This window comes from Hermetia illucens, chromosome 1 (assembly GCF_905115235.1).
Source record: "Hermetia illucens chromosome 1, iHerIll2.2.curated.20191125, whole genome shotgun sequence".
Taxonomy (NCBI): domain Eukaryota; kingdom Metazoa; phylum Arthropoda; class Insecta; order Diptera; family Stratiomyidae; genus Hermetia; species Hermetia illucens.
This window is the reverse complement of record NC_051849.1, coordinates 10,138,523-10,209,933: the sequence shown is the minus strand read 5'-3', so window position 1 is coordinate 10,209,933 and position 71,411 is coordinate 10,138,523. Positions and strand designations below refer to the sequence as shown.

The window sequence follows — 71,411 nt, the reverse complement described above, 5'->3', positions numbered from 1 at the left end:
CAAATCTAGCAACCTGACGTGGTCGTTTACGATCGACTTCGATGTTCAGACCAATCTTGGCAAGTGAATTCTCGTTGGTACAAATTGCGTGACCATACCATCGAAGACGCCTCTCTCGCAACTTTTCCACGATCGGAGCAACCCCATAACGATCGCGGATATCCTCATTTCGGATGTGATCTAAACGTGTGACGCCACTAGTCCAACGTAGTATCTTCGTCTCTAAAAAACAAATGTTATTGCAAAACGCGCAAAACAGTTTGAGTGTTATCTACACCAGAATGTCGAGTCGGCATCGGTGAAATTCTCGCTCAAGTTGTAGTAAGCAAGCATTCTGGGGAGCAGAATATCATTCCAGAATTCAATCACAGACCCTTGACGGAAGTAAAATGTTGTAGCTGAAAAATCGGTTAGTTTCGGAGTCGTGGTCGCCATTTCCAAGTCGAGATTTGCATGTTACTAGCCCACAAACCTCTACCCGTTTCAGTTGCCTTCTATGACAAGCAAGGGACACTTTGAGAACGGACTTGGGACAGTCTAGGACGGAGTTTTTAATGATAAGGTGAAAACAATTGCAAACTTATGAGTGGGTTCCACTGAAGTTTTCTTGTTTTTCCACTGAATATGTGCACCAGAAAAGCAACGGTAGCAGCAATTTTCAAAACATTACATTTGCCACACTTTTTCGAAGACCAATCCACCCCGGAACATAAAAAATACCTTCGTCATGCACCTACCGAAAAGTGCAAAACAAAGTCCTGCGAAAATTTCCATGCATGTCGAAATTCATCTCATATTTACATCTAGATCGGCCCACCTCGTTCATGTACCCTCAACAGACAGTTTTCTCGTGACCAGCATTCACCCCGTCATTCGTTCTGTACCCAGGAAATCAAAGCAAAGTGCTCAGCAGGATACAATCCAAACTCTACACCCTCAGAATATTTACAACCCCGGTCTCCTCTCGTCCTGCCGCTACTTGTAACCAACCGAGTTGGTTGGTAGCAAAGTGCTACTACTCCTTGGCGGTCAGATCGCGCTGTTTTTCCTGAACGGACTCAGTAATTGCTTCACGGTTTAACTTGTTGGCCATAAACAACGAATTTTCGCAGGAGGAGGCCGTCGTTGTTGATTCTTTTCGCCTTCAGATAGAGACAATATCCTTATGCATGTCCTTAGAGTGATGTGTAGTGGAACACAACCAGTTGGAGATGTCATCTTAATAAAACCGCACACTGTCACCACCGGTGTCGGGGTGAGTACGAGGCGGCGGTCCGTTTAGGCAAATTACGAGAAAATATTTTGGAAATGATTCGTTTCGGTGAAAATTGATTTGTTAGGGTTTTTCTTGTCTGGACCGATAGAGATATGTTGCTGGCAGCAGAAGTGTCTTGGAAAAATTCACTTTGGTTTTGATGATTGCTCGATGATTCTTGGCAATCATTGAATTACCTTTGTCAAGGAGTCTATCCAGTTCCTTGGGAGATCCAGATCCACTCATTTGAATGAGATAGTTTGTTCATATCTATCTACTTATGCATCCCCAATTCAAATCGAAATCCACTGCCAGCATCTAATCATTCGGTGGCATATACTGCGTTGATTTTATTGCCCGCCAAGCCATCTGCAATGACTTATGACAATATTCTCAAGAAAATCTTGATGGTCCTCTTAAAAACCAATTAGGTGAGACAGTTTCACAGCTTCCCTGCTCGATAAAGCGGCATCATCGTCGCCATCACCATAAGACCGAGCTGTACGACAATTTGATGATAGTGTTTACAAGAGCGCGGTGACAAATTAAAACCACTTATTCCGGGGATGCCCCGTCGAAGGGAATGGATGTAATGCACTTCCCAAGACAACGTCATAATTTAAGCGTCGATTCTTGAAGAAATGTCGGATTCCGGACAAGATGAGTTGAGGAAATAGTCGAAACGGCGGATCGGGATGGCAGTTGATAAATTTACCACATTTAATGCGGTTCCTTCCCACTAAAGACAAGTACCACTGATGTCTTTGGTGCCATTAAGCGGCGTTCGTTATGTAGGGAGTGTGGTCCTCCCCCAATATGTGTTCAAATGATTTGTCCACGAGGTTTCATAGTCGAAATGCTTTCCTTGTTCGATGTCTTCCTTTTCTGCTCAGGAAAGGTAGGGAAATGAATTGACACGAATGTGGAATTAAATGGTTTTATTGGAGACATAGATATGTGCACATGTGTAACTAGATGGCTGCGTTATATATCATGCTATATATATTTTACTAATTTTAACACGATAACAATAATTTATGAGAGAAATTAATTTTAGCACCAGTGCTCAAAAACTACAGACAGGGACGAGGTACTGTGGCCATCCAGGAAAATGATAAAACTGGTGACTCACATTTAATAATAATAATATCGGAGCTTGGACCCCGACCAAGCTCCGCCGAAGCCGGTCCCAAGCCCGGTTGTGAAAAGAGGAGGGATGGATAGTTTCAGTCTGAATGGCTGTACGCCACCGTAGCGTCTCAGGGGGTAGGTGAGGAAAGTGCAGGAACGTTGCAGTCTTGCAGATTACTCACTAAGGAAGCTATCTCAGCACCTGGCAGCTAGGGATAAAATGCACCACCAAAAATGAGAAGAAGGAGAAATTTAAGGTCCGGTACGGATAACCGATGGGAGTCGTCTGACTTGGTGACTGGGTCGGGCTCTCGTAATGGACAGCACGGCGTCGAAACCGCTAGTCGTGGGGCGGTTCGACGTCTAGGCGCCACGACGACCAGGAGCACAGCTCCGCCTGCTGCAGCTGTTTCGCCACAATCTGTGGCGACCACTTCAGCAGATTCGCGTAGCAAGCGGATGAAATGGACTGAAGAAATGAACCTCTTCATCATCCGCTCCTACTACGAAATAACGGCGGGAGCGGGTACAACATCTTACCGCCCCTTGTTGCCCCAGAGATTCGTCGAGCGTTTCCCACAATTCGCGCACGTGACTGTGCAGCGAGTCGCAGACCAGTACCGCTTTATTACTCGCAGCGACACAATCCCGGCCACCATCAGGGAACGTGTTCGACTTGAGGTCATCGGGGAAACTGGTGACCGAGAGTCGATGGGGGCAGAGACGGCGGCATCAACAACACCACGCCGCACTGCAGGCAACAGTTTCAGTACTCGCCGAAGCACTCTTCTCCACCGTCCAGCTGAGGTTTGCGCTGAGGTTCGGGACGAATTCCAAAGAGCGTGTATAGAATTCTCGGATATGGATCCTTTGCATAGACCAGGTATTCCCAGGCTCTGTGCATCTCCAGCAACTCCGGGAATTCTATCTCAAATCAATGACGAGATTGCATCCCGACTGTGTGCTGATATGTGTCTGCAGCAACTACAATCACTTGTGTATTGTGGTGCAGTTGCGGCTATCAGATTGCACGGTCAGAAGATTCGCTTTTGTGTTATTGGTTTGAGTGACAAAAGAGATCCACCATGGAAAATTCGTTTGGAACGTCGGCGAGACTCACTAAGGCAGGACATTGCTAGACTGATTCAGATCAGCACTGGCAATGCCAGCCGACGAGTGAGAAATAAAGTGCGGAGGGTTTACCGGAACTATGCCATCCCCTGTGAGACACCCGTAGTTGAAATTCTGGACACACTAAAACAGAAACTTTCTGTCATATGCAGTCGGTTAAGATGGTATGGCGAAAGTTATTCCAGACGTGTCCAGAATGAAACATACGCGAGGAACCAACGGAGCTTTTTCAGATCTCTCAACGAATCCCAACAGAGCGCCCAGACAATACAGTTCTTGGTGACGGAAGCGAAAGAGTATTGGGGTGGACTTTGGGGGTTACCTGCCCAGCATGCTGAGTGGATCACCGCCGAAGGCACCCGCCATGCCAATACACCTGGCATGAATTTTGCGGATGTTACCGAAGAGGAAGTTCGACGAGCCATAAAAATCTCGAAGAACTGGAGGAGCCCAGGTCTGGATCGGGTGCAGAATTTCTGGTATAAGAAATTTACCAGCGTACACAGTCGGTTGGCACGCAGTATAAATGAGGTCATGAGTCGGCCGGAGGAATTTCCACCTTTCCTCACTGCGGGGATTACCTACCTTATCCCTAAGAAGGACACGGTGCAGGACCCCGCAGACACAAGACCGATCACTTGCTTACCAACCCTCTACAAATTCATCACGTCCATTATTAGTGGAAGAATCAATGCGCACCTCGAAACCAACAGCATTCTGTCCGAGGAGCAGAAGGGATGCCGAGTTGGGTCCAGGGGTTGCAAAGAGCAACTCATTATAGACTCGGTAGTTGTAGAACTAGAGGCCAAAGAAACCTCTTTAGTTGCTATATCGATTATGCCAAGGCTTTTGCTAGCGTTCCGCATACCTGGCTAATCGATATCCTACATCTGTATCGCATTGATCCAAAACTAATAAAGTTTTTGGCGACAGTCATGGAAGGGTGGCATACCACCTTATCAGTAGGTATATCTGAGGGTGTTGATACCTCTGAGCCCATCCGTATACGGAGGGGCATCTTCCAGGAGGATTCGTTGAGTCCCCTTTGGTTTTGTATGGCACTGAACCCCCTTTCATGGCTACTGAATGATGCTAGAGGGCATGGTTTTGCAATAAAGTATGGCCTACGTGCTAAGTGCGAACTAACACACTTGATGTACCTAGATGACGTCAAGCTGTATGCTGGTACTGACAACCATCTTAGAAGTCTGTTGCGAATAATAGACATGTTCAGCCGTGATATTCGGATGGAGTTTGGATTAGACAAGTGTCGAATCGAAGCCATTCGCAAAGGTCATCACGAGCCGCATGCCGGACATAGCATTGGTGACCTCCACATCGAAGCTATGACCGAGACAGACTTCTACAAGTACCTAGGAATTCTGCAAGGAACCCATGCTCGAGTTGGTGATCTGAAGGAAGCTCTGCTGTCCGAATTCCTGCGACGTGTAAAGCTGGTGCTGAAATCGCATCTCTCGGGGAAGAATAAAATAAGCGCGTTGATTGTATTCGCTATCCCTCCACTGGCTTATGCATTCGGAATATTGCCGTGGACGAAGACCGACCTGGAAAACGTCCAGCGGCGGATACGGACAACTATGTCCAAATTTCGAATGCATCACCCAAAGTCTGCCGTGGAGCGGATGAACCTGCCTCGTGACATCGGAGGTAGGGGCGTGTTTGACGTGGCGGCATAACATCATCGCCAAGTCGACTCGCTGCGCGCTTATTTTTACAGCAAAGAACAGGCGAGTCCCTTGCATGCGGCTGTCTGTAAGGCAGACTGTGGACTGACTCCACTTAACTTGAAGGATCGATCTTTCAATCCTCTGAGTGGGGTGAAGTCGGACCAAGAGCGGATCGATGAATGGAAGTCGAAGGCAATGCACGGTAAACACGTGAATTGTCTTTGGCAGCCATTTGTCGATTTGCATCTGTCGAACAGATGGCTGTGTGCTGGGGAGCTCTTTGCTGAGACGGAGGGGTTCATGTGTGCCATTCAGGATGGCGTGGTCGCCACCCGAGCTTATAAAAAGCTCATCATGAAAGAACGGGTGGAGACCGACTAGTGCAGAATGTGTGGTTCGGCGTTAGAGACGTTGGACCTCATTGCTGGCCGTGCTGTTATCGCACTGGTGCAATGCATCACCAGGCATAATGCTGTATGTAAGGTTATCCATCAAACCCTTGAATACAAGTATGGGCTGATCACGGGAACATGTCCGGTTTACCGAAATGAGCCGCAAGCAGTACTTGATAGTTCTGCTCACAGCATGTATTGGGACCGGAAAGTTTTGACTGATCGCCATGCTGCACACAACAAGCCTGACGTACTGTTAGTTGACAAGACGGGTCGCTCCGCGTATATTATTGATGTTGCTATCCCCCATAATAGCAACATTGAACGGAAATACGTGGAGAAGAAGTGAACTATGAGCCATTGGCTCGGGAAATCAAAGAAATTTGGCGTCTCGAGCGGGTGGTTGTAGTTCCCATAATATTGTCAGCTGCAGGTATTGTACCTAAATCGCTGACGGCTTCCCTTGATGTCCTGGGACTTTCGCACAGTCTGGTTCAAACCATTCTGCATACGTGCTCGATGTTGCGGGGAGTACTCGACGGATTCTCCCACTGACCTACCACCGGCCACCACCACCAGTGCCCCTTTAGTTTTTAAGTAGGGAGGATCGTCCGAGCCTAAATGCTTGGCACTTAGTGCTAGTATTAGGTAAAATCCGGCATCTGCCGAGATTGTGATAACTCGGAAATAATAATAATCGTTCGCGTAACAATCCATGTTGGATCAGGGCCTTGAAGTGTGTTAGAGCACTTCATTCAAGACCGTAACGGTACATTAGGAGGCAATGTGGTCAGCATTGCGCTCGCCCGAGATTATTACCCTGATTCACATTTACATACTTCAATTCATCATTAAAGACAGGTACATAGGAACTTAAGGAAAGTTAAACTCAAGCCTCCTCAACCCCTGTGGGAAATGATCTATTTCTGGAACTAATTTTGGACTAGTTCTAACATAGATTCTTTTCAAATGAAAAAGGCCGACTACATAACTTTAGACTTGTCATTGTGTGGAGTCAATTGTCAACTGGTACCTAAAGGTAGATAGGTATCAGTGGCCGCTCCGAGGAGCTCAATTAGCGCTGTGGTGCGCTGTTTTGATGCCACAAACTCCTAAGACCGTGACTGCTGTTATGACAACAGAGAGGCGCAGAGTCTAGCCGGCTCGGATCTTCAGAGCCAGCCTGTAGCATTCATGAAGGAAAGCAACTCTCCCACCCTGCAGCTAGAAATCTCTCTGAGGTCCCCAAAGAATGGTTTACCCAGTGTCCATAGACTGGCTCTAACTAGAGCTGGGCAATCGCAGAGAAAGTGCACTTCCTTCTCCGCAGCTTCGGCAATGCGAATTGTAGGTTATGCCGAGCCTGGTGGCATGGTCCCCTATGGGCCAGTCTCCAGTGCAGACTGCCCTAATCTTGAATGTATTTGCACGCGTCTTGCACAGGAGGTCTCGTGATCGGGCTATATTATAAGCGGACCAAATTCTCCTTGACTTGGCACAGCTCGTAAGCCTTCGTAATCTTAAGCCTGCGGCTGCTAGGTAGTGCGAGTAGACTCCGTCCCTGACAGCCGCCCGCGAAAAATGGGCTGTATCCACCGAAGGGCTGCCAAAAGCAGAGCCCTGCTTGGCGAATCCGTCAGACCGCTCATTCCCTTCTATGTTCCTATGCCCGGGGACTCAGAGGAGACTGTGCGTGTTTGCTAGGTATAAGGCCTTAATGCCCATTTGGCTGCCGGTCAGAATAAGCATGTTACCTTTGGGGCTCGGATAATGCTCCAGCCATCGACAGACTTCCAATATCGCTAGCACTTCCGCTTAGAATACGCTGGAGAAACCTGGAAGACCATACCACTCAGATACACTGTGTGTATTCGAGAAAACCCCTACACCGACTCTACAGACCATCTTTGACCAATCGCTAAAGAATACTGAGTCATAACCTTACAATACGCCGCCGGTCTTCCACTTTGCCCTGGTTGGAAAGTCCACAGCAAAGTTCCTTGTGACTTCGTAGGACTTCGCAGCCCAGCATCCGGACTCACATAGTCTGACGGTACTGCACGCTGCAATGTATTTAATGTGGAGGTCTAGGGGGAGGAGATGCAGGGGGTCAATGAGAGCATCTGCCGGGCAGGACTGCAGAGTCCCAGTAGCACCTGCACACGCGGTTCTTTGAATCCTCTTAAGCTTCATCCTATTGTATTTTTTCCTCAAAGCCTGCCACCATACAATAGAGCTGTACGTTAGGATCGGATGCACTACAGCGGTGTATATCCAGAGAACCATCCTTGGCTGGAGGCCTCATTTCTTTGCAAAGCTTCTCTTGCAGGCATAGAAGGCTATGCAGACCTTCTTAACTCTCAGTTCTACATATGTTCAATCTCCAATTAAGCTTTGGATCCAGCGTTACATCCAGATACTTTTCATTGGAGTAAAGAACCAATCTTTGTTCATTCAGCCGTGGTAGGTGGAATTCAGATCTTGGTGGTGGTGGTTTATGCCGAGTCCGCATCTTGCAGCCTACAAGCAAACCTTTCACAACGCTCCTTCCATGATGTAGCTCATAGTTGACGGAAACATCCCTGACACTAATATCACCAAGTCGTCGGCATACGCCACCACCTTCACCCCGCTGTTGTCCAATATTCGTAAAATTTTGTCCATTACTGTTAACTAGAGCACCGGAGAAATGACGCCACCCTGAGGCGGGCCTTTGTTCACAGCTCTGGTCAAGTGGTTGCTTCACAGATCCGACTGGATTATCCTGGTACTTAGCATGGATATAATCCAATGCGTAAGATACACTTCCAATCCAATACTGGTCAAGGCTTCCTTGTACTAACATTGTTGAAAGCTCCCTCTATATCCAAGAAGGCAACTAGGGTATACTGCTTGTACTACAGCGACCGCTCAACCGTGCCAATTACCTCGTGGAGTGCGGTTTCTGTGAATTTTCCTTTGAGATATGTATGCTGGGACTTAAAGAAAGGCGTTCTCTCCATAATCGTCGTTAAGTGGATGCCCAGGACGCGCTCTAGGGTCTTCAGCACGAAAGAGATCAGACTGATTGGTCGAAAGTCCTTCGTGGACGCGCCTGCCCGCTTTCGGTATGAAAACCACTCGTGCGTATCTTGAGGACTGTGGTACGTATCCTAAAGAGATGCAGCTCCGGTAAATCTCAACAAGCCACGGCACAACCCTTTCCTGTTGCTGCTATAGCACGACAGGCATTATGCCTTCTGGGCCTGGAGATTTATATGCGGAGCAGTTGTTTATAGCCCAAACGATCTTATCCTCGGTAATTACCGATTTGATAGTCTCGAACAGCCTTCCAAGCAAGGTTCTGACTCACAGTCCTCCTCGCTGGCGGGAAAGTGCGTTTGGAGGTTTCACTAGAAGATTCCGTCCAGGATGCTTCCGACTATTTAAGAAAGGATGGGCTCTTATGTTCCTTGGGTTGAATCTTACGGAGCCTCGCGGATTGACTGGTGCTTTCGCTATTCTGACAATAGTCCAACCAAGACCGCCTCTTGGCGGTCCTGATGGCCGACTTGTACTTCTTCAGGCAGTCCTTGTATAGCTGCCAATATTTATGCCTGCAGCAGATGATGAAGATTTCTTTGGACAGCTTTCTGAGGCTGGAGAGATCTTCATTCTACCACGGTGGCAGTGCCTCTTTGCTGTACTTAGTGGGATACGAGACTTTAAAGGCGGTATCGAATGCCTTTTCCAGAGCCCCGACCTTTGACTCCTGTCGTGCCAATCTTACCAATTTGCGCAACGGAGAGTTTATTCTTAATTACTCGACCAAACTTTCTCCAGTCGATCCTCCTGGGGTCTCTGAAGGGTACCTAAAGTAGTTCCAAAAATTCTGTTCAGGAACTAGTAACATTGTAATCATTGGGGGACTGACTTCTTTATATTAAAAATTTATATTAGTAAATTAAAATTATTTCGAGGGATAGGATGTTTTCCAGATCATTTGAACATCGTCATTTCAAAGCCAAGTATCGCGATTGATGAACCGCTTACCTGATTTGGTGACCCCGAGGGTTGCATATGCCGCTTTGTTCCACAATTCTTCCACATTCATAATGGTGTGTAATCGTGTAAGTGAGATCATTTCTTCTTTATTCTCACGAAATCGCCCCCATTTAATACGCGCTTTCCTCACACTGTTTTATCGGTGGTTTGATTCGCAAGACGGCAATTAATAGCCGATGTGTTCAAATCCCTTTCTCCCATGGCACCTGTTACCGTCTGTCTTTTCGCTCACATGATCATTAAGGTCGCCGGCAATGATGATGTAGTTATCAGCATGCACGTTGCAGGTCTTTGCATAGAGAAGTGGCCAGAAGGCATCTTTCTCAGTACCAGGTTGGCCTAGCTGTAGTGCATACGCCATGAAGAAGTGAATAGTGCGATCAGCTGATATAATGGTGAGCTTCATCAACCGGTCATTAAATCGTTAGACTTCTTTCATGGTGTCACGGAAACCCTCTAAGATGGCAATGCCAATACCGAATTGAGTGCGTGGGCTGTCAAAATAGAGAAGTTTATAGGCATTTTTACCAGGTTGGCGTTCTATGTCGCAGCTTTAGGCATCATATCATCAGATTTCTTGTAGAGCGCAAATATCAATGCACCTTTTGCTAGTTCCTCGGTCTTTCCAATTAGAGTGCCAATATTTAGCGTACTGGTACGCATTTGTGCAGGCACGCTTTCCTACTGGCATTTCATTTATAAGTTCGTCACTTGGAATAGAACCGGTTTGTCCAATGTTGCTAAAAGCAATGCAGACCCTTTGAACAATCAGGCGGTAAACCATCAGCTCTTTACCTCCTTCCTTATATCTAGAGTTATTTCGCTAAGGTACTTGACTCGGCCAGTTTGCAAGCAGATATTCAGCATAAACAAGGTGTTTGAGGGAATTAGGCATCCATTATGCTCTTTCACGTCCTCCAGCCGTCACTGATAGCGAGAACTCCCCTTTTGATGCAAAATTTCCCTGAGATTTTACCTCAATGTAACATTTGAAATTTTGGGCCCTTATATGTCACTCTGAAAATGACTTTCAGCTTCCCCGGAATACGCTTCTCACATATAGGCTTCCTGTTAACACCGTCGAAAGGTTGGCTTATCGAAATCGATGATCAAAGTTCGGCACAGTATTCCACAATTATCTAAAGTGTGTCAATATGGCCACTATAGAAGGATCCAAAACGAAAACCAACCTACTCTCTTTAGATGAATCTTTTGAGGTGTTCTTTGATGCGTTTCAAGATTATTTTAGCTATTATCTGTACGACAATTATATGATATATGTGTGTCAGCAGGGAAAGTATCAGCGGTTGTGTGTCTCACCCTTAAATTGGACGATGTTTCCGAGGTCAGCACTACAGCACTGGTAGTCAGACGGGTAACTAAAGGTTCCCTTCCACAGGTACCACAGAAAGCAAAAGCGTTGTTTCAAGGGTGAAGTTGGGGTCTAGTATCCTTCCACAACTTTTCGTGAGTAGAAACCGTAGATAGTTTCCTGCTCCAGAACACGAAATTGGGATGGATTGTGTCTGGCCCGGCAGAATCTTCGGTATCGAAGTTCACCTCAACACATGTCACTATCAAGGAATAGGAACAGGACTTAAGGGCTTTTTGGGATATGCCCCTAAGTAGAGATGGTTTTAATCGCATAGATGACGAAGTTTGTGAGGACCTATTCGTAAAGGGTCATTACCGAAAGAATGATGGCCGGTATGTGGTGCCGACCCCGTGGCGACAAGATAATATTAAGCTAGGAAACTCCTACCACAAGGCTCTGCAGCACTATCTCGGTCAGGAGAAAAGGTGGTTGAAAAACAAAGACCACAAGCTCAAATCGGATGAGTTTATGAGGGAATATTTTAATTTGGGCCACATGACTGAAGTTCCAAAGGGTCATCAGGCTGACACTAGCGGCGAGGTATATTATATCCCGTATTTAAGCGTGGTTCGCCAAGAGGCCACTTCGACGAAATTGCGGAATGTCTTCAATGCTTCCAGTCCGACATCAAATGGTGTGAGCGTTAACGAGATGATCCATCCCGGTCCAAAGTTGCAAAACCATATTTTCGACATTCTCACTAGAATACATAGGTTTGCGTATGTATACTCTAGTGATATTACTAAGATGTATCGGCAGATACTTTTGAGACCGGAGGATCAGATCAGGCTAAGGATTCTCTGGTGGGCAAAGCCTGAGGAACCGATAAGAGAGTTTTACCTGAAAACGGTGACCTACGGGTTAGACTGTGCACCCTCGCAAGCAATTCGAACGCTTCACCAGGTGGCAGATGACAATGCTCCTGGTGAGGAGGTCAACTGGATTATCAAGAACACGTTCTATATGGATGATCTGTTGTACGGGGCGCCTAGTATAAAAGAAGCTCAAGAGGTCATCCGTAAAATCACAGAAACTCTAGGAAAAGTGAAAATTCCGCTAACGAAGTGGGTATAAAATATGGCCCAGAGGTTCTAAAATATATTGACGAAAGTTATCGAATTAGTTCATATGTTGAGGTTGATAAGGCGGATAGGGATCTTGTACAGTATCAAGCCAATTTTAAATGTTGGGTATACCAAACGAAGACTGCTTAGTATAGCCGCTTCTATATTCGAGCCTATTGGTTGGCTGCTTCCAGCTGTAATGAAGCTGAGAATAGAAATTCAACGTCTATGGCAGGAAGGTTACGACTGGGATGACATTATTGAGGAACCATCCCGAAGGTAACTAGAAAATGTGTTCTCGTCCCTAGAATACATGAATGAAATCCGGGTTCCACGTTGGAGTAGACACACCTCCAAGGATGAGGAGATAGAGCTAGTAGGCTTCAGCAATGCATCCGGTGATAGTTATGCCGCGGTCATCTATAGCCGACTCAAAATTGAGACGGGTTACATCGTGCGGTTGATCGCAGCCAGAGGGCGCGTCACGCCTTTAAAGACACGTTCGAGTATAAGTTCCAAAGCATGCAGGATCCTGAAACTCGAGTTGGAAAGTGTAGTACTTTTAACGGAATCGTTCAACGACGTCCGTAAAAGCCTAGGGACTAGCCCAGCAAAGTTCACGGCGTATACCGATTATGAGGTGGCTCTCTGCTGGATTCGGAGTCGGAAGGATATCGAAAACAAATTGGTTCAGCGACGAGTAGCCGCGATCCATAAGTATCTGTCACCCATAGATATCCACCACGTTAGGTCAAGCCATAACCCTGCAGATTGTGCATCCAGGGGCATGTGTCCCCAGAAATTTGTAGCTCACAAGTTGTGGTTCCATGGACTGCAATTCTTGCAGGGGGAGCTCCCTCGCACGGAGGTCGTCAGTTCTGGCGCTGAAACAGGGACTCATCTAGCAGAAGTTGGTTCCGAGCCTGCGCCTGAACCAAATTTCATTCAGCGATTCTCAAGTTTACCTCGATTGATAAACACAATCGCGAGATGCCGTCGATGGAGATCGGGAACTTCCGGTACGTTATCAGCTCAGGAGTTGAAGCAAGCGGAGTGGGCAGTCGTCAGGTATCAACAAAAACTACTCTTCGGGAGGTAAATTTCCAGAATTCAGAAGGGGTTGAATATTGAGAAAAACCATTGGCTGTCAACGCTAAACCTTTTTGTCGACGAGGTATCTGGGGTTCTCCGAGTGGGAGGAAGGTTAGAGCAGGTGCTCAACCTGTTTGAACAGAAACACACTATAATTCTCGGGAAATGTCACCTAGCTGGTCTCATAATTCAACGGGTTCATAAGTTTCACCAACATTGTGAGACAGGACTCACAATGACTATCATTCGAGAAAAATATTACATTCCAGCGTTGCAGCAAAGAGTGAAGAAGTGGATTAGATGATGCGTTAGGTGCGTTCGAATGCGAGGAGCCACTATAATCCCGAAAATGGCAGACCTCCCTCCCGAGCGAATCAGGTCATCCGCTGTTGTGTTGCGAAGTGATGACACGGAAGAGAGCCATGTCGTGGCCAAATACACCATTTGGTAGGTAACATGCTGATGCAATGACGGAAAAGAATCTCGCTATGTCCAAATAGGCCATGTGATGTAACGACGGAAGAGGTTAAATGCGCATGCAGATTTGTTTTCATTGGGCTGGCTCCAAAGATGCGGCTGCTGGAGAAAACTTGGCCAAATCACTTAAACAACCACTATAGAAGGATCCAAAACGAAAACCAACCTACTCTGTGTGTTTTTTAATGCGTTCCAGGATTATTTTAGCTATTATCTGTACGACAACTATATATGTGTGACAAGGAAAAAATAAATTTTAAGATACTCAAAAAAGGCAGACATAATAATTTACTTGTGTTGAATTTATTGTAGCCAGTCTTCTGCCAAATGGCAACTTACAGTCTCAATAATTTAAAAGTCTTTTCTCAAGGCTTACTGGCACTAAAACATGTGATTTTAAAATCGAGCAACAAAACAGTTTAAAATTTCAGTTGAATTTGTATCTGAAACGAGTGCTGGAGATGTCCTGGATTACTATCGGCTTGTGCTTGGTCCTGGGATGCCCCACAAAACCGACTGATCTGAAGTGTTCCTCGGAAAGGTTGATCTTCTATGTTTCATGTGCGGTATTTGTGGGAAATTGGGTGGCGATGGTGGCGGAGACTCACCCCAGTTGGCCAGCTTCGGGACTAGTTCAATCATGGCATATGAATGGAAGAGCGAGACTCCAAACACCCAGATAAGGAAAACGGAGGCACCATGGTCCTTTGGTGTTCTTGCCAACAGGAAGTTATCCAGAAAGAGGAAGCATACGGTTATCGGGACGCTTTTCCACATATTCGGACTTGGTGCTAATCTGTAATGAACGAAAATTGTTGTTAGACTATTCATCGATAGATGGCGCCAACGTATGTGTAGAGAAAGTCGATACTATATGCGACTTAATACAGTTAGTGTACACAGTAATTAGAAGCTTGAATAAATGAAAAATATAAGAACAAAATGAAATACGAAAGATCTAGTCATTTTAATGAGCAACGTACTTTATAGAAGTAGTCTCTATAGCAACTGTACACCCTCCCGCAGGTCCTCACATGGATTGCGGACTATTTTTAGAAATACTTTTCCGTAGTTTAACAAATTGAATATTATCCACAAGAGGATTACATTCCCCATTGAAGTTGAATATACCCCTCCTTCACTGACCCCGTCTTTTGCCGCAGTGGCCAGGGGTCGAGCAAGACCCGAAACCCTTAGCCCTTTATCGACTGCATCCTTTCATTCCAAGGGGCTTCTTCATGGAAGCCAGGTCTCTATTCAATATGTCTTTCTCCTCGCTGTTGAACACAATTTGCGACTTCTATCACAACTATCTCCGTCTCCCCCTTGAAGACAAACCCGAAGCGTATCTACAATTCCTCTTCAAATTGCTAGACAACCAAAATGAAGGTGCTCACATTCAACACTAATTCGCTCACTTTTAACGACAAACGTTTCGCTCTCCACAAGCTCTTAGAGGATTCTAATCCTAATCTCGCTCTCCTAAACGAAACCAGACTGGGGGAAGCCACCAACGGAAAATTACATGCTCCCGGTTGCAGTACTTTCCGCAATGACTCGGGCAGAGGCACAGCCATACTAGTCAAAGCGCGACTAAGTGCAAATAGTATCCCATTGGCTGCACTGGCGTCAAACTGCCTGTTAGCAGTAGTCAGACTTCCTGGCAGAGGTGGTGGCGTCCTCCGAGTCCTAATCGGCTCTCTGTACTTCCGGGGCGGCACAGGTCGTCACCTCACTTCCACTCTGGACGAACTCTGGGAAATCGCGATCAGTTTCAACGCCTTCATCCTCGGCGATGACCTCAACGCGAGGCACGTATCTTGGGGTGATTCAGTTAACAACGAAAACGGCAAAGTGCTCTTCGATTGGTTCCAGTCAGGCCCATTCCTTAGCGCGGACATCATTAATCCTTTCCTCGTGGATCTTTCCTAGGCGGCTTTATAATCTCCTCCAATCTCTCAGCATGTGTCATGAGCTGCTCCTCTTTAGCAGTTCACTCGGACCATCATGCCCTCAGCCTCTCTCTACTTCTACAGTAAATTTTCCCTTCACTCCACCATCCGCACAAATGCAGATCTTTCAATCTGACAAACTGGGACGATTTCCAACGCGACTTCGACAATGTGCTGGGCCCTCCCCTGGACAAATCGCACATCCACTCTAATGTTGAGCTAGATACATACATCCGGAAAGTGAACTCTGCCTTTGAAACTACAATTGACAAACACGCCCCAGTTACAGAACCTGGTTACTACAAAAACGGGTGCCTTCCCCCCTCAACCCTCCTCTTATTCCGCGATAGAAACAGACTACTGCAGCGCAGGAAACGTTTATTTCACCGGTTACGGAACAAATACAACGCTGACCACCGTCTCCTCTCCGAGATCATTAAAGACCTGTCCAGCAAAATCAATAGAGCTACTCGGTCCGAACTGAATGCATCTTACAAGAAACTCCTCAAATCCCTCAAACCCGGCCCACAAGTTTTCTCAATAATTAATCAATTGGCCAGAAGAAAAAAACATACTAACTTCAACCAAACCCCGATAAAAATAGGTAACCTCCAGTGTCACTCCCCTGAGGAAAAAATATCCGCCTGCGTAGACTATTTCCTGCCACTTATTCAGAGCCAAATCGCCAGCGGACCCCATCTGGTTAAGCTTGGAAGGGTCTCACCTTTGCCCCTTTTCTCCCAGATGCCCACGATACAGCCAGAACAGGCCCGTTCGCCTCCTTCTTTACCTCCCTAGAAAAAGTCCCGGTGCAACAATAAAAAATCTTCGGGCCCCGATGGCATCCCTAACTTTGTTCTGCGGAAGTGTGCGCCTACCATCAGTGAACGTTTCGCCATCCTCTTCAACAATTGCCTGAACAACGGCCACTTCCCGGTATCTTGGAAATCAGCCCTCCTCATACCTATCCCTAAGAAGGTTGTTCGGGTGATCTCAATAAAAAATCTTCGAACGTATCCTACTAAGTCACCTCAATAGACACTACACCACCATCATTCCACTTAATCAATTCGGCTTCGAAAACCTCAGATCCACCGAGCAGGCAATCCTGTACTTGCAAGACCATATCCTCAATCAACTGGAAAACAGGCATTGCACGGTAGGCTGCGCCTTAGACCTCGAAAAGGCGTTCCATTCAGTTTGGAAAGAGGGATTGCTCTACAAACTAATCCAGTCCAATTGCCCCCTCCCCTTATTCAGAACCCTGCCAGACTTCATCTCCAACAGAACTTGCCACGTGCGCTACGATGGACTATGCTCAATCGACTTCCCGGTAAACTCAGGAGTCCCTCAGGGATCTATTCTAGGCCCCAAACTTTTTAACATCTTCCTCCACGATATTCCCCTCCCTCCGTAAACTTTTCTCCCACGACAACGGCGCCCTCCTCCCCAACGACAATGGTCCTCCCGCGTCAGGAGAGATCCTCTTCGCTGATGGACACCATCCTATATGCGAGTGGTCTCAGGCCCTCAATAGCCTCCCTCCCTCTCAATACCCTAACCAATAGGGTCATCGCTTATTTCAACTGGTGGGCCCTTACCGTTAACTCCCTTAAGTCTGAGGTTATTTGCCTCAGAAACCACAGTGGAAAGTGCCACTGGCGCACAGTGCCAGAAAGCAAAAACCTGCATTTAAGCATTGCTTAGCCCTCCAACGCTTTGAAAGGACGATACTCAGGAAATGCACAGCCAAATACAGAAGGCCAAGCCTAAATTTCACCAAAACTTTCTTCTGTACGGCTTTTCCGGGGTTTGCCCCATAATTCCGCACATGATCAAGTTGTCGCGCGTCAGACTGAAAAAGTGGTTGTCCCATCCTAACCCGCTGATAAAAAATCTCACTAAACGCAATGCATTGTTACGCGAGCAAAGGTACTACACGTGTCAGGGCTGGCTCTCCTCTCGGACAGTAACTCTCCTCTCAACCATCACGCCTCCCCTCCTTTTATCAAAGCTCCTCCCCGGACTTTCATACAGGTTAAACGCATAAGTCCAATGTTCTGGCAGTCAATCCCCGCGCAGGTATAGATCACCTTTTATTATTTTTCTTCACTTAGTCCAGATTAAGACAATGAACCCTAACTAGCCTGTACAAGCATTAGCTTCTTCTTCCCTAAATTAAGGCCCCTCCTTCTACCAATTAGGCTCCACAATACATCACGGGGCGGAGTCAGCTCATTTTAGCTTGGTCCCTTTTCGTCTCTACGCGGCGTACGTAACCGCGCTTTTGTATTCTCCTCTACCTAGATAGATAATGCCATAGAATTGATCGCATCCCAGTCTTCCTGACATGCTAACATTCTTCGCACCAGATTCTCTGGTACGAGCACCTCTCCTAGAGTCTCCTCTAGGTTCTTCCTTTCTTCCACAAATCTCGGGCAGTGGAAGAATACATGCTCTGGGTCCTCTGGGACTCCATCGCAATTTGGACAGTCGGGTGAGGTCTCCAATTTAAACCTGTGAAGGTATTGGAGATATCCTCCATGTCCCGTGAGAAACTGGGTGAGATTATAATTAATCTCACCGAGTCGTCTCTCCAACCACTCTTTGATGGTAGGAATGAGCCTGTGAGTCCACCGACCCTTTCCCGAGCGTTTCCACTGCTCTTGCCATCTATTTATGGATCTCTCCCACTCAGTCTTTTTCGTTCGCGATGAGGAAGAGGTTGGTTGGTTGGTTCGCCATCTCGCATCATCCCAGAGATGACGAACGCTGCATCATCTGAGACCGTCCTGAAGGCAGAGCATACCCTCAGGGCTGTCCTCCGGTAGACTGAACTCAGTTTCGTAACGTTTCCTGACATTCGCAACGCCTCCTTCCAAACTGGGGTTGCATAGAGCATAATCGAGGCCACCACCCTGGCTGTAAGCAACCTAGAGGTATGCCGTGGCCTTCCCACGTTTGACATCATCCTTGCCAGGGCCATGTTTGCAGTTGATGATTTGTCGCAAGCATACCGCACATGTTGCTTATAGCTAAGCTTCCTGTCTATCACCACCCCCAAGTATTTGATGGTCGGCTTGGAAGTGATGATATGATTCCCGATTCTAATGCAGGCGTAATTTCTCTTCTGGCGCTTAGTGATGAGGACCGCCACAGTTTTTTCCTCCGCCAGTGTCAGACGAGAGCTCTTTAGCCAACTTTTAACAGCACTGATTGGCTCGCTTGAGTATAACTCAGCATCTTCGAGATACTTTGCGACAACAATCAGCGCTATGTCGTCAGCGTAACCTACCACTATGGCTTCCCCCGGAAGGGGAAGATTAAGTACATCGTTGTACATGATGTTCCACAGTAGTGGGTCTAATACGGCGCCTTGTGGGACACCCGCGGAAACAACGTACTCCTGGGGTCCGTCATCAGTGTCATACCAGAGCCTCCTTTCAGTTAAATAACTATCGACGATAGCAGCGAAATAGGCGGGAATACCAACCTTCGTTAAAGATTTCCGTATTAGATTCCAATTGGCCGAATTGAATGCATTTTTCACATCCAGGGTTACTACCACGCAATATTTGCTGGTACAACCCTTTCCGTGAATTGCATCTTCAGTCAAGCCAGTAACCAATTTGATGGCATCAATGGTTGATCTGGCTTTACGGAACCCATACTGCCGATCCGAGAGACCTCCCTGGCTGTCAACAACCGAGAGTAATCTATTATAGATTACCCACTCCAACAGTTTCCCCACAGTGTCCAAAAGAATTATGGGTCGGTATGAGGATGGTGGAGGTTTACCTGGCTTAGGCAGAAGTACCAACTTTTGTCGCTTCCATGCCGCTGGAAATATCCCCTCGGACATGCACGCTTCGAACAACTCGGTGAACATGTCCGGTCTGGATTTCACTGCAAGCTTAAGGGCCTTATTCGGTACTCTGTCCAGTCCCGGCCCTTTATTGTCTCCTATTCTACCACAAATATCCAACAGCTCGTCTCTGGTGACTGGCGGAATTGCCGTCACATTCAAAGGTGGCTGGAATGTGCCAGTGCTCTCCTCTTGCTGGGGGAATAACCCCTGGATGATTTTCAGCAAAAGGGTGGGACAAGTGATCTGCGGAGATGAACGGCCTCTGAATCGCCCCATCACGATTATGTAGGCACTCCCCCACGGGTTAACATCCGCTTCTGAGTAGAGCTCCTTAAAGCATTCCATCTTGCTTCGCTGGATGACGAGCTTGAGATTTTTGCGGGCTGCCTTATAGGCGCGCTCTTTTTGCCCCTGATCGACTCTATCTACCGCCCTCTAAGCCGCTCTTCTGGCGCCAGTACACCATTCCACTAGTAGTTTGGTCTCCTACTGGGGAATGAGCACCTCCTAGGCATGGACGCGTAACATGCTTTGGCGATGCATTGGGCCACATGGACAGCTCTTTCTGTAGAGATGCCTGCCCTATGAGGTTGATCTAAACACACCTCTATGAAGGTCTGCTCATCCAAAGATTCTGCAGAACAGCCTGAAATCTTTCTCGGTTTCGGGCATGATAGGTCTTTGCCCTGTGGCTAGATACATGTCTCAAAGAAGCTCGCATGGTGATCGCTGTGGGTGTAGCGCTGACGCACTAGGACATACCACGCGCCAGCGCAGGGCTCACAAAGGTCAGGTCTACAACCGAGCCTGACCTCCCTTTCTGAAAGGTGTTCACAGCGACTTCGTTAGCCAAAACTATGTCCATCTGAGCAAATGCTTCTAATAAACTGCGCCCCCTGGCATTTGCTTCTCTGCTACCCCACTCAAGGGCCCAAGCATTGAAATCCCCAGCAATCACCTTTGGACTTCTTAAGAGAAGTCTCAAATGCATTAGGCAACACAAGAATTTGTTAAGAACAGTACCGAGGCACCAAGAACTAGGCCTATCCTATGTATGCTAGTGATTACTTCGGTGGAACTGTATATAATTACTGACAAAAGCGGACGACCTAAGGTCGCCACTTTTTCAACTTGTTTGATAGATTTGCTCCCGCGGTTGACAATTTGCATGTAGGCCTGACAAGAAGGGTGTGGAAAGGAGGGATTCTCATATATACGATGATTGTTCCAGAAATTAAACATATTTTGGTGATATAAAAAGGTCCTACTTACTTTTTTCTGAGTGGAGCGCAGAGTGCTATTCCAAACATGCTGCCGATACTCTTAACTAAATTATAAATAGGAGCAAACTCGGGTTTCAAATAATCGATATTATCACACCACTTGAACGCCTGAAAAAAGAGAACCAGAGACCTTTTCATTTGAAACTAGTTTTACCTAACTGAGGCATACCATTCTTACTGACCACATTGGATCAATATCCATCCTAACCATTCCAATATAAATAGTTGCAGCCGTGAGGACAGCTCCTATAGCAAACGTGAACGCTCGCTTCCTGTCTGCATGGAAGATCTCCTGTCTGAATTCACCTTGCTCGAAGGAAGTCAAAACAGACAACGCTAGGGTTGTTCCAGTTACACCTTGGTGGAAAAAGTATGACCCGAAATAGGCTCCTGAAATCCACGTTAAAATCAGAACAACAGACACAACGCTAAAAACGACACAGTTCAGTAAGTCCCGGTCTGTTCTTGTCTTCTTTTCCAAAAAATTAACGAGCCATCGTCCATGCAAGTATAGGATGACAGTCATAATGCTGGAATGTCCTGATGGACCACCAGCCGTTGCCCTGCAAGTCAGAGGATGGTGGCGAAGTTTAGGGCGATTGGCGTCAGTGTAGAGATGCGTTTCATGGACCCACCAAAACGGCCGATCTTCTCGTAATAACCTGATCAAAGGAAGCAAGGATACTAAGTCTTGAAATTAAAGGTATTTTTACGGTTTTACCACTTCATCATTTGTGAGATGAAATCTGAAAATGTCATCGCTAACATCATTTCCGTTAAGGACTCGCCGGTCAACGCAGCCAAAAACGGTCCAATGATGAACTGTGCATTTGTAGGATGACATTGTCTCCCAATCAGCTCTAGTAAAGGCTCTATGTCCCTGAATCTGCGAAAATATCAGGATATTATTGAAATTCCAGTGTCCTGAAAGATCTTACTTATCCTGAATGTAAAGAATGCAATCAATTTCATATTTCATAAGACTCTCTGACATCGCCATCGCTCCCAGAAGTTTGTTAAAATGTCGATGGCCAGAGCACTATAGATTTAGAGTAAAACTAGTGAAGAAGTCATTAAAACTTTTACATAAAAATTTTAAAAATTGTCTTAAACCAGACGAATGAACTCCTTTAGAATCTTTTGAAAGGAATTTTATTCAGACATCTGACAACTGTCTGACATGCGCAGTATAGGGGATGGTAGTACTCCATATGATGCCTTCGTTATAAAGTGATCAAATTTTGAACTTAATAAAAGGAGTTTTTATGAAATAAATGTGGGTTGATGTTTGTGTGAAAGACAAAAATTGACCGAAGCCAACGTCAAGGACACTGTAATCCAGTCTCGGAATTGCCTATAAGGAAACTGCATCACCATATCCTCTCTACTTGTTGTAAAGTGGTTTTAAAAGAAAGGAAACTCCCAGGCTAGCAACCGGTAAATCTAGAAACTATTATCTCCATGAACATATTAGCAACAAGGACTAAGGACATCAATCGTGACTTTTGCCTCTCGGGACGAAAATTACAGTGTCGAGAGCCTCTAGAAGACTTATTCCTCAATTCCACGGTTAGATACTCTAGGAGCTACCGAGTTAGGGAAAACCTAATGCCACAGGAACGCATTGCAGAAAAAGATGAAGCACTGTGGAAATGAGGACATGTGTATCACGGTACCATTAGGTATGGCCAAATTAGAAAGAAACCAGATGCAAAGAAGCAAAACTCTAAGCGTAAGGTGGGGACAAATTGGTAACCCAGCGAGACCTACAGTGAATGCAGCAGACAATTCAATTAGCAGTCGCGTGGTCCTCATACCAAAATCTAGTAAGGATAACTATTCAAACCCGAATAATTTCAGACAAATTAGCATTCTTATTCCCCCTAAAATATCTGGAGATTGGATGAAAAGAATACGTTGCAAGATATACTGAAGTCCTCTATACCGATGGCTCAAAAACAGGACAAAGTTCTTGAGCAGGAGTAGAAACGAGAAGTGGGCGTTTCCCCTAGGACAATATGCAATGACCTTTCAGACTAGAGTGTATCTGATCCTAAGGGCAGTAACCTGGGCGACTGACGACTGGTTAGTGGACAGTTAAACTGCATTGAGGGCGTTGAGCAGTCCTTTAATTGCTTCAAATATCGTTCAGGAATGTAGAAACCGATTGAACTCTCTGTGACTCTCTTTAAGATTCAATATGGTGGAACTACTCTGGGCATCTGGTCACTGTGGTGTGGAGAGAAATGAAATCTCGGATGCCTTAGCAAAAGAGTTCAACTTCCCCATGCCGGGACCGGAATAGCCAATTGGAGTGTCAGTAGCATTAAATGCTGCTAGATATATCAAATCTCTCCTATGAGAACCAAACAAACACATGTACTGCAAAGTTTATCCTGTCGAAAAACAAGAAGACTTATGGGAGTATTGCGGACATTCTTACTGACCATAATTCATGAAAGTTACAGTAGTTTTAGTGCGTCCGCATTTTCGGCTTTCGCACAGGAGAAAGCAGCCGGAGAGAACTGCAATATATAGTGAAGCAATACCTACAGCGATGAAAGATAACAATCCGTATATACAGAAACCAGCTATTTTTTTGGTAAGGTAGGTGAACACCCTCGGCCTACCAACTAAATACCTCCTCATTGTAAGAGAGCTAGCTTGAAACCGATTGTCACATTACTTCGTGCTAGCCCCGAGCTTTTTCCCCTTAGGAAGCCTTCAAATCACGGAATTCCTTTCACCAACGGGAGTCGAGACGAAGAAGGGAGTTGTCAGTTCAAGGAACCCCCTGTCATCCGGCTACACCGGTCAAGCTCTATCATCCTTGCCACGAGAAGAACCAGAAAGTAATACGCAACAGGGCTCTATCTTTCAGCGCTCCTCACCACCTCCCCGACACAGTTGTCTGGAGAGAGATGCTATAAGTATAAATAAAGTTCCAGAAGAAAAAAAAGGTGTGATGGGCGTCGTCCACATCCCTATTGGAAAAAATATAATCAGGAGGTCGTGTCTTCCCTATCTTATGCAGGTAAGACTGAAAACCTCCATGCCTACTTAGGAGCTCATTATGCGGCCGATTCAGCCAGATACCTGAGCCGCGCAGTTCATCTACGTCTTGTCTCATTTTGCCAAGATAGCTGCTACTCTTTTAGTATACGTGGCGTTCTTCACGAGCCATCACCATTACTTCCGGTTCAGAGAGAGTGCGACAGGCAGACGCCACCCTCAAAGCTTCCCATCCCTGTACTTCCGCAAGGCGCTTACGATATATCTACTTGCCAAGAGCGTCTGTACATGTCTCGTCGCCGTAGAACAAAACAAAGTGGTTTGTACTCATCAGAAAACGCCGCCTGCTAGACGTAGGACACCCAATGTTTGCCATTAGCCGACTTAAGACCGAAATTCCATCTGTATCCTTGTCTGCTGCTGCTTTGGTTTGTTCAGAAAAACTAATCTTTGAGTCAAGTATTAATCTAATATGCTTAACCGTCGGTTTTTACTCGATTATCCACTCGCGGCTCGATATGGGACGCAAGATCGGGATTTTCTTTTGTATCGAGATTACCACTTGGATTTTTTCCAACGCAAGGTTGAAACTATCAACAGTCATCCATCCGTCAATATTGCGAGTCTGCTTAGCGTCTGTTCAACAGTGCTTCTGGCAACTATCGCCCCAATATCATCTGCATAATCGACCAAGCGCGACTCTTCTGGCATGTTAAGTCTTAGCAGGCTATCGTAGGAAGCGTTTCAGAGGTCCGGCCCTAGGATGGATCCCTGCACTACCTCCCACGTGGCCTCCATTCTCTTTTGACCCTCTAGTGGCTTATAGAGCAAGTTACTTTTCCTCAGATAATCCCTCCGTGGAAAGTATTGTGTAGTGTGCTTAGAATGTCTCTCAATCTTACGAGATTAAAGGTATTTCTGACGTCAAGCGTTACGAGGAACAACATCTATTGAACTCAGCGGCTGTGTGCCTCCGTTCGATGAACCGCATCCACGACTTGCATGACAGAATCCACTGTGGACCTCCACGCTCTAAAGTCGAACTGCCGTGGAGTTAAGTCTCCGGCAGCACGTATCGCTTTAGCAAGTTTACTTCTCATGAGCTTTTCAAACACTTCCCCGATAGAGTGAAGTATGCAAAATGGTCGGTAAACAGATGGCAGCTCCGAGTTACCTTTCCCTTTACTTCCATCGAGAAGGAAAAATGCCCCTTTCAGTCAAGCGTTGGATGTGCCGAGCAGTAGGTTTGACCGATGTTGGAGCACCAGTTTGTATGCCTCGGCTGGGGTATCATCAGGCCTTAGCCCCTTCTGGTTTTTCATAAGGGGGACTGCCACTATCAACTCTTTTATAGAAAAAAGTGGACAGTCCGACACCCGAAGGCCTTCAGGTTGTTTCGCGATGACAACCACAGCTGGATCATCTGCGAAACCGATTATCGTGGCCTCTTTTGGCAATGGCAGGACAAGGACCCCATTGTGCATCACATTCCACAGGAAAGGACCCAACACTGAGTCCTGTGGTACTTCTGCAGTGACGTACCAAAGTGTCCTCTCGAAAGGTAGCTGTCGAAGAGCTTAGTCAAATAACTAGGGACACCAGTTTAAGCCAGTCAGCTTTTTATCTACTCCCAACTAGCGGAATTGAATGCATTTTTGATGTCCAACACCACTACGGCACATCATTTTTTAGACGACATCGCGTCTGGAGCCAGCTTCAAAACAACATCTATGATGTCGATTGTTGATTGGCTTTGTCGAAATCCGAATTGTCACTTCGATAGTCCATCCTTATATGCAATGATAGGGAGCAGTCTATTGTAGATGACCCTTTCGAGCATCTTTTCTACTGTGTCGATAAGGCAAATCAGTGGGTATGGTGATGGGTGTCCTGGTTGCTTATTCGGCTTCGAGAACATAACTAGTTTTTGCCTCTTTCACCGGTTGGGGAAAACTCGTTCTACCATGCATGCTTCAAATACGCTGATAAATCAGTCGGGTCTGGTCTTAACAGCGAATTTAAGAGCTCTATTGGGAACAGCATCAAGCCCTGGCGTTTTGTTATCACCAATTCTCCGGCAAATTTGCGCAAGTTCCTCCACAGCTACCGCAAGTATGGTGTAGGCGTCCAATACTTGCTTGTGTTTTTTTGCGCTTTCGTTTTTCCGAGGGGAAGAGCGCCATCACGATATAGAGTAGAAGATCAGGTCAGTTGTGGTGTTCGCCCTCTCATCTTCTTCATAACCATCCTGTACGCTGTTCCCCGCTCTACCTCTGCACAAAGTTCCTTGAAGCATTCTCGCTTAATGGTCCGTATAGCCGCTTAAGCTTACCTCGAAGGTTCATATATTCTGGCCGTTTCCCGTCGAAGTCCGGTATTCCTCTAGATCGTCGGCAGGTGCTAGGCAGCGTCGTATGCTCTCGTTAGGCGTCCCATCATTTGCTGTACCTTTTCTATAGCTTGCCCACCAGGATTTTGACCTCCCAATACCAATCTCTATGAATGCATCCTCTTCAAGCTTTTTCACGGATCAGCCCTGGTTTCCAGCTCCGCATGACCCATATTCGATCTGGAGGAAAATTGCCTGGTGGTCGCTATGAGTATAGTACTCACTGACAAACCATACCATTCTCCTCGCCAATATGGTACTCACATATGTCAGAACGACTATTTTGCCCGACCCTGTCCCACGAAAAGTGGAAACATTTCCCGTATTTGCAAGCACCAAGTTTAGCTCCGCGAAAATCTCGAGTAGGATACGGCGCTGGTGTTCGTAATGCGACTGCCCCAATCCACGGCCCACGCGTTGAAATCACTGGCTATGATCTTGGGGTTTCAACTTCTTGCATCCGAGACTAGCATACCTAGCATTCCTTCGAATTCCACTAGCGTCGTGCTAGGTGGAGTGTAGCAATTATATATGTAGATACCAGCTATTTTTGCCTTGACGAATCCAACTTCTGGAAACTCCATCACTTTTTAAATGGCTTGATTTCCACACATCCATATTGTCGCCTTGCCTGTTACATCTGCAGTCCAGGTACCGCTTTTATTATTGCGATAAGGTTCGCTGATTATGGCAGCTTCGATTGCCCGTTCATAGATGGTCTGTGAGAAAAAGTCTTGCGCTGCCTCGCAGTGGTTGAAGTTGATTTGTATCAAATTCATTTCTTTACTACATTCAAGGCTCTCCTAAACAATGGGCATCTGCTGCTACCTGGAACTTGCTAACGCCTTTTTTGTACTTGCAAAACATACATTCAGGCTCAGCCTTGCAATCTCTGAACATATGACCTTCTCTCCCACATTTTCTGCAACTTTTTGACCTGTCACAGTGACCGGTGCATTTCGCCGTCATTTTTAAAGTTTGGGTGCTAAGCTGTAAACGAGGGATCCTTGGACTAAAAAAAAGATGGAGTAAGTTGCTCCCCATTTGAAAAACAACAATTTTTTATTTAAAAAAAGGATGACTATAAACTTATAACTAACTTAGGGGCTACCTTAACAGTTAAACTTAATCTAGGGTATATCATGGAGCTTAACCTAACTTATCACTAAAGAAATAAATGTGTGAAAATATTTACAAATCATTTTGGAGGAAAAGTCGAAAAAAACCTTCACTCGTTGAGCATATTTAAAAGCAGGCTGGGACGGGGAGGGACAGAGGATTGGGGTAGGATGGGTGACATGCGGGAGAGGGAAGGGAATTAAAGCTAGGAGGGGCGCTAATAATGGGTAGGTTTAAAAAATTGGGAGTCGGAGAAATTGCCTGTGTAGAAGACTACTCTACATTGGGGATCGAAAAGGTTCTGTGATTGGAGGGATAAGAGGATCTTTGGAAACAGATGAGTTCAAAGAAGGCTATCTTCAACAATTTCGATCTGCACGGCTTTGGAGACAAGAGGATTGGGATGGGATTGACGCTTGACCAGGAAGTTGAGGGCATGACGGGCGAGGAAGGCATCGATACGTGGGGTTTGGCAGGACTCGTAGAGGATCTGGTTGGAAATATACTTGGAGCGGTCTTCGTTTTTAAAAATGTTGGCGCAGTGGCGAAAGATCCTGCCCTCCTTAAGGCGGAGTCGTTCCATTTGGGATGGGGAGCAATCAGACCAGAAAATGAAGCCGAAAATGAGGAGCGGGCGGATAAGCTGTTTATAACAGAACAGCTTAACCCTTTTTGAAGTCGGGATATTGTATTTAAGGATAGGGTACAAGGACCTGAAGGCACCAGTTGCACGGCCTAGTGCCTTCGTTATATGAGGGACGTGGGAGAGGCGGGCGTTCATTGTCACTCCGAGGTAGGTGACTTCCTTCACAGTAGGAATGGGATCGTCGTGGATTATAAGTGACAAAGATCTAATGTCGCTCCACATTTTCGGCATCATTCTCATGTTTCCATGGAAGACAATGGTCTCGCACTTGTCGGGATTTAAGGAGAAGTTGCTCCCCATTTGGTCCGATCCGGCATTAAGTGGAAGCTCTGGCCAAGCTTTGGTCCAAAGTATGGGTGGATTGACGCTAAATATAATTCATAGTCATATTGTGTTCTGCGAATTATACAAAAGAGCATTCAACACTTGCGAGCTGCTTCGGTCACGCTGCTCCCAAGGCAGAGGTCAGGCAGCATTTGACGATTTGCCTCTGCCCTGGTAAGAAACCGTAAAGCCGTCATCGTCTAATAATTTTAAAGAAAGCAAGTTGTTTGGTACTCTTGGAGACTAATGTTTTCTAAAAAGTTTCATTGGTATTTGTAATAAAATAGTTGAGAAAAAAAAACATTTCCGATAGCTCATACACACTTGCTAGCTTAATCCGCATACCATTGGATGTGCAATTCTGGGGAGTCGAATAATCTCATTTTCACGTCCATTTATTACAACATTTTCCGCATAGTGTTCACATTATATAATTATCTGAGATAATCTGGAAATTTTCCCACACCAAATGATTTGGTTCCGAAGTAATTCTTAGATTTCATTACTGGCGTAACCGATAAAAATGTTGTAGAATGTGGCGTGCTAATTAACTAGAGTTGATTTACTTTTGCACTTCTCAAGTAAACATTATAATATACGTTTCCACATACTTAAAATAATAATAATAACAAAAGAAAAGAAACCAAAACAGAATTAAGGTAAGAAACTGGTTTCCAACAATGTCCGAGCATAACAAGTCAAGAAAGTTGATCCGAGCGTTACTATTGGCATTGAACTCCCACATTGCACCGGTACCGGCAAGCTAGCTGGGGCGCCTTATGAACGTACGTTCCGGAGTCGGTATCACTTCTGCGAAAGTAAACTTAGACACCATTGGCAACAGGACAGACCGTGCCAGCTTCATATGCTTACTTTATTGCCAGCCAAAAGTGCTCAATGATCTACTCCTTTAGTAGCTCCAGCACTAACTTCTCAATCTTACCAGAGCCAAAGATACTACAGCCAACGCACCTGGAAGCGAGATGATAATCCCGATTATGTTCCAATCGATCATTAGCCATTTGTTCGCTAATCATCGATGGACTGAATCTGACCCCAATCTCTGGAAAGTGAATCTGTTTGACGTGGTTGTCTATGAGTCCGGCGGATCTGAGAGTTGGACCATGTTCTGCTCAATCAGGCGTGGACAAACGTCCAACCTATTGAATGTCGAAGTATCTTTCGCTCCATTAATTTTAAGATATATTACCGCGGTAGTCGGGCTATGAAAATCTGTTGCAATTTACATATCATCGAGGGTAGAATTGCATCGATCGTAGGTGACGCAAATGATCTGGCTCAATAAGGTTTTTGGTTTGGGAAGTAAAATAGCAGTTTATGGTAGTAGATCCCTATCTATAAGTAGCTGCTTTGTTGAAAAATGTTTAATAGATTAGATTAGAATTATTCACGTTTCAACATGGTAGGAGAAGATGGTTTTCGAATATTTAGAGTAGAGATGGATTTTCTCGGTTTGACTTCAGCTTTCCTGTATATTATTTGAAATAAAGTCTATCTAAACCTCTACCGTTTCAAGCACACGGTGACCCTTATGGTGTCGAAAGTCCGACCGTGTTCGAAGCAACCAACTTGATCATTCCATGTGCTGCCCAAGCTTGGACAAGCGAAGAAACTTCCTTGCAGTGGCAAACCAGCCGTGGCGGTGGCAGTACAGTGGTCGGCGGAACCTAATTCACCACGGCAATGCAGTCGTGGTTCATACCTCCGATGTGCCGCCACACCACTCCGCCCTCAGCTGGAACAGTGCGGTTTCAGCGGAGGTACCCGGAACGTGCTCCCGCCAGTGGGGTTAGCGGACGAACCTGACGCTTTTTTTGGAGCGTTCACCGGTTCGGTGAAGGCCTTCAGCCTCAACAAGGAGGCCCGTTTTGGGCTCGCTCTGAACGTCGAGCTTAAAGGGGCCCTAGTATGATGAGTGCAGCTGCCTCCGAGGAGTGTCCACCCTAATGAGGACTTGTGAGCATGGCTCGAGATCCCTGAGGGTGTCGACCTCTGGCGTCGTGTGTCGGGAAGGTGAAGTCGGCTGCAGATTCGAAACCGCGTCCCTGACCAGGTGCGGCCGAATTCGAAGGGAGGTCTTTAGAAGTTGAAGATTTTGCTTCGGTCTCCACTGAGTCGTTGTCCGTGTGGCAGCGGTAATTTTGTTGCGTCCACAGTGCGTGAGTTTATTCTATCCCATTTTGCTCTGCTTCGGGCGTCGGGTTCCGCCCCTGCCTCACTTCTTAGCTCACAAGTCTCGTGAAGACAAACCCGCGAGAAGAGCGATCCCCCATGTTGCAGCAGTCGCAGTCAGGGTGCCCCCTTTTGGAGGCGAAATCCGGCAGCGTCTGAACTGCCAATTGGAGGCCCAATTTGCGCTGGTAGGCGTCATAACAGACGCGTTTTAACCACGCCCTTATCGATCTCGACGAGGAGACCATTAGATTGCTCACGGACGTGTTGGAGGACTGCTCCAACGTCAGGCTGACAGAATAGTTCATAAGCCGGTTGTTAGTGAGTGAGGAAGCGAAGTTTGATCACTTGCTGAACGAGCTGACGTACCGTACCCCTAGCCAGCTGCTTCAAGAAATTAGGCAGCTGGGTGGGGATAAAGCCGGCTCAGAGGTATTGAAGTCCCTCTGGTTGCAGCGGCTTCCGGAGTTTATCTGCACCATCTTGGCCTGCGCTAGAAATGTTGTGATAAAGTTCACGAGGTGTATGCACGACCCGTGGTCGCGGAAGCCCCTAGAGACACACATCAGGAAATAGAAGATTTAAAAACATTTAACAACAATCACATATAAAAAAGGTTATGCGATCCAGAATTATTCCAACTTGCTTCTGCTGTCAAATAAACACTTCTTTTTTATTTTTCAAGCGGCTGCGCCTGCTTATGGCGGCGGTTCAATCGAGAAGGGAGGAAGTTCACACGCCGGCCTCATGCCAGGCTGCCAGCTGTGGTTGTGGCAGTACAGTGCGTCGGCGAAAGCGAGTTCACCACGGCAAAACAGTCGTGATTCATGTCTCCGATGTGGCGCCATAGAGAAGTCGAGAGACGAAGCCATGAGTCCATGAAAGACTTGAAACAGCTTCGCTGCTTTACCCACAAACATCTTAAAACGCACCTTAGATTTGCGCCTACTAGATGGATCGCCATTAAACAGATCTTAGCAGTGTGTATCTGATGGGAAGATCCTCTGAGATAACTTGGAAAAAGGTGGTGGAAACGATTGACAATCCACTACAAACTATTATATTTACACTCCTTCATAGACATAGAAGGAGCTGTAGTGACTCTAATAAATAATGCCTTGGAGAGCTGATTCACTTTATGGTTTGTGTCTATGTTAAAACTCCCTTCCAAAGGTGGTGGAACTAAACAAGTATCTCCTGCTTTGGTTCCTCCGAGATGGTTCGTGGATTCCGGAAACTTTCTCAGATTTAGCATAGCTAACATCAGCGGTGCTTGCAAGGTTGAAAAGTTCAAGATGATCCAATACGACGAGACTCCCAGGAAACCAGTCGCCCGCATCTGGTTACCGAAGACTCGCAAGGATTAGGACAAGCTCGTTCCATCCTTGCATCTTCAAAATCATAGGTTCCAATGTGTAAACAGCCAAACTTCTCTGGTTCGCATAAAAGGGGAGTACCCTGAAACCACTGGAAAAGTGCATTTCGGAGTCAGAAATGCAACGATGAAAGTGTTCCGCGATACCGGACGACATCTAAGATGCAATCGACGCCGCCAATAAGCTGTGGAGGAGATGAAAGTCAACAAGCAGATGAAGTTAGCAAGCTTAGCTTACTAAGAGTAAAACAGATAAATTCTCACTCAAAGTGCGCCTTCACCCTAAAGGAAGACGTTGTCGCCTAACTAATACAAGAGCCCTGGATTGGAGCAGACCGAGCTATCATAGAGTTCGAAAACAAATATTACAATATTCCACAGCACAAGAGATACCGATCAGGACACGCCTGGAGCGTGTATCACCAGAAAGAGCCTGCACGAGCCAGCCACCCGTGGTCAAACTGGAACAGGTGGTAGCGAAAGACTTGCATATTTTCTTGTCTTACATCGCTCACGACTGATCATTTCTACCAGAGGAAATACAACCATAAAAGAGCTCCAAAGCAAATATGACAATTTATGCCACAACACAAGGGACACAGGGACACTGATTAGGGAAAGACTTAGACCATGTATCATCCCCCATGTTCAAATTGGAACATACGGAGCTAAGAACGCGTGTATTTCCTCGCCTTACATGATGCCTGACCGCTCAGCTCTACAGTTAAATATTTTGCAGTCTAGCTCACACTGGAAAAAGTCACCATCAAAGTCTCGTATCCTGCTAAATACAGTTGGAAGACGAAGACGAATTTACATCTGTCCAACCTCAGGAAACTGACCAGCAAGATCTTTAATATCTGCTTCAGGCACAAATCATCATCATCATCAACGGCGCAACGACCGGTATCCGGTCTAGGCCTGCCTTAATAAGGAACTCCAAACATCCCGGTTTTGCGCCGAGGTCCACCAATTCGATATCCCTAAAAGCTGTCTGGCGTCCTGACCTACGCCATCGCTCCATCTTAGGCAGGGTCTGCCTCGTCTTCTTTTTCTACCATATTGCCCTTATAGACTTTCCGGGCTGGATCATCCTCATCCATACGGATTAAGTGACCCGCCCACCGTAACCTATTGAGCCGGATTTTGTTCACAACCGGACGGTCATGGTATCGCTCATAGATTTCGCCATTGTGTAGGCTACGGAATCGTCCATCCTCATGTAGGGGGTCAAAAATTCTTCGGAGGATTTTTCTCTCGAACGCGGCCAAGAGTTCGCAATTTTTCTTGCTAAGAACCCAAGTCTCCAAGGAATGCATGAGGACTGGCAAGATCATTGTCTTGTACAGTAAGAGCTTTGACCCTATGGTAAGACGTCTCTAGCGGAACAGTTTTTGTAAGTTCAAATAGGCTCTGTTGGTTGCCAACAACCGTGCGCGGATTTCATCGTCGTAGCTGTTATCGGTTGTGATTTTCGACCCTAGATAGGAGAAACTACCAGCGGTCTCAAAGTTGTAGTCTCCTATCTTTATTCTTCCCGTTTGAGCAATGCGATTTGATGTTGTTGGTTGATTGGTTTTTGGTGCTGTCGTTGCCACCATATATTTTGTCTTGCCTTCATTGATATACAGCCTAAGATCTCGCACCAATCGCCGCCTGCTCGATCTGGATGAAGGCAGTGTGTACGTCTCGGGTGGTTCTTCCCATGATGTCGATATCGTCAGCATAGGCCAGTAGTTATGTGGACTTGAAGAGGATCGTACCTCTTGCATTAACCTCGGCATCACGGATCACTTTCTCGAGGGCCAGGTTAAAGAGGACGCATGATAGGGCATCCCCTTGTCGTAGACCGTTGTTGATGTCGAATGTTCTTCAGAGTGATCCTGCTGCTTTTACCTGGTCTCCCACATTGGTTAGGGTCAACCTAGTCAGTCTTATTAATTTCGTCAGGATACCGAATTCTCTCATGGCCGTGTACAGTTTTACCCTGGCTATGCTATCATAGGCGGCTTTAAAGCCGATGAACAGATGGTGCAACTGTTGTCCATATTCCAACAGTTTTTCCATCGCTTGCCGCAGAGAGAAAATCTGATCTGTTGCTGATTTGCCTGGAGTGAAGCCTCTTTGGTATGGGCCAATGATGTTCTGGGCGTATGGGGCTATCCGGCCTAGTAATATAGTGGAGAATATCTTATAGATGGTACTCAGCAACGTGATACCTCTATAATTGCTGCACTGTGTGATATCTCCCTTTTGATGTATGAGACAGATAATGTCTTTTTGCCAGTCATCAGGCATTGATTCGCTGTCCTACACCTTGAGCACAAGTTGATGAACTACTTGGTGTAATTGGTCGCCTCCATATTTAACCAATTCGGCTGTAATTCCATGAATTACCCGGATTGTTTCTGGTGGGACCTTCAACTCGCTGATGTTCTGGTTGTTCAGTAGCTCATCAAAGTACTCAACCCATCGCTCTAATATGCCCATTCTGTCGGAAATCAGATTTCCCTCTTTGTCTCAGGATGAATATTGAGGTGTGTAAGGCTTTATCCTGCTGTTCTTTCAGCCCCTTAAAACCCTCCATTGACAAAGAATAGTGGGAATAGTTTTAGAGTTCTTATTGTCGGTTGTATATCTGTAACAACTGGCGTGAAGTTTCAAGAAGGACGATTCTGCGGGTAGTTATCTTGTTATGGTCGAAAATAATCCTCCAACAGAGAAAAGCGTGCTAAGGTGATAATTTACGAGAGGGTCTAGTTTCTCCTGCTAAAACGGAAGTGTATCTAAACCTCTACCGCTTCAAGTACCCGGTGACCCTCTTGGAAATTTTCAGAGTAATATACACATCCTTTGGTGTCGAAAACCAATTAGACCGTGTTCAAGACAACCGACTTGATCATTGGATCTGGTGACTAACCTTGGCCAAGTGAAGAATTCTGCTCGCAGTGGCAATGGTAGAGTTCCAGCTATCTGCTTACATTTCAAGTTAGGGCTGTATAATAGGCAAATCCTCGCATGCCCTTCAGAAGGTGTGACAATGAAATATATCTCAACTAATCATATTCTACGGACGATAACTGGTTGTTGGAACAAACGAGGTAGCAGCTGGAATTTAGGTCGTCCAAACCTGACAAGAGGGGGTTGAAAAGGCTATGAATTTCTCGGGCCCGTAGTTCTCTTGTGAGCCCGGAATAGAAGTTTTAGTTAAAAAAAGGTAGAGGCGCCAAGTTTTTCAGTATAACTTCTCCCTGGACCAGAATTTTCTCTCTACAACCGGGGATTTCTCTTGTACTGTCAATGACCCAAGCATCCAAGTCGAAGATATTGGGAACGTCATCAGATATATGCCTAAGACTAGTCAATGCTAAAACAGGGTCCCACAGAGTCCCTATAAGGAAGTCCCAAAATCAGGTCATATTTTTACTAAAATTGTAAAGAACTTAGAGGTTAGAATAATTGACGAGCGAAACAGACGAGGCAAGGTCAACTATGAAGCCATTACTAACCACTAGAACATGCTTACACTGAAAGGATGGCAACCGACAAAGCGCAACCGTTTTCATGACGAAACCGGCCATGCAAATTAAGGGAGTAAGAAAGGATAGACCAAAATAGTTGTACCACGCGCTCGGTTACCAACACGGAAACTTCACGAAGCCTTTAAGTGAAGTAGCTAGAAGCCACTTACAGGTAGCTTTTATGGACGATCGTTCATTAATCAGAAAGCTAGTGCCAGGAGGCTGGATTAATGCGTAGGAGAAGTTTTTTTTGATTGCTACCAAAAGATCCGTGGATATTATGCGACTACCTGTGAAAACCAATTCTCACAAAATTTCCTGGCACCTTATGTAGCTAAAATCAGCAACGCTTGAGACGGTTTAAATTTTAAACTTTCACTTAAATCCTGAAGAGGCCCTTAAGGGGGCTCATGACAGACCTAAGTTATCTTTATCAGAGCCAAGAAAACGGGGAGCGGCAGAGATTTTCCCGCATGAGGGGAATGCTCCAAAAAGATCCAAACCTGAACCTAAGAGGGGAGAAAACCCGGGTAAATCAAGTGTGAAGACAAGAATCAGCTATGCTAGTGCGGTGAAGGGCATTCGACTGGCCATACTGCTAAATACTCATCTTCTTGTTTTCCTTCAGCCTTTTTCCCGTTCACAAACGTGGTCGATTCGTCGTGATCGGTTTCGCCATTTGGTTCTATTAAAAGTCTGATCTGGATGCAATCGCGAGGATTTCAAACCCCATCCAACGTATCAAGTCACCGTTATTTCGGTTGGCCTTTTGGCCGCTTACCATCGACTTTGATGTTCGACCAATATTGAAAAGTGAATTCTCGTTAGCGCGAATTACGTGACCACACCATTGAGAATACCTGTCTCGTAATTTTTCCACGATCGGTGGAACGCAATATCCATTGCGGACATCCTCATTTCGAATGTGATCAAAATGTGTCACGCCACTAGTCCAACGCAACTTCCTCGTCCCCATTACCGCAAGACGCCTTTCATTGTCTTTTATAGTCGGCCAACACTCAGAACCATAGAGGGCGAGAAAATAACCCAGACTCAACAGAATGAAAGAAGTTTTCAAAGAGAGCTCTCCACTCGGTAGAGGTGCCACAAAATAATGGTGGAGCTCGAATTTGGCGAAACAAAGAAGAATGGCAAGGACACTAAATCGAGCTTTGAAGTCTAATTTAGCTGTTGTTTTGGAATCGATGCAAAGAAGCTCAGAAAGCTATGAAGAAATGCATAAAGCCAGCTAAGCGCTCATTAAGGAGACTGAAGTTTAGCGCGCAAAATAGTATCGCGTATGACTTGTTTATGTATCGGCGTATTTCCGTTTATGAAAGTGAAGCTACCCCGTATTACTGTTGTATATCAAGCACCAAAAATCCCCCACTAAAATAATTTCCGGTTGGCCTTGCAGAATTCCTATTATAAAATATAACACTCTACCTTCTGCTTTTCAACAGGATCAAATTTTCAGTATGTTTGTTTGGTTCTGACGTGAAAGTTTAATGTGACTAAGAGCACTTAGACTCTGCCACTTCCCTCATGGAAAGTTTGACGAGACACAAATTGTGTGACCAGTGCGTGGCCAAAAGTCACGTGCGGTGCTGGAAGATGGTGATTCTGCTAGCGGTAAACTGGCGCCGGAGGCGTGCCCCAGTGCTGAGGCTGTTGGAGGTGGCCATTGAGCATCTCCAGGACGACAAAGGGGAACATGGGGGATGCACCCCATGCTTTGATTCCTCCGAGGTGGTTCGTTTATTCCAATTTATAGCATGTGACAACCAATTCGGTTCTCGGGTCGAGCGTAGCTAAGATCAGTGGTGCTTGCAAGGTTGAAAATCTCAAGATGAGACCCCCGGGAAACCAGTCGCCCGTATCTGGTTACTGAAGATTTGGGAGTGATGAATCTCCTAAGTACGCTTAGTCTACTGAGGGTAGAACAGATAAATTTGCAGCACTTGAAATGCGCCTTCACCCTAAAGGAAAACATTTACGTCTCTTTAAAGGGCTCCAAAGCAAATATTACAATTTATTCCACAACACAAGGGACACTGATTGAGGAAACACAGAGCATATACCCTCCCTCATGGTCAAATTGGAACATACGGGAGCGGGGAACGTATATGTCTCCTCGGTCCTAGTTGGACTATTGTCAGAAAATTGGAAGCACCAGCAAATCTGTTAGACTCAGTTATATTCTGGCGAAAGACCATAACAGCCCATCCTTTCTTAAAAGATCAGAAGGCTTATGTATGGTGGTATAAAATGCTTATAATGAAAGAGCGGCTGTAAAACGACCAGTGCAGAATGGGTGGTTAGACGTTGGAGACTGGCTGCACTGTAATGGCGTCGGTGCAATACACGACCAAGCATAATGCTGTATGCAAGATGATTCATCAAAACCTTGCATACAAGCACGGCAGACTATGGGAATATGTCCGGTTTACCGATATGAGCCACAGGTAACTTGAGAGTTCTGCTTGCAGTAGGTATAGGGACCGGCAAGTTCTAACTGATCGCCATACACAATATGACAAACCTGAGGTGCTATTAGTTGATAAGACGCGTCGCTCCGCGTATATTATTGATGTTGCTATCTCCCAAAATAGCAGCATTGAACAAAAATAGGTGCACTATGAACTATGAGTCACTGGCTCGGGAAATCAAAGAAATTTGGCGTCTCGAGCAGGTGGTAGTTCCCATAATATTGTCAGCTACAGGTATTGTTCCTAAATCCCTCACGGCTTCCCTTGATATCCTGGGAGTCTAACACGATCTGGTTCAAACAATGCAGAAATACATCATTCTGTATACGTGCTCGATGTTGCGGGGAGTTCTCGACGGATTCTCCCATTGACCTACCACCGGCCGCTATCACCAGCGCCCCTTTATAATTTAAGTATGTAGGTAGGATCGTCCGAGTCTAAATGCTTGGCACTTAGTGCTAATATTAGGTAAAATCCAGCATCTGCCGAACAAATTAGTCTATGAGCTGCTCCCATTGCAATGCTCTGAATGTACAGAGAATCCTGAAAGGCAACCTCAAGCGGCCACTGGGTGAGAAACCCAGCTCTTAATAGTTCCTGCAGAAGCGAAAAAAAAAGTATATCACGTACATCTATTTTTGAAGCTCGAGCCTCATGTGGATCCGTTCCCCTTATTAGTCGTTTTATCCGTTGCATATATAACGGCCATCACTAGGCAAATGATTTATTGGCGCAAAATCACTCGAGGTTATGTTTTGTTTACAATCATCTGTTTTTGACAGTTCCCGCTGTCATACCTCTGTCGGTGATTTGTGAGTCCGGTTCGATTTTACCAAACTGCGACGATAAATCTAGTTTTTCGTAAATGCAATGGATGTTGGTGAATTGCTATCCTATAAGGTAAGTTATTGGGGAGCACATATGTCGAGCGCTCATACAAAAACTTGTCTCACAGCCCGAGCAAACACCGAAACGGCCCGCAGACGACGATGAATCCGTGCCAACCGTAGCGGACGCAACAACTGTTCGAGATGCTGAGCACGCCAGGAAGTTGCGACGCATTGCAGCCGCGAAAGCCTCTGCAGCTCCCAGCAAGCCTGCAATTCCGGTTAAGGAACTTCAACTCACGGAGGAAGAGAAGCTAAACATTGCGAAATTCGTAGAAACAGAGAACGCAGAAGGCGACGTGCTAGATGAAGTCGGCTTAAAGAAGCTGATCCTACTCTTCGAGAAGCGGAATTTGAAGAATCAGGAAATGCGGATGAAGTTCCCCGACAATCCAGAGAAGTTCATGGAGAGCGAAATAGACTTGCACGGCGTTATTCAGGAATTGAAAACTTTGGCAACGGTGCCCGATCTGTATCCAGTTTTAGTGGAGTTGCATGCGGTGCCGAGCCTCCTTGAACTGCTTTCCCACCCAAACACAGACATTAGCGTGGCAGTTGTAGACCTCCTCCAGGAACTAACCGATGTCGACATTCTGCACGAAAGTGTTGAAGGCGCCGAGACTCTGATTGAGTCCTTACGAAAACAACAAATCTGTTCTTTGCTTGTTCAAAACCTGGAACGATTGAACGAAACCGTAAAGGAAGAAGGGGATGGTGTCCATGATTCTTTAGCTATAATTGAAAACCTGACCGAGATGCGAGAGGAAGTATGTTCAGAAGCAGCCGAGCAAGGAATATTGGCGTGGATCCTGAAGCGCTTGAAACAGAAAATGCCTTTCGATGCGAACAAGTTGTACTGCAGCGAGATTTTGTCGATTTTGATTCAAACGAACAATGATAATCGTCTGATGCTGGGTACTTTGGATGGCATTGATGTCCTTTTGCAGCAATTGGCCGTTTACAAACGTCACGACCCGTCGTCGAGTGAGGAACAGGAATTCATGGAAAACCTTTTCAATTGTATGTGCTCAGCTTTGATGGCGAAGGAAAATAGGGAGCGGTTCTTGAAGGGTAAGTATTTTATGAAAATAAAACATTATTTAAGAAACACTTAGTACATATATCTGTTATTTGTGGCTAAATCCTTGATAGTTTCTATTCACCACCAACGGCGCAATAACTGATATCCGGTCTAGGCTTACCTTAATGAGGAACTCCAGACATCCCGGTCTACCAATTCCGAAATGCTGCTGGCGTCCTGGCCTTCGTTGTCTTTCCATCTCATGATCTTCATCCATACGGATTAAGCGACCCGCCCACCAAAAAATATTGGGTTGGGGAAAAAGTAATGTCGTATTTGTGATCGAATTTTTACGCTTTATTTAACATACTTAGAATTATCCGATTTAAGTCAAATTTGCTCCGTTTTGTTCGCAAACTTGTTGCCATTTAGAAGGCGACTCCATTATCCCCTTCTTATAAACCCCCCTCCCTTTTTGCAAAAAACTCAGACAGCCAATTTTCGCAAGCCTCTTTTGAAGCGAACTTAGTAGCGCCAAGAGCGTTTTGGTAATCACTTGGTGCCAGGTGCGGACGGCGGGTCATCAAAAATGTGTGAGGCCGCGCGTTGTCCTGGTGGAACAGAACACCATTCCTATTGACCAATCCTGGCCGCTTCTGGTCAATCGCCTGTTTCAAACGGTCTAGTTGCTCACAGTAGAGGACCGAATTGAGGGTCTGGCCATAGTTGAGTAGCTCATAGTGAATGACTCCCTTCCAATCCCACCAAACACACCGCAAAACCTTCCTGGCCGTCAATCCGTGCTTGGCGATGGTTTGGGCCGGCTTGCCGCGCTTCGACCACGACCTTTTTCGCTTGAGGTTTTCGTACGTGATCCACTTTTCATCACCAGTCACTATCCGCTTCAAAAATGGGTCGAATTCGTTCCGTTTCAGCAATGCATCGCAGGCGTTGATTCGATCCAAGAGATTTTTTTCCATCAACTCGTGTGGCACCCAAACATCCAGCTTTTTTTGGAATCCAATCTTCTGCAAATGGTTCCAAACGGTTTTATGGTCCTTACCCAGTTCCCGAAGTTAGCGAATGCTAACGTGCCGGTTTACTTGGATGATTTCGACAATTTAATTTTAATTTAATCTACGACGATTGGCTTACCAGTACGGGGTGTATCTTGGACATCCACAACACCAGAACGAAATCGATCGAACCAACGCTGTGCTGTGCGAATCGTTACAGCATCGGACCCTTAAACTTCACAAATTTTTTTGGCCCCCTTCGTTGCATTTTTACCTCTCAGGTAGTAAAAATGTAAAATATGACGAATTTCTTGCTTGGTGGACTCCATCTTTGACGCGCTATAACTGGAGACTGAAACGTACGATCATAAAACTGTCAAAGAGACACCTGTAGCCCAGATTATCGTCTTCAAATCGCCGTATAGTATGACCCGATGCGATAAGTACAACACAAGATATGCTTAAGTGTCACCATCTATTGACAAAATACGACATAACTTCTTCCCCAACCCAATATTGAGCCGGAATTTATCCACAATCTGACGGTCATTGTATAGTGGGGAAGACCAACAACTGTCCGAAAGTCTGCAGATACCCTGTTGCATAACTTGTTCAAACTCTTTCCGCGCAATAGCCAACTTCTGGGGTGGTAGAGGACGCACCTTCGAGAAGATAGGGGAACTAGTATAGTTAATGTGGTGCTACACATTTTGTTTCATTGGTTTAGAGAGACTACATTCAGTAGTAATCTGGCTGAATTTTTGGAGGAGTGCCCGAACACGAGAGTCAGTAATGTCCTTCAAAAGTACGGAAAGATTGTTGTTGGAAGCAGATGAGATTTGGCCTGACGAATTAAGGTTGGTTGTGGAGTCTATAAGGGACCTGTTCTGCAAGTGCACCAACAAACCATAATGACATAAGAAGTCTGCGCCTAAAATGGGCAAGCTGACATCCGCCACGGGAACGTCCTACGCAAGCCAAGACTCACGTCCCCCTGCCTATACCCGTAGGTGTTAATACGCGAGGAATTTTCCGCCGCTAGTTTCAAAGGTTGAAGGAATAGCCGATGGTGCCGGGGTACGGGAATAACCGAAACCTCTGCACCAGCATCTATAAGATCACTGCGCCTGCTGAGAGGGTCCTAAATTGTTAGGCGACGTGGCGCTGCGTTCTGGGTGGCCGTCGCCAGAACCCTCCGTGGATCTAGTTTTTTAAGATAGGCGCGAATTTCCACGGGAGCGTACATCTGGTAGCTTTTTCGCCGAATCTGCGATGGTACCAACAAATGCATCGGTCCGTAGGTTGCCCTGACGACCTGCTATCGGATCGCCCTTTTCGAGCAGAAGACCGCGATTTCGAATGTTGTTAACCCACCTGCGCGACAGTTTCGCTCATAGATTTCGTCATTATGTAGGCTGCGGAATTTTCTATTGCGCGGGAAAACTCTTTGAGGTCATAAAGCAACGGAGGCTCGTTATCCAGAGACCGAAATGAATTAAACTTGCATTGACTCGAATGAATAATTCCTGGCGTGAGATGGCACTTCCGCCTTGATAAGGGTGCGTTTTTAGCCATCGATATTACTTTGGCGATATTTTTTGTTTAAAGGAAAACCATCGTTTAGGTAATATATTAAAAATATCCAAACGATAAGTATGAGCTGGAAGCAGAGTTCGTATTTCCCAACTTTTCGTAGGTGTTGTTGTTGGTAGGTTGTAGTTGATAGATTAGCGGTTTTCTCGAACACATGTTTGTGGATGTCCGGCGCCGCTTAGTGAAAGCAGCGTAAGCCTGTTTTCCTATGCTTTCTTGCTTTACTGGCCTGGTCTTTTGATTTCACTTGGCTTATTCTTTTCGACTCAATTTTTTCGAATTAATCAGAAGCCTCAAGATAAAAGGCATTTTGAACGACAAAAAGACTGGCTTTGCCTCGTGGATAATAATCCTTAATAGTGTCGAGGACGCAAACAGTTTTAACGTGGTCCTTCTAAGACCGTTCCAATCACACAACTTCGTCTAACGATTTGGAATTATCAAAAAAAAAATCCCCCTCGTCTTCACGATGGATCAGATACTCAGGGATGTTCCCTGAACAGGAGGAATCCTGAGAATTCACAATAATACATATCTTCCACCCCTGTGAAACTGGCCTTTTTCGAAACTGAGCTTCGAACTGAGAATAAATTCCATACAATCATGGAGAACACTGTTGCTGGTGGAACTTCCAACATTTTCGAAAACTTGATCGTTTTTAATTCATACGGGGAGGAAGCATCATATGGCAGGACCGACATTTCCTTCCGCTGACAGTGAAGCCCATGGTGTTTTACGTAGACACCTGTCGTGAGACTTAATCCTACGGTCCTCTTCAGACACGGATTGATTTTGTGACCACAATCAGAGCCCCGCTGGGACAAGCAACAACGGTACCATTCTATACAAGTGCATGGCTTAGCATTCATACTGGTGGATGCAAGAATTATCTAAATCTCTACCGAACTATGGAGTACGGCACCCGTGTTGATACGCAACACCACGTCGAGGCCCGAAGGTCTCTTCTCGCTTGAGCATAACCACAACCAACATGAAACTCCCACTAGGGGGGTCAACCGCAAATAACCGAGCTGTCCTCACATACAACAGGAGTTCATCCGAAGTTTGAGAGTCCACGGGCTATCCCGGTTCCCATGGTACCAGTATACCCCTGGTAAGGTTTCATGACCAATTTGCCACTTCAGATGAGTCCCCGTGCAGACTCGGGTCTGATCGCCCTGATTAGGCGTTTGGAGCATTCGCCTACTGAATCACGGCCGGCAAACCAAAGTGATTCCAGCGTCTCCCGGTGCCACCACTATGGAGGTTCTCCTCGGCCACTTGGTTTTGGTTTGGCCGATAGGGTTGCCGCCCCATCTTTCTCACCGCCACCTCTGAGCACCTCCTTCCGCTGACAGCAGGAAGTCCACAAATGGGAAGCCTTAAGTTTCACAATTTTGGCAACAGATGCCCCGGTTAATTTAGTGAATTCCGAATACACTGCCCATCCATTCAAAGGTCGAACAACTCTGTTCCTTGCTCAGGACATCCGCAGTTTCGGTTCTCCAGGCCGAGCTCCTCACTCTCTGGAAAGCGATTAAGCTATCAGGTCACAAAAGCGTTGATAAAATTATCATCATCACGGATTCCTATAGCAAAGCTTTTCTCGCCAAGGTTGGGGCGGTTCCTTGGCCGACTGTGACCGCTATGGGGGACAGAAAACAAATGATCATATCATCTATCAGTGTGACAACGGTAGCGAGTGTCCTCAGTATGCTCGAATTCTACAACTCGAGCGGGAATTCCAACCATATAACTTGGTCATTCTGGACCTAAGCGAATAAGATGGTGGGACTCTGGAGAGCACTCCTTTCCCTCTTGCCATATTAATGGCAATGTGCGTTTGTGCTCTGGAAAGCCAAGTGGTAGCAGATGCGATTCCAGTGTCGGGTTGCTTTTGACGGTTACCGTAAGGCGCGCTCTGATGTCGGGTTGCTTTTGACGGTTGGAGGGAGGCTTCCTAAAGGTGGCATTGTGATCGTGATGGGTGAGCTGAATGCCAAGGTGGGCTGTGGCAAAACTTTCCTTGAACATGTGTCTTAGCGACCGTAACGATTACAGTGGGAGGTTCATGGATTTCTGCAACTTCCACCACCTCGTCATTGGTAGCACATTTTTCGAGCATGAAGCCTGCCATAAGGTCAGTTGGGTTTCAACTAACCGACACATACGAGCAATCAGATCGACCACTTCGCGATCAGCAGTAGATTTAGTAGTTGTCTCCTCGATGTGCGTAACAAGAGAGGCGCTGCCCTCGGACTCGCAAGGGATCACAATGTGATGGTCACTTACGTCCGTTTGTGTGTTGCGTCCGCCACTTCTCACAAGGGTTGGGGAGTTCTGACCCCCCAAGTTCAATATCGACCGCTTTGATCATTCAGCTGTCATGAGACAATGGGAGAGCTAGTGTTCAGTGTAGTGTACGCCGCGACATGATAGAATTTGCTTTTGCGCGGAAGCGGGAGATGCTGGAGAACGCAATGATTTCAGAAATGTATACCGCATCACGCAAGAGCTTGTGTGTAGTCGCAAATCTTTCGATGATCCTGTAAACAATGTTAACGGCCAACTTCTCATTTGCGATGACGAGCCACTGAAGAGGTGGAAAAACCACTTCACCATGGCTCTTAACCCTATTACATCCGATGAGGTTCCTCTTGTGAATGGAATAGTTAGTCATCGTAGCATGCGGATATGGACTATTCTTCCGAGCAAAAGAGGAATCATTTGGGCCATCAATGCCCTGAAACTGAGTAAAGTTGCTGGGCTTGACGGTTTCCCCGCAAAGTTGTTTATCACCGCATTTACAGTTACTGTACATCTGCTGCCTCCAATCATACAGAAATCTTGGAAGTCAGAGACCTTTCCCAGAGAGTGGAAGAAGGGGACCCGCTTTGAGTGTGATAATTGCAGGGTATCTGCGTGCTAAATGCCGTCGGGGGTAGGTTAATGCTTCCATGCAGGATGGTATGGTGGCAGATGCTTATGCCGTTTCGCGGGTTGAAGGACTGGCTCGAAGGCGTTTGGCTGAACGGCAATCCTTGAACCCGCATATGTAATCAGTGCATCAGACTTCTCTCGTGCGGATGCCAGGCGCGACCACTAAATACCTTTTTAGTGAATTATGTCTACGCTATTATGGCATCCTGGGAGCTGATGTTTGATGGCACACCAAAATCTTTGACAATCAACCAGTTCTTATTTCGCGTGGAGTCTTTGATTCACTCAACCTTACAGGGGGACTACGGACGGTTCGAGTGGACCTTTTTTGGGGAGGTTGTTCGCCAGCAAGTTAAGGATTCCCTAGATGGCTGGGATATACTTAAACTGATGCGGAACCACATTGAAGGTCCATGCGAGATTTCGACAGCCACCGTAAAGCTGGGCGTTCACTAACCAATGGGCTAGAAAATTCGCCAACGGAGGACAAATGGGTAGAGTTGCTACGTCGTGGGCTGAGACCTGACGGTTCGCGAGCTGCATAATTTAGTGCAGCAGAGTGAAGTTTTAGAGAAACGCTGAATCTGGAGAGGAGTTGGACATGAAGGGCTCTCAGGAAATCCTCAGTCTGAGAATGCAAATTGTGACTTCCATTCAGTGTTTCCTGTTCACTTCTTTGTAGAGTATAGGACATTCACACAGTCAGATTGTTCTTCAATTTCACACATTTTCACACGTAACGCTGTGCAAGTGATAAGCTCACAGCAGCGAGAAAAACACAAGACGAATACAGACTCCCGTCAGGGATTTCGAACCCAGAGCAGCGAGATCGGGAGGCTAACGCTCTAGCACCCCCCCTCCCCCTCCTCACGCGGTCGGCTCTTCACGGTGAATTTCGCCATTTTTTTAGGTTTCTTGGGATAGTTCCGTAAATAACAAAATTTTTCATACCTGAAGTACCAAGGCTCTGGTTTCCGACTTGTTCTGTATGAATTTATGTCCCTACCTAGCTTAACCTTCCCTCATCTTTCAGGCGAAGGACTTCAACTGATGAATCTTATGCTTCGTGAGAAAAAAATGTCGCGAAATGGCTCTCTCAAAGTTCTAGATCACGCCATGTCAGGTCCAGATGGAAGAGACAACTGCAACAAATTCGTCGACATTCTTGGCTTGAGAACGATATTTCCCCTTTTCATGAAGACCCCCAAACGGAACAAGACACGACTACTGAGCGCAGATGAACACGAAGAACATGTTGTCTCCGTTATTGCGAGCATGCTTCGAAACTGTAAGGGATCGCAGAGACAACGCTTGCTGGCCAAATTCACCGAAAACGACCACGAAAAGGTTGATCGACTTCTAGAGTTGCACCTTAAGTACTTGCATAAAGTCAATGAAATTGATAAAGAAATTGATGCACAGCCACCGGTAAGTTTCCTGTTATTTTCGTGCTCCAGGAAGGCTTGATCTTTTGCGTTTTTCCGAAACTAGGACCCTGATGTCGATGAGGAGGAAGAAGCGGAGAATAATTATCTCAAACGACTTGGAGGAGGTCTCTTCACTTTACAACTAATCGATTACGTTATCTTAGAGGTAAGCGCGGCACAGGAGACAGTTAAGCAGCGAGTGCTGCAGATATTGAATCTGCGCGGGGCATCGATGAAGACTATTAGGCAGGTGATGCGAGGTGAGTAGCTTTGAAATGGGTCCTCTTTGGAAAATTGCCAGACGATGCTTCTCATTCCAGAATATGCCGGCAACCTGGGCGACGCAGGGGATAAGGATTGGCGTGATCAAGAGCAAGCGCACATCATTCAACTCGTTGATCGATTCTAACTGCGGATTTTGGGTGTTCTAGGAAATAAAGACAAATGAACTATCTAAAATAACAGTCTTTAATATTTTTAAAAGTTTTGGCGATACATAAATCTAAAATTCATAAACTAGGAATATCAGGATTCGGGGACGGATCCAGCTCCTTGCGCTCGTCTCTGCATGCGGCTTCTCTCTCCACCGTTTTCGCTTTTATCTGAAGAAATAAAAATCCATTCTTCACAATCGATTTGGATGATTGAAAGTCGCGTAATTACCTGTTTTCTCTGTTTCTCCAGGGAGGACGCCATTTCGTTTAGTTTTGCCTCGTAACTGGATTTTATCCGCTCATATTGCTCCAGCATGAACTTCTCCTTGTCTTCGGCGTATTTCTGAAAGAGGACATCACAGTTCGCTGCATCGATTCATTTCATAATCGCAATTTACCTTGTAATTCGCCGCAGTTTTTTTCGCCGAATTGTACTTTGAGTTGAGTGCCTCAAGGCTTTCCCGATGTTGTTGCTGTATTTTCTCTAGTTTAGCCTTCAGTTCCTTGGTCGTCCGGTCGTACTCCCTCTGCTGCTCGTCCCAGTGTGCCATCACAGTTTTCATAGATCTCCGCTCCGATTCAATCAAGGTAGACCTCTCCTGGAGTTCGTGATGCAACCGCTCAATGTTCTTCTGCTTCAGCTTCAATTCGTCGCGACATTTCTCTAAGGTCGCGTTGATTTGGTGCATTTGTACGCTCTGTGTATCGGCGATTTCGTGCATTTTCTCGCGTTCTTTTAATATCGCGTGCTTCAGGACGTCCACCTCCTTTTCTCGGATTTGCAGTTCGTTGTAGATGAGTCGCAGGTTTTGTTGTAGTTGCAGGTTTTGAGCTTCCAGTTCGTGGCACTTATTTTGAAGCATGTCCTCCATTGACTTGATTTTTGTCGCGAAGATTTTAGCCATCTCGCCGCGTATTTCGGATTCAATTTTGCACCGATAGCTGGCATCGGAATAGTCTCGATCCAACTCAGGCGATGTTGAGACCGCTCGATCCTGCAACCTGGGAGACGCCTTCGAGGTTCGACTGGAAACATTTTCGTTGCGGATGTACTCCTCGAATTGGCGCGCTTTCTCCTTCAATGAACTGATCAGTTTGTCAGATTCACTTTTCGATTTCAGTCCCTCGAGCAGATTGTTGACTTCCGCTTGGAGTTCAGAGTTTCTGCGCTTGAGAGTTTCAAGCTCGTTCCTAGCAATTGCTAACTCGTTGGAAGTCGTCACGTTTTCCTCTCTCATTCTGTCAAGCTCGAGTTGCAAATCTTCAGCCACGGCGTCTTCCTTGCCCTTCTCACCTTGAAGCTCCTTCAGTTCAGTTTCAAGTAGGCGCAATCTGTTGTTTAGCCGCAAGTTCTCCTCCCTTGTCGTGGTGCTTTCTATTAATGCACTGTTTTCGCTGGCTCTCAACTTGTTCATCTCCTCAACTTGTTTGTTGACTTGTTCCCGCAACTTCAGTAGTTCCTCGGTCCTTTCTTTTTGTTTACTGAAGTAGTGATGCAGCCTTTCTCTGAGTCGAATTAGGTGGCAGTGCACCACCACTGGGTCATTCCTAACGAGGTCGCTTTTGCTCAAACTCTTCCGACGTTGACTCCCTGATGTTTCCAAGCTCTCCTGCAGTAATTCTTCGATGGAGTTCAGTTCAGTCGCTACTCCCTCTGATCGAGACATCAAGTCGGTGATCGTTTTCTGCATATCCTCCGTTTGCCTTTCTAGTCGACGCACAAGATCCTGGAGCCCTCTGTTCTCGCTGTTATTCGACACCGTGTCCTGGTACCGCCTTTGCGCTTCCTCCAAACTCCGCGTTAGCTGATTTATAACTTCAGACTTTTCGATGAGGATTACCTCTCGACTCCTCTGCAGCTCCTGATACCTGAGGACACAATTTTGGTAACAAAACAGAACTTTCCCGCTCTACTGGACAAATTACCTGACATCCAGCGATGCGTACTCCTTCTCCTTCGCATCGAGTTTGTTGCGCAAACTATCGATTTGCTGCTGCAAAACCATAGTTTGCGCTATGTGTCGTTCGTTGGCATTCTTGACCAGATTCTCGGCTCGCATGTCGGCCGAGTAGCTCGCGTTCCTCTCGACAGCGCGGTACTTGTGCTGAGCGTCCGAAAGCTGCAATTTCGTCCGTTCGAGCTCACCCACCAGTTCTTTGTTTTTCTCCTCCAAGGTCTTAATTGACGACTCGAGCTTGTTCATATTTGCGTCCATTTCCGAGATCTTGGATTTACTGTCCACCAGCAACTCGTGGGTCTGCGAGGCCGTCATCTTGGCCCTCTCCTTCTCTGCCTCTGACAGTGCCAGTCGCTTTCGGAGCTCTTCGCTTGCCTTCTTCTCATCGTGCAGGAGTTTAGTAAGGTTTTCCACTTCCCTGGAATGATTCAAAGAAACTCTCTTGACCACTGGATCCTAAACTAAGCCGTTGCGCTTATTTACCGTGCCCTCGTCTCGATACTCATCTTAAGCTTCTCCACCTCTCGATCTTTCTCTGCATTCTTCTGTCCTTCCGGATTACCTTCAAGCAAATGTTGATAGTGAAACTTCCGATCCTGTCCCTCTGCTGCCGTGGCCTTGTAGCCCGCATTGTGCTGGACCGGCTGGTACTGGCTATGAATGTCCGCGCTCGTGTCTATCGTGCAATCCTCATCGTCCAGTAAATCGTCGAAAGCGTTTTGTAGTTGGTTTCCGAGCTATAATAGTAACAAGGGTTCAACGTATCCTGCTCACTAAGCCCCCGCATATTCACCTCTTCATTCCGGCGGCGTTGGTCCTCGAGAGCTTCCTCCTCTTCAGCGCGGTTGATACTTGTGTCCACTTTAATGCTGCCTCCTCCCCGGAAGATGCTCAAACCAGGCATGTCCATTTTCGCAGAATGTCGAATTCGCTATTTCCAGGGACGTGATTTTCAAGAACATTTAATCCAGTTCCAGTCAATTTGTTGGATGCAAACTGGCAATGAATCGTCTCCTGTTTTTCTTCACTGACAGTGAACCGCCTCATTTGAATTGCCGCATTTGACGTTTCGACGATCATCCTTCTCTTTCATTCACAAGCAAATTTGTTTTGTTGTTACACACCAGAGATTGGTAAACATAAACCCAAGTGCAGACTGTTGATAATTCTTTATTGAAATTGTTCGATTAGCACGTGCTTGACCATAGAAATTTGAATTGTACGGAATGGTTACGATTTTACTGACAATTTTTCCGTTTATTTTATTCTGAATATGAAAATGAATGAAAAAGTTATCGGATTTTTTGTTTTAAATTTGGTGTTTCTTTAAGCGCAGTTGATAGGTTAAACACTGAATTGTCGACAAAGGAAGCGTTGTTTCAAAGCTAACTGGAAAAAAAAACGGCAAGAGGACGACATGCCTGAAGGAGACTTTATCGAAGTAGTTTCCAGGACCAAAAAAGAAGGCGAACAAAAAAACAAAGAAGCAACTGACTGCGCCGCCAGAGACACGTCTGTCCAAAGACAGACAAACCAAAACCAGGTAGCAGAAAAGACGACGAAACGAAGAAGGACCATATCGTCGTCTAGGCAACACAAGAAGACAAGACATTTGCGTAAGTCCTAAGTGAAATCCACTACAGGATGAAACCCGAAGACAACGGAGCAGAGGTGTCTTCCATAAGGACAACGAGGAGTGGTGGAGTTCTCGTCGAACTGGGCCCAAAGACGACCAACAAGAGCATGTTCTGCGAAGCGGTCAATGGGGTATTGGAGGAGAGGGCTCTTGTTTCCAGCTTAGAACCCATGTGCTCTCTAGAAATTTGGGATCTTGATTGCGCCACCGGAAAGGTCGAAGTGGAGTAGACAATAAAGCGTCTAGAGGTAACCAATGCCCGGGTAGGTATCAAATCTGTATATGCTCGAGGCCAAAACCTCGCCGTGGTGGAAACTCCTTAGTAGCGGGAGAATCGAAATTCGATGGGCAGTATGCAAGGTGCGAATGCGGATAGTCCACACCAAGCGCTACAGATGTCTGGACTATGGACACACGCCAGCACCTTGTAAGGAACCGGACAGGAGAACAGCATGCCGGAGATGCGGCCAAGTGGGTCATCAACCGAAGACCTGCAATGAAAGCGGGAGTTGCGTTCGCTGCAGGGATCGGTGCGCGTCTGGTGAAAGCGTCGCACACACTGCACGCTCGGGACGGTGTCCAATCTTCAGGGCGAAATTGGGAAGGGATAGGGTGCGAACGGCATGATCCGCATTAACATGCACCGAAGTGCAACCGCTCATCAATTGCTAGCACAGTTCGTTGCGGAAGTAAATGCTGATCTAGTGCTAATTAGCAAGCAGTACTGAAACAAGGACCCGTCTTCATGGACTTATCGGGCACCACTGCCATCTAGGTTTGGGACGACGTTCGACTTCGTGTTCTTGCCGAAGGCCGAGGGAACGGGTTAGTCTGGATCCGGTGTTTAGGGATAATGTTTATTAGCGTTTACCTAACACCGAATGAGACGATGCCGGACTTTCAGGGCTCTGCGGAGGCCTTGCATACTAAGTACCGACCAGATGAACCGCATTGTGCGGGCATTGTTCCCCAGACATCCTGCACCGGTTGATGTCAATAGCGCGGAAAGCGTCGAAAATTACCCTCTTTTCACAATGGGAGAGTTTGAAGAAGCGGTTCTCACTATGAAAAACACGAAGGCGCCAGGTCCTGATGGCATCTTGACGGAAGTTTACAAACTGGTTTTCCGTCAACGGCCAGAATTACTGCGTGAGGCGTTCAACGCTTGCTTGAAGGAGGGCATTTTTCGTTGTCGTTGGAAAGTCGCCAGACTCGCGCTGATCAGGAAAGGTAAAGGAGATCCGGAGCTCCCGTCTGCATACCGACCGTTGTGTTTGCATGACACGGCCATAAAGTGCTCGAGAAGCTCATCAGGAGTAGATTCGCTGAAGCGAACCGCGCTGCCGGGGAGTTATCCCCAAGGCAGTTCGGGTTCAGAACAGGGAAATCTACAATGGATGCTGTTATGGAAGTCGTAGATGCGGTTCATCGGGCCGAGACACACAGCCGCAGATCTCGAAGGATAGTGGTCCTTATAACGCTTGATGTCAGAAATTCCTTCAATTCCGTAAGATGGACAGATATGCTAAGCACATTAGAAAACTCATTTCACGTGCCAAGCTATCTCTTGCGAGCTACTCTCGCAAACTATCCGCGAGAAGAATATCGATGTGGCCATAATTAGTGAGCCACATCGGAATCACCGTGGTAGCATTTGGATCCAGGATCAAACGGGCGAATTGCAAACTATTGGCCACGAGAAGAATCCTCCGAAGAATTTTTGGCCTCCTATCCCTAATTCCTCATCCCTAATCGGTACGGCCATAGAAAAAGCCACCCAGGTCACCCAATGGGTGACGAACGAAATACCAAGTTTACGGGCCACATTTTTAAGTGCAAGTAGGTTTTTGTAGAGGCCCAGGATAAATCCTGGTAGTGACGATCGAGAGGAGGCATAGACAGCTGCAAAAGTAGAAGAACTGTGTCAAACAGTTGTGCGAAGATGCCGATATAAACCCTAGGGGTGGGGACTACAAGGTAGCAATGAAGAGACTGCAAACACCACCCCAAGTGGCTTGTCTGCGCCTCTTGAACGAAATTGTTACCACTCTGTTTTCTCACCATTAAAATATCGAAAGACAAACGGTGGTGGTCCAGATCAATGAGTGCGTGGTACCTCCAGTCATCGGGCAAGAGCTATGGGAAATATGTGTTTGGATCGGTGACAATAACGTTCCAGGTTTGGATGACATTCCTAATAGGGCTTTGAAGTTGACAATGAAGGTCGGGAACTACCTCTCAGAGAGAATTCTCTGGTACGGGACAGATGAAGGCCCTAAAGAATTCATTGTCATAGCGGGGGTACCATATGGCTCGATACTGGGTCCCTTTATAATAGAGTGCTTCTCGTCCCAGAGGAGGTAGCTACGACCTGGCGGAACTGTTCTATCAAAATATCAGGAGGATGTGGAAGTTTACGCGACGGAGACGGTGACCACGGCAAAGACCTGGTTCGAAAAACCCGGATTAACCCTAACGATCGAAGCGGTCTTAACAACGGACCGTAGGAAAAAACATCGTGAAGGACTGGATATATGGGCAACTCTAAACCGGTTATTAAGTTCCTTGGGGTGGTAATTGACGCAAAATTATACTTTAGGGAGCACCTGGAGTAATCAGATCAAAAGGCAGCTAGGTTCGCCACGACATTTGCAAAAATGTTGCCAAATGTTAGCGGGCCGAAACACTGTAGAAGATCGCTTTTAGCCGATGGTGTGGTGCAATCCATACTGTTCTACGCGTCATATGTGTGGGCAGAGGCGCTCGAAATCTCTCAAAGATGAAAGCAGGTGAATTCAACTTACCGGCTAATGGCTTTGAGGGGTTTGCAGCGCCTTTAGATTGAAGTCAGATAAGACAACATTGATGGTACCGTCTAGTCGACATCCTGGCAAATGAAATTAGTACACCATACCATGTGCACAAGGAACCCGGGAATGCCGCAAGGTCAGAGTCTCGTGATTTCTGGTAACGCAGATGGGACGAGTCTTAGAAGGGCCCGTGGACACTAAGGTTCATTCCCAACATTAGGGTATGGCTTAGGAGGAAACCCAGAGAAACTAATTACCATGTTACCTAATTCCTCATGGGACACGGTAGTTGTTACAGACAGTATCTACAGCGGAAAGGGCAGACATGTGATGTTTCACTGCCCAAAGTTCGCAATGGAGAGAATGAGCCTGAACCTAACGTTGGGAAGGGACATGAGCCCGGAGAGTATAGTTGAGGAGATACTGAGGTCAAAGGAAAACTGACTTACGGTTGGTTCTGCAATAGAGAGAATCAGCTGTGAAAGAAGGAAGTAGAAGGAAAGCTCACAGGTCGAGGATCGTGAATACCTCAAGGCAAACCCACCCCGCGAAGTAGTACGTAAATGATGGCCCCGGGGTATAAGGCTAGAGAGGCGGGTTAATGCGAATCCCACACATGCTGCCACACAAACGACGGGAATGGAGCGGACTTGTTTTCCTAAGATTCCATATCAAACCAGTTGGTGTGAAGTTGTCATCAGGTACTGCTGGAACTTGGCCGACTGAACAAAACATTCCTGATGTGGGTTCCAAGGCAGTCAAACCTCGCTGGTAATGAGGAAGCTGCCAGACTGATTCTAGATCTAAAATGCTGGGGCCAGATAGCGACATTGGAACGCCGGCAGAGGAAAATGTTTGTGGAAAAACCCGGGACCGGTATTTTTGTTGTTCCTTAAGAAGTGTGGGACACAAAAACCCTAGTAGAGCTTCCAATGGGACATTGCTTCCGAAACTTTCACATGGAAAAAATTAGAGTAGTGGTCTTGGCTATATGTAGCCAATGTGAAGAGGAGGAAGAGACGACCCTGCACTTTTTAGGCAACTGCCCGGCCTCCTCAGACCTCAGACGAAGATACCTTGGTAAGGCTAACGAAGAGTCTGCACATTCTTTGCTTCTGGAGAATGTTCTCAGATTCGAGAAAGCCTGTGAACGCTTTAGGCAAGAGGCTGTTGAATAGGCAATTTTTTGGGATATAATAGGATACAATGGGCGAACCAAAGGCCTGGGTGCTTCCCACTAAACTGAACTAAACTCAATGACTTGCACCCCTACGGTTATCATAGGAAAATCTGCTTGTGTTATTTGTGGTATATAGTGAAGTCCTCGGTGTTTAACGTAGGTACCTGCCTTGAGACTCCTACGGCCCTCTTCAGGCACGGATTCATTTTGTGACCCCAATCAGAGCCCCGCTGAGACAAGCGCAACGGTACCAATCTAGACCAAGTGCATGGCTTAGCATTCATACTGGTGAATGCAAGAATTACCTAAATCTCTACCGAACTATGGAATAGGGCACCCGTGTTGATACGCAACACCACGTCGAGGCCCGAAGGTCTCTTCTCGCTCGAGCACAACCACAGCCCCCATGAAACTCCCACAAGGGGGCCAACCGTAACCAACCGAACTGTACTCAGATACGTCAGGAATTCTCCTGAAGTATAAGAGTCCAGGGGCTACCTCGGTTCCCATGGTACCAGTATACCCCTGGTAAGGTTTCGTGACCGAAGCCACTTGAGATGAGTCCCCGTGCAGACTCGGGTCTGATCGCCCTTGCTAGGCCTTGGAGTATTCGCCTAATGCATCACGGCCGGCAAACCAAAGTGAGTACAGCGTCTCCCGGTGCCACCACTATGGAGGTTCTCCTCGGCCACTTGGTTTTGGTTTGACCGATAGGGTTGTCGCCCCATCTTCCTCGCCGCCACCTCTGAGCACCTGTCTAGAGGGCAAGGGGAAATCCTACCTACACGAAAGCTACACGAAATATGTGATAGGATCGGTGACAATAAGGGTCCAGGTTTGGATGACAATTCTAATAGGGCTTTGAAGCTGACAATGAAGGCTAGGCTCAATCCTTTCACGAACACCTTCGAGGCGTCTGTAAAGAAGAAATATTCCCTGCCCAATGAAAAAAGTAAAAGTTAGTGTTGTTTCCTGAACCCAATAAGCCACTTGAAGATCCAGCAGCGTATCGACCGATCTACCTGTTAGATACAATCGAGAAGATGATGGAGTAAGTCATATATAACAGTTGGTAAAGACCAGAAGATTTGAAGCCGTTGATCTATGTTTCACGAAACTATGCTGCTCTTTGACAATGAGGTGACCGAAGTACGCGGTCAACCAGTCGTTGACGTATCTTTCCAGGATTTTGGAGCAAGAGGAGAGAAGAGAAATGGGGCGATAGTTCACAGCAAGAGAAAGGTCTCTGCTCTTGAGGATAGGGATGATAAGGGCCTCTTTCCAAAGACGGGGAAAATAGCATTCATTGAGACTTTTGTTGTAGATTATACTCAGGGGGTGGGAAATGTGTTTTCTACAGTTAAGAAAGAAGAGGTTAGGAAGCGCCTCGGGGGCAGGTCCGACATTGGGGTCAAGATTACCAATGGGAAATTCAACCAAGAAAGGCGTAAGGAGAGGAACGGCCAGTGATTCGGAGCAGTCTGCAGTTATGAGAAGTGTAAAGGGTGGAGGGCTCGAGGGAGAAAACACTGAAGAGAAGTAGGTGCAGAGTAGGTCGCAAAATTGTTGAGGGGAGTTGGCGGGGGAGTCAGCGAAACTAATAGAAGAAGGGAGAGATTGAGTGGGATTACGTAAATTGCGAGCGTGAGACCAAGAGGGTTTCAAGTTACCGCGCGCAAGGGCGGCTTCGACGCTCAATAATCACCTTTTACGCGCTTTTCTGACCAATGACTTCACAGTAGAGCGTATAGTTTTAAAGTGAGCAAGGTCGGCGTCATTCTTTGAAGCTCGTTTCAGGGGAATGTTATTATAATAAGAATTACCGTGTGAACCAAGTTGTTTTCGAACGTAGGCAGGGAGGGGAAGAAAGGACATAACAGGAGAGGAGATCGAACAGGATATTGTAAAAGGTGTTTAGAGCTTGGTCGCACAATGAGTTGCTTAATATATGTACCCAGTTGGAAGACACTAAAGCTAAGTTCAGATCGTCAAAATTGGCTTTGCGGAAGTTGAATGTAGTGGATTTCCGCTTGGTTTTGGGTTTTGAACGAGGGAGCTTTCCTTCAAATTCAAGTGCGGGGTGGTGAGCGTCAGTTTTGACATACGGGGATGTACAAGGAAATAAAGAGAGTTGGCGCTCGGGGAGGTTGAAAAGGAAGAGATCGAGAGTGCCGCCCAAGGAGTTCTTGGTGGTATTGAAATTCAGGGCAGAGCAAGTGTTCATAAAGGAAGAAAGTGGAAGGGAAGAATGGGAGAGCATGGGGAGGTTAAAATCTCCGCAAAGGAAGAAAGGGAGGGAAGGGAATCTGACAGCAAGGAGTTCAGACAAACTGTCAAACAATTCTTCATACAGGTGAGAAGGGCAAGCACAGGGGCATATACACAAGATACAATGAACGGGATGAAGTTGAGCGGGGAGACATGAAGAGCAACACAACCAAGAGGAAGGCCAGAGGAGAAGAAGACGAGTTCGACGGGGAGTGTATCTTTCATTGCAATTAGGACCTCATCGCCGGTGGACTTACAAGATTCATTCCGGCCCATGTCAGAGCGGAAAGCAGAGTACCCTTCGGGGAGCTCGGAGTTTAATATGCATCGTTCAGCCAGGTTTCGGAGATACAGATGGCATGGTCTTGCTGAGATTGGTTCTTAAACCCCTAACGTTTTGATAAAACAGACGGACAGTAAACATGGATCCAGTTATAATGCTCGGCGAGGCAGGCGGGTTGCTCTGAAATTTACTCGCGAATTGAGGCGCTTGCATGGCTTGATGAATACACCTTCAGGCCAGAAAGAAGGGTTGCCGGGGACGTCAACTTCGTGTAGATAAGTCACCTTGAAAGATGCGATCACCCGATCGGTGTTGTTGTCTTTTTGTCAGTTTAATGCAGGACAGAGGAGAAACTAAACCAACTTTGCTCTTTATATACTCCAGAACATTGTCCGGAGAAGTTGCCAACGCTAGCCAGGAGATAAATAGCTGTTTAGGTGGGAACTCCACCTTTAGCTTGGGGCCACTGGTATGGGTGGATGAATTGCCAGGATATGTGACAGCGGTGGGAAGTGGAGCTTCGTTGGCCACAGGAACGATGTGAAAAAGTGGGGTGACTGTTGTATTCCGATTTGTGACTTGCTGAGGAGGCTGCGGATATTGTCCCGTTGTAGGCACAATGGAACGAGACAGGATCGGAGATTCGGTGTATGGTAACTCGTCGCATAGGGACCGCTGGATCAGGGGTGTAGAGCCAGTGGAAGCAACCCTGATGTAGGAAGGCAATGAGATGATGTTGAAGCTACGCTGTTAGACACAGTAGAAAGCGCCTTTTCGGAAGTCAAGGTCTCGTCGAGTGAATTCCTAAGCCGCCGGGAACACGTAGATAGCGACGACTTAGTAGATCGTTGCATTTTTAGCACTGCACCAATGTTGCGATTCAGGTTTTCGGTGGAATTCAATGATTGTGCTGAATCGGTGGGCTTGGTATGGCAATCCTTGGCAGAAGGAAAAGTAGACACAGCTGAAGATACAGTAAAAGCCAGCGGTAGAGGGAATCCATTCGAGTTTGGTACCAAAGCAGAAGCCTCAACGGCGCGTTGAATGGCTGCCACGCTGTATTGCATCTGACAGCGTGGAGCCATGGCTAGTGTTGTAGCGATAAGAAGAATTAACTACCACGTTACCCAGCTTCTCACGGGACACGATCGTTGTTACAGGCAGCACCGAAGAAGGTAGAGCATGTGATGTGTCACTGCCCAAGGTTCGCGATGGAGAGAACAATCCTGACCCAAGCGGTGAGAAGAACGTGGACCCGAAGAGTATATTTGCGGAGATGCTGAGGTCAAAGGAAAACTGGCTTACGGCTGCTTCCGCAATTGTAAAAATACAGAATGAGCTGGTGAAGGAAGGAAAGAAGAGGCAAGCTCAAAGAACGAGGATCGTAAGTGCCTAATGGCCAAGACACCCCGTGTAGTAATATCTAAATGGTGGTCCCGTGGGGCTGGGATTCGAGAGACCGAAGGTAATTTTTAGTGGGTGCAAATCCCACATGCACCGCCGCACAAACGACGGAGCTGGAGCGGACGTGTCTTTCTAAGGGTTTTCATCTTCGTGTAAAAAAACATATCAGGCTACTTGGTATGGAGTTGCCATCAGGTGCTGCTGGAACTTGGCCGATTGAACAAAACATTCCTCATGTGGGTGCCAGGGCACTCAAACATCGCTGGTAATAAGGAAGCTGACAGACTGGCTCGCCAGGGTTCAGATCCACAATGGTGGGGTCAGATGGAGAAATTGGAACCCCGGCAGACGAAAATGTTTGTGAAGAAACCCGGGACCGATATTTTTGTTGTCCCATAAGAAGTGTGGGACATGAAAATCCTCGTAGGGCTTTTAATGGGACACTGTTTCTGAAACTTTCACATGGACAAAATTGGAGTAGGGGTCTTGGCTATATGTAGCCAATATGAAGAGGAGGAAGAGACGGCCCTGCACTTCTTATGCAACTGCCTGGCCTGCACTTCTTATGCAACTGCTCCCCCTCGGACACCACCTTGTCGTGGTGGGGAGCCTGTAGTAGTTTACTACTGCACTAAGGGTGTCCAAAAATATGAATATGGAAACGATGGACTTAAACTCTCCAAGTGGTAAGAAGTCACAGACTTCGAATCCACCCGCGACCATGAGCAATCATGTCGCGGCCGAGGCGCGGATTTTGGAGGCCTCACCACATTCATACTCGCCTATAGATCAATCTGTAGAAGGCATGCTTTCCGACTCAGTGGAAAGTTTGCACTTGGTGCCTACGGCGAAGTTAGCCAGAAAGGAAAGTACGGAAACTTTCAAATTGGGAGAAACTGGAAATCCGACTACGACTGAATTCTGCCTGGAGAAGGTTCTCTTCTCCTTCATCCTTACCAGGAAGAGCGGAAGAACGAGAAGCTGGTGACGTGGACGCTACTGGTTTAACGCCGGTATGTGGAAATGGATCCAAGCGGTCCGGACACCGTGAACCTGGAAAGGCCCGAAGCCGACGGCAGAAGAGAGCACTGCGAAGGAAGATGAAGCACCTTGGGAATGAGGACATGGACGTGGCTGTACCACTAGGCGCGGTAACGCCCAGAGAAATCGGACACAAGGAAGCGGAATCTCCGGCGGAAGGTGGGGATAAACTGGAAACCCCGATAAGATCAACACTGGACGCACCAGACTCTTCTGTTAGCGACAATAGACTAAGTTTATGTCGAAAAACATAAAGATTGGTCAAATCAACCTGCAGCATGCCAAAGCTCCCTCCTACCTGTTGGCAGCGAGAATGACAAAGCTGCAGGATTTCCCCTATATCTTTCTGATGCAAGAACCGTGGGTTCGATTTAACAGAATCTGTGGCATTGGATCAGTAAAGGGGGCTAGGATCTTCTACGACGAAAGATCCATAAGACCGAGAGTTTGCGTCCTGATGTCAAGACGGTTAGAGGCAACTATGCTGAGACAATATTGTTCCCAGGACTTAGTTACGGTCATCATACAATACCAAATAAATGGCCAGAGGAAAAACATCATAGTTGCCTCCGCTTATTTATCCTATGATTCTTTGTATCCTCCACCGACGCAAGAACTTAGGGATCTGGTGGCGTATGCAGAATCAAGTGGTCTCGAGCTCTTAATAGGTTGCGATGCGAATGACTGCAAACGTAGGGTGCGCCCTTACGTTCGTGGTACCGAGAAGAAGCGAAGTAATTGACCTAACAATCTGTACCCCAAAATTGTTAGAGTTGATTACACACTGGCGAGTGCTAGACGAGGTCTCACTGTCAGATCACCGATATCTAGAATTCAATCTGACTATTGCGGGCGAACAGTCTGCAGTACAAAGACGGAACCCTAGGAAAACGGATTGGGTAAAGTTCAATGAACTTCTTGGCAATAAAGTACAGTTCCCTAGGCGACTAAGGTCTCCTTTGGTGCTGGAAGATGAATTGAAAACTCTAAACGGCACACTTTTAGAGTGCTATGAAGAGGCTTGTCCTATTTCTCGAGGCCAAAGCGGTAAAACGGTTCCTTGGTGGAACCGAGAATTGCAAAAACTCAGGAAATCAACCAGGCGACTTCAAAATCGTGCTTGCAAAAGTAACAAGGACGAAGACTGGTTAAATTTCAGAAACTCACAACGTGAATATAAGAGGCTCGTGAGGTGCTCGAAACGAGACTCCTTTAGAGCGTACTGTGAGGAACTGGAAGGCGAAAGGGAGACTTCAAGGCTGTGCAGAGTCCTCAAAAGGGATGAGTCGGCCAAGTTGGATTCTCTTAGAAAACCCGACGGTACTTTCACGAGCTCCAGACTGGACTCAGTACAGACCCTCCTGGAAGTACACCACCCGGGAGAACGGGTGAGAGAAGTGGTAGGGGGAGAGTTGACGGTTCTTACAACCCCTTCAACACGCAAGCGTTGCAAGGGGAACTGGAACACTGCGAAAGCGGTTGTTACCCATGAAAAGGTGAGAGCTGCCACACTGTCCTTTGGACATTTCAAAGCACCTGGCATGGATGGCATCTATCCGGCATTGCTAAAGGAGGGTATGGAGCATTTAGAGCGACCTCTAAGAAATATTTTTCGAGGATGTCTTGCTCTGGGCTACGTGCCTTCTTCTTGGCAACAGGTTAAGGTAGTTTTCATACGGAAACCTGGGAAAGATGACTATTCTAATCCAAAGAACTTCAGACAAATCAGCTTGACTTCATTCTTGCTGAAAGCTTTGGAGAGACTCGTGGAGCGTCACATTCGTGGAAACGCACTTAGGTCACACCCACTTAGTGAAAACCAACGTGGAAAGTCCTGTGAGTCTGCTCTTCATTCTTTGGTCACAAAGATAGAGGATGCAACTTTGAATGGTGAGTACGCGATGGGGGTGTTCGTGGGCATTGAAGGGGCTTTTGACTGTGCGCCTTTTCAAAAACTTTGTGATGCCGCCAGAGCGCATGGTGTTGATGATGCTTTAATTAAGTGGATCCATGCTATGCTAACGCAAAGATTGTTGTGCGCTGAGGTAGGGGTCGATCGCTACTTGACTACAGAAGCGACGAAGGGCTGCCCCCTAGGAGGTGTGCTTTCGCCGCTTCTGTGGAGTATGCTGATCGACTCACTGCTATGCGAACTGCAAAATTTGCCAATACACGCTCAAGCTTATGCTGATGACGTGGCTGCACTTGCTGTTGATCGGGATCTTGGAACGGTGTGTAGGAATATACACCGTGCCGTTGATTTGATAGACAGCTGGTGCCTTAGACATGGTTTGTCAGTTAATCCAAATAAAACCACAATGGTTTTATTCACAAAAAGGAGAAAACTGGATGGACTTTGTCTCCCTGAGATGAGGGGTACTACCCTTCAACTCTCCGAAGAAGTGAAATATCTGGTGGTCACTCTAGATAAAAAACTTCTTTGGAACAAACATGTAGAGGTAAAGATGAAACGAGCTCTCACAGCTTATGGGCTGTGCAGACGGACCCTTGCCTCGATATGGGGACTCAGGCCTCATGTGATAATGTGGATATACGTTGCCATCATTAGGCCGATGTTCGTATATGCATCCATAGTGTGGTGGGTTAAGGTGAGACAAAAAGGTTTTCACCGTAAACTAGACGCACTGCAAAGAACTGTTTGTCTGGGTATAACTGGTGCCATGAGCACGACATCCGGCGCAGCTGTGAATGCACTACTCTATTTGCAGCCCCTGGATATATTTATTCAAAGCACTGCAATGAGAGCAGCTCATAGGCTAATTCGATTAGATCTATGAGAAAACAAATTGGAACGCCGGCAGAGGAAAATGTTTGTGGAGAAACCCGGGACCGGTATTTTTGTTGTCCCTTAAGAAGTGTGGGACACGAAAACCCTAGTAGAGCTTCCAATGGGACATTGCTTCCGAAACTTTCACATGGAAAAAATTAGAGTAGTGGTCTTGGCTATATGTAGCCAATGTGAAGAGGAGGAAGAGACGACCCTGCACTTTTTAGGCAACTGCCCGGCCTCCTCAGATCTCAGACGAAAATACCTTGGTAAGGCTAACGAAGAGTCTGCACATTCTTTGCTTCTGGAGAATGTTCTCAGATTCAAGAAAGCCTGTGAACGCCTTAGGCAAGAGGCCGTTGAATAGGCAATTTTCTGGGATATAATAGGATACAATGGGCGTAACAAAGGCCTGGGTGCTTCCCACTAAACTGAACTAAACTCAATGACTTGCACTCCTACGGTTATCATAGGAAAATCTGCTTCTATTATTTGTGGTATATAGTGAAGTCCTCGGTGTTTAACGTAGGTACCTGTCTTGAGACTTAATCCTACGGCCCTCTTCAGGCACGGATTGATTTTGTGACTACAATCAGAGCCCCGCTGAGACAAGCGCAACGGTAGCAGTCTATACCAAGTGCATGGCTTAGCATTCATACTGGTGGATGCAAGAATTACCTAAATCTCTACCAAACTATGGAGTACGGCACCCGTGTTGATACGCAACACCACGTCGGGGCCCGAAGGTCTCTTCTCGCTCGAGCACAACCACAACCCCCATGAAACTCCCACAAGGGGGCCAACCGCAACCAACCGAGCTGTACTCAGATACGACAGGAATTCTCCTGAAGTATAAGAGTCCAGGGGCTACCTCGGTTCCCATGGTACCAGTATACCCCTGGTAAGGTTTCGTGACCGAAGCCACTTCAGATGAGTCCCCGTGCAGACTCGGGTCTGATCGCCCTTGCTAGGTCTTGGAGCATTCGCCTACTGCATCACGGCCGGCAAGCCAATGGGATACAGCGGTTTCCGGTGCCACCACGTAGCAGTTCTCCTCGGCCACTTGGTTTTGGTTCAGACGACAGGGTTGCCGCTCCGTCTTCCTCCCCGCCACCTCAGAGCACCTCGTGGTATATAGTATGAGATTAACATCATTAGATTATGAAATAATATTATCAAATTTATGTACAGGAAATGGATATTTCCAATTAAACTGAAACGACAGCCAAATTTTCCTAGGTGCATATCAACGTGGAAATTTACTCGCAAGCTTGAGTATTCAAAAACAATGATTAGATGTGGTTCGAGCGAAACATGTTTCCATTACCAGAAGAAGACATAACCAAGTGTAATTCTCCACATTTCCGAAAACAGGTATTTTTTGCTTATTACCTGTACTTGTTGAAATTGCCACGGGCGTCGAAATCACAATAGCAAAACAGAAGCATTACGGACTCGAGCACTTCAAGGCGACATTTCTATGGTCATATTTGCTCTAATCCCGTGCTTTATGCGATCCACTTATAAGTGTAATGCTAAATTATGAGTTAATTATAATTGCGTAGAGAATTAACATTTCCGTGTAACTGTTGAAAAGATAATTCAAGGGGTTTATAGATAGATGGAAGGCGCTTTGTTATTGCATTCGAGACAGGTTCATTGTGGAGGATTCAAGACTGCGTGGCGGGTTGGGTCTTTGAAGCATTAATTTTCATATCAATCCACAGCGAATAACTCCCTCAAGGTTGGGCTTAAGTCATGGCAACTTCTCATTCCTGCAAGTAAGGCTGGTTCAAATATGCCGGCAGTGAATGTTTGGTCAAAGGAGTGACGCTGCTCGACGAGGAGCGACAATCTAAGGCTTAGAGACTGATCTTTGCTAATATATATGGGGCTATTGCTGCGAATAGCATTCGCATATCATATTATACTTCTGCTGGAACATAGGAAGGTTGGAGCTTAAAGTATGATCAAGTATCTGCAGCACTCAGAACGACATTCTCACAAAAACCTGAACCAAGTAGAAGCCCTCATTATTTTTCACCTGTGACCCCTCGAACTATGATATTTATCAGAGGAAATTCTCACAAAAACCGAAATTCCTCTGAACACCTGATTCAGGTACATACCATGCTCACAAGGAAGTAACTCTTGCTGAACATTGATTACTTTAGATACATTTTTTGTAGGAGTCTCATGCGGCGATCGTAATGGTCGTCTTAAGCGCTCTATTATATCAACAAGTTTTTTTTTTCGTTTAGTTTTTCCAAGCAGCACTTGTTGACCAGTGGCTACTCCACATTATAAAATGTTAATAAGTTCGCAGCCACCGACACTGCTGGATGCATATTCCAATAATGAAATATTGACCGTAATTTTGAAATTAATCGGAGACCTTGCATTTCCTTGGCCTCTTGTTAGATCGCCCGATCACACACTAGAGAATATTCATTTGAATTTTTCGAATAAGTCGCTTTTTATAGACTTAATTGTAAGATAAATTTCGAAATGATTGGTCACCTAATCGATTGATATGTAATTCTGATAATTGTTCAGGCACCGAGAATGAGAGTGATAAATTTGAATAAGATACTTACGTCGAAAGCATGGATAGTTGTAACTGTAGTTCGGCCTATGCATGGTTAATGCTCCTTTTAAACAGAATCATTGTGACTCAGCGAAATGGTTTCTTGGTTTTTAAATATCTATGGCTGTAAAGACAGGTACAAGTGGTGTAAAATTAGATCAAGCGCAACTGGTATGTAAATGAGTAGTATCAGAACAGATATGGGTCTCTTAGCAAGTGGATTTATTACCTCAGAACTAGGGACGATTTCCTACCTACATTGTCGAGGTAAGAGAGCTCAGTAAGAAGGATCCTCTTGGAGACAAGAGGGGACAGCTGAAGCCAACCGGCAATCAAAAGCCCAAGCCAAGGCGTGACTATCGTGAAGAGGGCTGAATGCTCACAGGGCTTAAGATGTGGCCGTAAACGGTGGTCTCTGGATACCAGGTGACCCCCAATTTGAACTAGTCTTGTCTCGGCAAAAAGTGGTTCCGTCGAGATGAACTTTATTATTATTCTGTTAAGGGAAAGTCGCACCGCGTCCTTGAAGAGCTATTGTGCTCCTTTTACTGGTTATAGTGTACCTGTTGATCATAGTATCTCAAGCAGGCCTGTAAGCGTTAGGAACTTTAGTATGTTCCCCACTTCCAGAAGTTTCAGCTTTGCATCTGGTATTAAGTGTTCTGCCAGATATATCGACCTACTTTGCACAAGTGCCGGACACTGCCCCAGGACGTGCATAGAGGTTTCGTCCTCCTCCTCACAGAACCTGCAGGCAGTGTCCGTAGATATCCCTAGCTTCCCTAGGTGATAGTTCAGCCGACAATGACCAGTGAGAATTCCCACTATGATTCGGAGGTTCTTTTTGGTGAGGTTTAAGCAATCCTTTGTACGTATGGGTTCGTATCCCCCAATAAGCACCCTGGACTGCTCCATACCTGGTAGTTCCCTCAACCGTTTCTCTTCGTTTCTTAGATTCATAGCCATGAAACCGTTTCCGATTCCACAGAAGGGTTCTGGCTCGTGTAAAGGCATCCCTGCTCCCTTCTTGGCTAGTTCATCCACTGCCTCATTGCCTTCCAACCCAGCATGGCCTGGAACCCAAAGTATCCAGACCTTGTTGGACGAGCCGAGTGTATTCAGTCTCTCAAGGCATTCCCATACCAGTTTAGAGTTCACCTGGTTGGACCTAAGTGCCTTGATCGCTGCTTGGCTATCGGTGAGAATAGCTATGTTCTGCCCCCTGTAGTTCCTTTGCAGATTAAAGGAGGCACATTTGTCTACGGCGTAAATTTCCGCCTGGAATATGCTAGTGTACCTGCCCATTGGCTTAAAGTACATTTCCCTTGGACCAATGACACCGGCACCCGCTCCCTCTGCTGTGAGGGATCCGTCAGTGTACCAAGTAATCAGTTGCTCGTTTAAGCCGTATGTCGCAGCCACGCTCTCCCAGTTTGCCTTGTTACTCCAACGTGTTTCAAACTTCTTATCGAAGTGAAACCTCGTTGTCATGTTGTCCCTCGGTATCAGTAATTCGGGATACCGCCTAGAAAGAATATCAATCTTCCTTCGATTTAGGCAGCCTCCCGCCTCACTCATACTACCGGCCATCCTGAATATTGATCTCCTTGCCTGCATCTGTATGTGCAGATGGAGAGGGGTCAATCCCAGAAGGACCTCCAGGGATGCCGTTGGGCATGTCCTCATTGCCCCACTGATACACACGCAAGCCAGCCTTTGGAGCTTATGTAATTCCCTGGCTGGTGTGCTGAGTTCGGTTCTTTCTGCCCAGATTACCGCTCCATAGGTAATCATTGGCCTTACTATTGCAGTATATATCCAAAGTAGTATCTTCGGGCTGCAACCCCATTTTTTTCCTGCTATCGATCTGCAAGTCATCAGAGCCCTCGTGGCTTTTCGACAACTGTTTCCAACATGTGTCTTCCAGAGTAATTTTTGGTCTAGCGTGATTCCCAAATATTTGACCTCTGTTTCTCATTTCACCTCCATATCATGTAATGTTATGGCTTTCAGATGATCCAGCTTATGCCTCCTAGTGAATGGTACTATGGTGGTTTTGGTTGGGTTGATCTGCAGTCCCACCTTCCTGCACCAGGCACTAGTAACCCTCAATCCAGTTTGGATTCTATCACATAGGGTATCTTCATATTTGCCCCTACAGATTAGAACAATGTCGTCCGCGTACCCCTGGACGTGTATTCCAGTATTTGTTAACACGTCCAGGAGTTCATCCACTACCATACTCCACATCAGCGGCGATAGTACTCCACCCTGTGGACAGCCTTGAGTGGTGTCCATGATAATAGAATTTGTACCTGTTTGTACCTCTATTTGCAGCATTTTGCCCATGCAGAGTGCCAGGGTGTTTCCCACTCCTTTGCGGCTCAGGGCATCCTGTATCTCTGTGTGCGATGTGTTGTCGAATGCTCCTTCGATATCCAAAAACGCGCACAGTGCAATTTCTTTTGTTTCTATGGCGTCCCGTAGTACCTCTGTCAGCTGATACAGAGCAGTTTCAGTTGACCGTCCTGCCCGGTAAGCATGTTGACCGTGATGTAGGGGATCACGCTTTAGAACGTTAGTTCTAATATAGTTGTCTATGACGTTCTCCACCGTTTTGAGTACGAACCATGTTAGGCAGATTGGTCTGAAAGATTTAGGGTGAAAAGGATCCTTTTTACCCGCTTTCGGAATAAAGACCACTTTTGCCCGTCTCCATGCCCTTGGTATGTAAACCAGTGCTATGCTCCCCCTTACCACCCTCAGAAGAGACTCTAAGATAATTCCTAGGCCTCTCTGGATAAGTGCTGGGAAAATGCCATCTACTCCGGGAAATTTCATTGGTTGAAAAGTTCCCACTGCCCATCTTAGCCTAGCTTCTGAGCATACCTCTAGCAAATAGTTTCCAGCTCTCTTTCCTTCCCCTTTTATTCGTTGTTGGGGTGTCAGGCAGATTGTTGTCACCTGCCGCCGAGGGGTAGGACCCCGGGAAATGAGTTCTGAGAAGCAGGTGCACCCTGCCCTCCTCATTCTTGGTAAATGTCTCATCTTCCTTATTCAAGCAGACAGAGGATATTCCCTCGTCTTTGGCTACAGCCTTGTACAGCCTGGTTGCTTCTGTGATCTGTTCAATCCCTTCACAGAATTCCCTAAAGCTGTTCCGTTTCGCTTCCCTGATGGCGTTGCTATACGCAGTCAGTGCATTTTTATACCTCCGCCAGTCCCCGGTTTGTTTTGCCCGGTTAAAGAGTTTTCGTACCTCCGTTTTCATTCTGGCTAGGTTCCTGTTCCACCATGGTAAATTCCTTGATGACTGTCTTGGCCTCATATGCGTCAATGACGGTTGTGTTGAGGTCTTCCACCACCGTTTCTAATTCCAATTCGCTCCTGATGTCACCGCCCCCTTGAAGGTGGGCAATGTTGTTGCTCAGGTGCGTTGTGTAGGATTCCCAATCCGTTCTCTTGGGATTCCTTATTATTCTTTTTATTTCAGAGTTACCCTCAATATCGAATCTGATTATCCTGTGATCAGACATTGAGGGTTCATCCGACACCCTCCAATTCCTGACCATCTCGTTCATTAAGGTATTTCCTAGAGTTATATCTAGTACCTCTTGTCTGGTGCTGGTCACAAATGTTGGAGTGTTCCCTACGTTGTATATTTCTAACTTATTACTAAGAATAAATTCGAGAAGGTACTCACCTCTACGATTAGTGTCGCTGCTTCCCCACACTTCGTGGTGGGCGTTGGCATCGCAGCCGAGAAGAAGTGGTAACGCCCTCTCCTCGCAATACTCCGTCAGTTTTGCGACTTGTTCCGGTGGAGCCCGGCTCTCGTCTCCTGGGAAGTATCTCGATGCTACAACTGCCTCTCGAGTGCTCCTCCCGGCTTCCAATGAGACTTGGATAGCCACAAGGTCCCCGGTTAAGAACTCTGCATGTCTCCTCCTTGCAGACCGCGAATCTGCCCCCGGTACACCCAGGGCTCCTGAGCCAGCACTATTCCAATGTTCTCCTTGGAATTTGCCCTTGCAATCACTGCAGATGCAACTCTCGCATGGTGGAGGTTTATCTGGGCTATCCTAGTGCTGGCCATTGGCTCCGATATTATTTGGAGTTCTTCTCCACTGTCGGAGTGTCACCCTCCTCCTCCGACATGGCGCTTTCCTGCGCGTCGCTGTCCACCCCGAGCCCTAGCAGTCCTAGGTCTAGGTCGTCCAGCTTCTGCTCTTCACTGGGCAGCAGGTCTATTTCCCTGGTTGATTCAGTTCTTTCCGCCTCTATGGCTTCCGCGACTTCTTCAGGGACCTCGGTAAGTTTTCCACCCGATGTCTCCTCCGAGATCTCTTTCCTTGGCTTTTCCTTGTCCACATGCACGGGTATGTTGCCAAATCGGTAGTTGATATGACAATTCCGACGTTTAATTGCCTCCAGGGATCGGTCATCTACTCCGATCGTGAGGAGTTTACCCTTTCCCTCCACCTTGCTTCTGAACACTCTCCATAGTCGAGTATGGAGATCTTCATTCTGAGCAATTAGGAGTCTCATAAGGTCTTCTGTTTCTATTGCCGCGGCCTTTGGCAGAAAAACTGTCACCATGTGGGCTCCTGGTATATCATCCCCACCACATGTTGACAGTTCTACCCTTTCCCAGCCTGGCAATCTAGGAATTATGGTTCTAACCCATTCTGCGGTGCCTTCCGTCGCGCATTCCACCAGTATAAGGCCTGGTCGAAAGCGTATCCCGGTGAACACCAGTTTCGACGTCCAGCCCTTGATCATCTGCTTGACGACAAGTTCCTCAATGATTTCCTGTTCCTCCCGAGTGAGTATTTGCTCGGGAAACCTTTTTGGCAGTATGGCCAGTCGAATGCCCTTGACCGCACTAGCATAGCTAATGCCGGGCTTCCTGGGTCCTGCCTTCACTCCTGAACTGCCCGGGTTTTCTCCTCCCGTAGGTTCAGGTCTGCATTTTTTGGGAGCATTCCCTTCATGCGGGCTGATCTCTGCTGCTCCCCGCTTTCTCGGCTCCGGTAGAAATGGCTTAGGTCTGTCCTGAGCCTTCTTAAGGGCCTCTTCTGGTTTCAGGCCTTCAGATAGCGCAGGTACCATTTAACCCCGGCGCCACTGAGACCTGTCTCCTTCCTGACGTCTGTTATATTAATCTCAGACGTGCTTTTGCTGGTCCCTGCTCTTTGAGCAGTGGTGTTCGTTGGCTGTAGTCCATGCAGTATACCAATGCTCACCTTGGATCCACTGCATGACGTCCCAACTTCTCCCTTCTTGGGTGTAGTCACCTGGCTCTCAGTAATTCGGAGACGTACCTCCGCCTGATTAACCAGCTTTGGTGCGGTACGGGGCCCCGCTTTTTTGGTTTTTGTTTTCTTTTCTAGTTTTGTACTCATTTGATTCTCACGAGTATGGGGGTTAAGAAGTCCGCCGTGCCATAGCCCCCCGTAGCACGTACTTACTGAGGCGACCAGGTATCAGTGAGGCTCCATTCGAATACAGTCAGTTACCCCCGACTGCAAACTATCCAATGGGCACGGTTCGCATGACACCCTGGATTGGGGGAGGTGTTTTTCGACTTCCCAGTTTAGATCCGTAGCGTTTTGTTAATAGTAGGGTCACCTCGTACTGGGTGTGGCTATCACCACTCACTAACGGTCTTGGTAAACGAGAGGCTTGGCCCCTGAAAAGGCACAGACCGTCCCAGAGGAGAAACAACTCATCCTTAGAGAGAGATAGGTTGGCCTCAGGGAGCTACGTTCCGCATCAGTCTATCCTGCAGTGCACTGCTTGACCCCCGAGATGAACTTACTTTCCCTGAAAAAACTGAGGCTATGGCAGCCAATTATGAGAAACCAATAAAACAAAAACCTATTAAAAAACTACAATTAAATCTCAATCGTGACGATCCAATCCCAAGTGAAGGGGCGATCCCAAGTTCATCGATGGAGAACCTGGGTTTAAACTCAGATTACTCAAGTGGGGACCAATCTAATTGGGACCTAGTTCTTGCCGAACGAGCCGAAGCAGGCTCCTTTTGTCAACACTCCTGACCCGGAGCTCCAATCGGCGCCACCTGCTGAGGCTAAAGTCTTGCCCATGGGTAAGCACTTGTCCACGGACAGCAAACAGCCTCCGGGCAAATCGCCTCCGGGGAAATCGCCTTCGGGGAAATCACAACCCGCGAGCTGTGCCAAGGCTGAGGGGAAAGGATTGTTCGGGACTCCTCCGGCTAAGGAGAAACCGAAGCGACAGCAGTCCTCGGACGATCCCAACTCTTCGACACAAAAGGCAGCAAAAAGAGCTCGG

At 46.6% G+C, this 71,411-nt stretch overlaps 3 protein-coding genes across 3 annotated transcripts; 1 reads left to right on the top strand and 2 right to left on the bottom strand.

Moving 5' to 3' along the window:
- Positions 1-13,930: 13,930 nt before the first annotated feature.
- Positions 13,931-21,915, bottom strand: LOC119660255 (glucose-6-phosphatase-like). The gene is made up of 5 exons (XM_038068713.1): positions 21,691-21,915; positions 21,474-21,638; positions 20,922-21,414; positions 20,742-20,860; positions 13,931-14,445 (listed from the first exon to the last, which is right to left on the bottom strand). Exons 1-5 carry the CDS (start codon positions 21,750-21,752, stop codon positions 14,124-14,126), a joined length of 1,161 nt encoding a protein of 386 aa, XP_037924641.1. The 5' UTR covers positions 21,753-21,915; the 3' UTR covers positions 13,931-14,123.
- Positions 21,916-38,591: 16,676 nt separating this feature from the next.
- On the top strand, positions 38,592-47,160 carry LOC119661299 (beta-catenin-like protein 1). The gene is made up of 5 exons (XM_038070588.1): positions 38,592-38,720; positions 38,776-39,778; positions 46,311-46,705; positions 46,769-46,964; positions 47,025-47,160. Exons 1-5 carry the CDS (start codon positions 38,691-38,693, stop codon positions 47,111-47,113), a joined length of 1,713 nt encoding a protein of 570 aa, XP_037926516.1. The 5' UTR covers positions 38,592-38,690; the 3' UTR covers positions 47,114-47,160.
- Positions 47,155-50,133, bottom strand: LOC119661298 (centrosomal protein of 152 kDa). The gene is made up of 6 exons (XM_038070587.1): positions 49,890-50,133; positions 49,580-49,833; positions 49,065-49,514; positions 47,537-49,007; positions 47,368-47,481; positions 47,155-47,306 (listed from the first exon to the last, which is right to left on the bottom strand). The coding sequence occupies exons 1-6, from the start codon at positions 50,004-50,006 to the stop codon at positions 47,214-47,216; spliced, it is 2,499 nt and encodes an 832-aa protein (XP_037926515.1). The 5' UTR covers positions 50,007-50,133; the 3' UTR covers positions 47,155-47,213.
- Between the last annotated feature and the right edge of the window lie 21,278 nt (positions 50,134-71,411).

Coding starts and splice junctions, on each gene's coding strand:
- LOC119661298 (XM_038070587.1), bottom strand. CDS start 50,006: ATGGACATGCCTGGTTTGAGCATCTTCCGGGGAGGAGGCAGCATTAAA. Junction 49,834..49,889: donor AACGCCGCCGGAATGAAGAG/GTGAATATGCGG, acceptor TTACTATTATAG/CTCGGAAACCAACTACAAAA. Junction 47,307..47,367: donor TGGAGAAACAGAGAAAACAG/GTAATTACGCGA, acceptor TTATTTCTTCAG/ATAAAAGCGAAAACGGTGGA.
- LOC119660255 (XM_038068713.1), bottom strand. CDS start 21,752: ATGGCGATGTCAGAGAGTCTTATGAAATATGAAATTGATTGCATTCTT. Junction 21,639..21,690: donor ATTCTTTACATTCAGGATAA/GTAAGATCTTTC, acceptor ATATTTTCGCAG/ATTCAGGGACATAGAGCCTT. Junction 14,446..20,741: donor TGCGCTCCACTCAGAAAAAA/GTAAGTAGGACC, acceptor CGTTCATTACAG/ATTAGCACCAAGTCCGAATA.
- LOC119661299 (XM_038070588.1), top strand. CDS start 38,691: ATGGATGTTGGTGAATTGCTATCCTATAAG. Junction 39,779..46,310: donor TAGGGAGCGGTTCTTGAAGG/GTAAGTATTTTA, acceptor CTCATCTTTCAG/GCGAAGGACTTCAACTGATG. Junction 46,706..46,768: donor AAATTGATGCACAGCCACCG/GTAAGTTTCCTG, acceptor TTCCGAAACTAG/GACCCTGATGTCGATGAGGA.